The sequence below is a fragment of the Rhinopithecus roxellana genome, chromosome 5 (genome assembly GCF_007565055.1).
Source record: "Rhinopithecus roxellana isolate Shanxi Qingling chromosome 5, ASM756505v1, whole genome shotgun sequence".
Lineage (NCBI taxonomy): Eukaryota > Metazoa > Chordata > Mammalia > Primates > Cercopithecidae > Rhinopithecus > Rhinopithecus roxellana.
This window is the reverse complement of record NC_044553.1, coordinates 613,339-685,427: the sequence shown is the minus strand read 5'-3', so window position 1 is coordinate 685,427 and position 72,089 is coordinate 613,339. Positions and strand designations below refer to the sequence as shown.

At 42.6% G+C, this 72,089-nt stretch overlaps 1 pseudogene and 2 gene segments (V, D, J or C); all 3 read left to right on the top strand.

Moving 5' to 3' along the window:
- The first annotated feature begins 10,603 nt into the window (after positions 1-10,603).
- LOC104674992 lies at positions 10,604-11,193 on the top strand. The segment is given in 2 exon segments: positions 10,604-10,682; positions 10,769-11,193. Coding segments are annotated over 2 exon segments (456 nt in total).
- A 16,861-nt stretch (positions 11,194-28,054) lies between these two features.
- On the top strand, positions 28,055-28,604 carry LOC104674479. The segment is given in 2 exon segments: positions 28,055-28,176; positions 28,279-28,604. Coding segments are annotated over 2 exon segments (360 nt in total).
- Positions 28,605-51,963: 23,359 nt separating this feature from the next.
- Positions 51,964-52,525, top strand: LOC104677437 (annotated as a pseudogene). The gene is made up of 2 exons (XR_004057225.1): positions 51,964-52,063; positions 52,150-52,525. The product of XR_004057225.1 is annotated as an immunoglobulin heavy variable 1-69-like (transcript).
- The last annotated feature ends 19,564 nt before the right edge of the window (positions 52,526-72,089 follow it).

The following is a 72,089-nucleotide window of genomic DNA, read 5'->3' as shown; positions in this document are numbered from 1 at the left end:
CAAATTTCTAACTCTCACTAATTCTAACTTCATCCAATGTAACATAACTAAGATAAACTCTATAACAAGGTACACATACTTTCCAGTTCTAATACCACGTTTGTGACAGAAACAAAGCAGGTGTGCTCTCTGCGAGGTGGTCATCTGAGGTCTGAGATGAGGGGTCACACAGGTAGTTTTATGATATTTAAGGGGTCGGGCAACAACAGTGATAACAATTCTGATCATCACTGGCTCTTACCGGAAAGTTTACAGGTAAAGTTACTGCTGTTGTTTGATTTTAACACCTAGTTAGAATGAAGCTCAGAGAAGAGGTCACATCCTAGGTCACACAGTAAGGAGGAATGGAGATGTGCTCTGCTCTCCACACTATGCACAAGACCCCTGGTACGGGCCCAGGTTCCACTGACACGTGGCATCTGGAGGGCAGTTTTCAGGGGATGGTCTTAACGCACCTGCTTCCTGAGGCAGGGCGCTTCCTTCTCTCAGTTATGCACTTGCTCCTTCTGCCAGCTCTGAAGTGACCACTTGCATTGCCATGAATTATTCATATTCTCTCCCTTATTATGGCAAAAAGTATATTTATTAAATTTTCAATTCATTTTCTCTGAAGCGCACTGCGTTAGCAGAAAGGAATAAATCACATTGCTTCACCTCCTACACAGCCAAAGATTCCTGAAATCAGAGTTGATATGATGTACTCATAGGTAGATCTCTGATCCATGCAGATGGCCTTGGTCTTCAAGTTTCAGCAATTCTGGGAAGCCAAAGACACCTCCGTCTCCTCCTCCCTGCTCTGCAGCTCACCTGAGAACAGCTTTCTCATTGGAATATCATCTGTTTAAGGAATTCAAGTCTCTGCTTTAGGTTTGGGGGCCTGAGTGCACCTACTGGATCCAGCCCAGGACTGGAGACACTTTCCAGAACACAACATCACCTGAGACATGACCAGTCACACTGTTTTACTTTCACAATTTCAGCTTCCTCAGAAGAAAATTAAAATTGCTGAGACTTTTTCATAAGCGTTGTGCTATGTCCTTTTTCTGTTTCCTTGCCTGTTCATTCATGTCAGACCAGGTGCCACATCTATGTAATCAGATTAGAATCCTGCCTCCAGTAACACATGAAGAGGACCTTTGGTTGTACTTTTGGTCTTTGCTCCAAAATGTAAAGATTACAAAAGTCATCACCTCATTCTTATGTCAAGAGGCATCTGCACAATCTGATCTTCAATACCTTTGGGAATTCATCAAAGAAATGAAATTCCAATAAAAAATTGCCCACTCCCAAAACTGGAGAGACAGGTATGTCCAAAATGGCAGTTGACACTTGCTTTACTGGAACAGAAGCCGCAGAAGAATATTCACACACACAGACACACACACACACACACACAAACACACACATATGTGTACATATGTACATACATATACACACTTATATACATGCAAACATATATATGTACATAAATACATATATACACATACATATATACATATATATAAAAAACAAGCTGTTGAGGGCACTTACATGGTAAGCACTATAGATGTCTGCAAGACAGATGTGGACTATGGTGAAGTGACAGTTCCAGAGGGCCGAACACTCCTCAGTCTTCTGGACTTTCCCTCCAGAAACCTCCAGATTAGAAAAAAAAACAATCCAAATATGTTTCCTATGGGTCAGAAGTGGGGAAGTTACAATTACTGAAAACTGTACCAAGAGCCTTCTCCAAAAGATCCCATAGGGAAGAACTTTTCCAGTACCTTGTCCTATGTGAAGAAAGACAAATCTGCCATTCCAGATCCCTCCCCCATTCTTCCATGATTGTATGAAGATGTAAGCAAATAGTCCATAGACAGGTAAGATGTAAGCAAATAGTCCAAGTAAGATATAAGCAAATAGTCCAGGTAAGATGTAAGCAAATAATCCAGGTAAGATGTAAGCAAATAGCCTAGGTAAGATGTAAACAAATAGTTAATCCAGGTAAGATGTAAGCAAATCCAGGTCAATAGTCCAGGTAAGATATAAGATAATCCAGGGAAGATGTAAGCAAATAGTCCAGGGACACTGAAACCACAAAAGGCAGTAAAGACGAAAGTTGAGCTTCTCCCCTGGAGACGCCTGGTCAAGGTCACAGCCACTGCAGAAACCTCATTGCAAGGAAAGGCTGGGCTGAAGGGGGCACTCAGGAGCCACCAAGCACAGGTTCCAACCCCAGAGCAGGTGTACAGAAGGATGGGGAGGAAGTTTCCTCTCAGGTATCTTCCTTTGTCAACAACAACAACAACAACGAAAACTATGTGTTCAACAAGTTGTTGATGTGCCTTTAAATATCCTGTTACACCAGAACTATTCGTATAATTTAAGGCAACAAGAACTATTTTCTAAAGTGGGTTTCCAGGACTATAAATATCTTAATAGTGATGATATAAAGGATAGGAATAGTTTTACTAATTGAATGGATACAGAATTGTGGGAGCCACTGTATTCCTACGAATAAAAATGCCAGATTTCAGTGTTAGGTAATTTTAGGCCAATTATTTTTGGAGTAGTGAATTCACAAAGAACTCCAAAGTTCTCTTCCATCTTTTGATTCCTATTGTCCGTGAGATGAGAAAATCAACTCTAATTATGAATCACAGGGCAAATTTGTAAACCAAGGGTGGTTCTACTGAAAATCCTGGTGGATCAAGATGCCAGGCAGGTGCTGGAGACACTGTCTCAGGAGCGCCCAGCAGATATCAGAGGGACGTGCTGGATGCTCACGTGGGACATCAGCAGTCACTTTCTCAGAGTCACCAATGTGCTGTGGCTGGTGCCTGATGGGACCAGGATGGGGTCACGGCACCCGGTCAGTGTCATGAAGAGTGGTGGTTCCAGAAATCATCCATGTGGTCTCCATGTTAATCAAATGTGGGTTCACAGTGAGGAGTATGTCCTCTGGCTGCTTGCTTTTGAAAGCAAGGATGTCTGGCCACAAAAATTTGTAAACGGAGCAGGGCATCCATTTCTTCAAGCAGGATTAGGGCTTGGACCATCAGCATCCCACTCATGTAAGGCTGATGTGTCGTTCATCTCCAGTTTCTTATCCTAGATCAGGTTTTGAGCTATGAAATGCTCTGTCTCCTGAATATACAAATAACCTGAGATCCACGGAGGTAAATATGGACATGTCTGGGCCCTGAGAGCATCACCCAGAAACCACATCCCTCCCCCAGAGAAGCCCCTGAGATCACAGCTCCTCATTATGGACCAGACCTGGAGGATCCTCTTCTTGGTGGCAGCAGCTACAGGTAAGGGGTTCCCAAGTCCCAGTGATGAGAAGGGGATTGAGTTCAGTCAAGTGGGCTTTCATCCACTCCTGTGTCCTCCCCACAGGTGCCCACTCCCAGGTGCAGCTGGTGCAGTCTGGGGCTGAGGTGAAGAAGCCTGGGTCCTCAGTGAAGGTCTCCTGGAAGGCTTCCAGACACACCTTTACCAGCTATGTTATGCGCTGGATGTGACAGAACCTTGGACAAGGGCTTGAGTGGAGGGGATTTTAGTAATTTGAGAGATGTTTCATATAACATTTATTCTGTAAGCAAATTTCAGGGATTGTAGAATGAATCAAATTAAGAAATCTGATACAGAACTTTCTCTGAATCGATCTTTGTAAACATCAATTTCTGAATCAATGTTGTAAATATTTTGGAACCCAAACACAAGTTCACATTTTAACTCTGTTTTTATCTCTATTTTAAAAATGCCAAAAAATCTCATTTTGTGCATGCGACAATTGGAATTCCTACCATCAATGCATGATATTTCTTGTTTTTCCACATTCATATTGCCGTTTATCATCATGAGAATTGAGAGTTTCAACCATGCTAATAGGCGAGTAATGGTATCTAATTTTTATTTAAATGCACATGTTCTTAATAAAAAATCCATATTTAACAATGTTTATATAATTTTTGATGAGATGCCTCTCCTGATATTTGGTTCATTTTTAACCATTGCATTGTTGTCTTTTGATTAGTTGTAAGTTTACTCGCATATTGATTATAAAAGTCATTTAACAAATTAAAAGAATTGGCCGGGGTCGATGGCTCACAGCTGTAGTCCCAGCACTTGGGGAGGCCGAGACGGGTGGATCACGAGGTCAGGAGATGGAAACCATCCTGGCTAACACCGTGAAACCCCATCTCTACTAAAAATACAAAAAAAAAAAAAAAAAAAAAAAATAGCCAGGTGTAGTGGCGGCGCCTGTAGTCCCAGCTACTCCGGAGGCTGAGGCAGGTGAATCGCGTGAACCCGGGAGACGGAGCTTGCAGTGAACCGAGATTGTGCCACTGCTACTCCAGCCTGGGGGACTGAGGGAGACTCCATCTCCACACAAACATACAAAAAAGAAAAACAAGCAAAATAAATGAAAAGAATTGATTTAACAAATATGTGACTTGGAAGTATCTTCTCCTAGTCTGTGGTTGCCTTTTTCTCCCTTCTCAGTGCGTATTGCAGAAAAATTGTGTGTGTGTGTGTGTGTGTGTGTGTGTGTGTGTGTGTTTGTCTGCACAAATTTAGACCAAAAAAATAAAAAAATTTCATTCATAGAGCATGTATTTGGCATTATATGTGAATTTCACTATAAAATACACTAGTAGTGATTTTTTTTTCCATGTCTCTAATCTCAGGCCACAATCAACTCGTGAGTGTTTAGCCTTCACCTATTGATTGGAGGACTCTCCTCCTGAGATATTTGGAAGACTTCTGTAAGGAGATGTGTTCTTCTTCCCGTTGTTTATTTATTTAATCATCTATTAATATCCGTATTGGTTTATGGATGTCTATTCCATAGTCTGAAAAAGATCCATGCTACATTATTCATTTTATTATTCAAATTGCCACAGCTTTATTAGGTGCTGGGCGCTGATTTAGTTTGGTTCCTGCATCTTTACAGCACAGCTCATCCTTTTGTTTTCGAACACTTCCCTGTTTCCTGGATATTATAATAAATTCTAAGTTCATTTTCCGTATTACCTTTTTCATACATAGAATTAGCCATTTTTATAAAGAGTGCTTGTTTCTAATTTTAAAGAGTAATATTAAAATAAAATATTGTGATACTGGGTATTTTTGTTTTTTAATGTGGTATAAGTACTTCTAGGACCTCTCAACCAAATGCCCTAGTAAATGTGCATGTTTATATGAACCATGTTTGTGGACACTTCAAAACTGTTTATGTATCTAATCTTCTGTAAGTTGATTACATTAAACATGAGAAGACACTGGACTCTCCACCCAACTATGCTACCACATGGACCTTTCTAGTCTTCCTTCCTTGACTGTCTATAACCACCCACTGCAAAGTGAGGAACCCCATCCCACCATATGCCATTTTATTACTTAGCTGCACAATTTCAGGACACATGCTGGAGCAGCATCAGAAATGTAAAGTTGTACCCTTGTAAGAAACATGTTTATCTACTACAATGCAGTGCTTATGTGTGGTTTGTTTACAATTAAAACTTACAGAATCTCCTCACTTTCAAAGTTTCTTATGTCAGTAACTTCATTTTCCACTTTCTTCTGTGAAGTCATTTCAATTATACGGTATCGTTTCATTTGTTTGAAATTCTGTAAAAGCCAAGACTAGAGTCAAGTAAACAGGATGTTCCAGGAATTTAGAGGGCGGGTGTAAAATAAGTAAAACAGGCTCAGTTTAAGAAGAGTAAGAATATTCTAGTGATATGCAATGGTTGAGACGTGACACAATTAATTTGTCTAAGCTCATAATTTTGTGATGGAAAATATAAACCTAAATATATGCAACTAAAATATATTTAGCAGTTCATTAACCCCTGGATTAAGTGCATACTCTATAAAATTATCTAATAACGTATTTGGGAGTGTGGGAATGTTATGAGATACACGCAACAAAGATTGAAGTAGTTTTCCTGACTTGCATATATGATGTTTCCATTCAATGAAGACCTTTAAATAAGACAAAACCAATTTTCTACGTGACCCAGGTTTTTCCTTCCTGACAAGCAAACAACCCAGAACATTCTTTTCTTTCCTTGGTTGAGAAAGGTTTTCCCCAAACTTCAGCTCAGTTCAAGCATGCACTGTCCCTGAGTGGGCATTTACCCTCAGATGGGTACACACACCTGTCAACGTGTGGGCTCTTCTGTCAGAAAAACACACCTGTATTCATGTGGATTCTTTCCTCAGACAAACACACATGTACCCCACATGAACTCTTTCCTCAGATCACCACATATGTCCTTACATTTACTCTTTCCTCAGAAAACAGACATTTCCTCATGTGGACTCTCGTCTCAGACAAACAACCATGTCTCCTTGTGAACTCTTCACTCAGATAAGTGCACACATTTCCACATTGACTGTTTCCTGACACAAGCACGTGTATTAAATCTTCAATAATTTTGTGGCAAAATGATCTCAAGATAATGATAATTATAAAACTCCTTCCTGACAAGGTGGAGATATGCATTCTTTTTTTCTTTTTAACTTTACTTTGCCTGATTGTCAGGAACAGTGGTTTGCAGCTCTAAATGTACTGATTACAGACAGATGTCTGTTGTCTCTGGAAATGTATTTCTTATGTTCTTACTGGTCTTATTTGTCGATAACGTTTGCTGCAATGAAGATACCTGGACGGTGTCCACATTAGAGACTGAGAAAGAGTGATGGGCAGATTAACCCTGTGCATCCAGACCTAGGAATCCTTTGACCCTGCCCTCTCTGAAATGTAGACACAGAGGATGGATAAGCAATGCTGAGCGGTGCACCCTATGACCACAAAAAGAAAGACATGGAAATGTGTCCCTTCCCCTCCTCAGTGAAAGACAACTCATCCCCTGTTCCTTCGGGCCCTGGTGAGGAGCCACCCCATGTCTGTGCCCTTCCTCAGTGTCCTCACCGTGGGGTCTGCACTGATCTGGGCTTCCCTCCTCATCACCCTCAGTATCAGGGCCCCTTGTGAATCAGGTCCAGCTATGGCTGCTCCACATGGGGCTGTTCTCAGTCTGTTCCTTCTGTGTTTGCAGAAGACCTGTGTGAAGTTCACCTGGTGGAGTCTGAGGTGGAAAAATTGTACAGCCCAGCAGTTCTCTGAGTCTCTCCTGCACAGCCTCTGGATTCACCTTCACTGACCTGCAGCTATCAGCTTGGTCCAGCAGGCTCCAGGACCGGGGCTGGTGTGGGTGGCAACAGGGAGAAATTCAAGAGGAAGTTCTTACGTGCACTCTTACGTGCATGCTCTCACTGACATCTTTGCTTCTTTTACCATGTTTGTTCTGTAAATCACAACGAATGGTGCGTTCTTCATCTATTATGCGTTTGTTAAGTCTTTTTTGGTGTCTTTTAAAAAACTGGTAACTTTATCCTATGTAATACCTGTTAAGTCCTAAAAGCGTTTTTTGATGTCTACATTTTCTGAAATTTACACAGCTACTATAGCTTTCTTTTGGTTCATATTTTCATAATTCATGTTTTCCCATCTTTATCTTTTCTATTTGTGAATATGTAGGATAACTTTCTTGTACAAAGCTAACAGTTGGGTCTTGCTTTTTTTAAAGCAACTATAATAAATTCTATTTTTAAACTAATATTATTTTTTGTTATTTTTTGTTTAAATTAGCATTTTATAATGATGTTTATTTCTCTATTAGCAGATTATATAATTCACTTCTTATAAATATGGTATTGATTACCATAAGGTTTACAATAAGAATTATATAAATTAGATTCTAATGCAAATACTGTGATGGCCTCGATATGAAGTACAGAGATAATGTAACTGTGTACTTTGAATTCCTCCTTCTTACCAGTCTTTCTTATTGTCAGTTTGCACTTATATATGCTATAAAATATAATATGTAATTTCACATCACTTTATACACATACGTTATAACGATTACAAAGATTACAACTACAATTCATCTTGATGTTCCTTTTTTTTACAATCTTAATTTCTTTATATAGATCTATGTTTTTAGTGCACATCACGTGGCTACTAGCAGAGAAACTGTAAAATGTGCCCTGAAACATGAATGTGCTGACAAATTGTCTCAAGATCTTTTTTTTTTTTTTTTTTGAGACGGAGTCTCGCTCTGTCGCCCAGGCTGGAGTGCAGTGGCCGGATCTCAGCTCACTGCAAGCTCCGCCTCCCGGGTTTACGCCATTCTCCTGCCTCAGCCTCCCGAGTAGCTGGGACTACAGGCGCCCGCCACCTCGCCCGGCTAGTTTTTTGTATTTTTTTAGTAGAGACGGGGTTTCACAGTGTTAGCCGGGATAGTCTCGATCTCCTGACCTCGTGATCCGCCCGTCTCGGCCTCCCAAAGTGCTGGGATTACAGGCTTGAGCCACCGCGCCCGGCCAAGATCTTTTTTTAATGACATAATTTTACTTGCCTTTCACTTTTAATGAAGTTGTAATGCATGTATAATTCCAGTTTGCTTTTCCTTTGTTACTTATTTTCTTGTATTTATTTTCTTCCTGGAGACAATCACATATTACATTCTGCTGGGCCTTCATTAACCACATTTCTGCGAATGTAGTCAGGGTTGGGTTTCAAGTGTATGGTTGCCCAGCTATTGGAGTTGAAGTCAGCTTCTACTGTTCACAAAAACTTCAGATTCCTCTGGCGATACCTGCTTTTGTTTCCCTGTTTGCTTTTGGGTTTTCACATGTCATTCTTCCCAGAGAGAGCCTATCTTTTTCAGCTGTGGCAGGTACATCCTGCTGACACATTTACTTGGTGATTGTTGTGTGGTGAAGGGGCTTGGACACAGGGGCACGTTCTCCAACCTTCTGACCTAGTCTCCTTCTTAGCTGTGGGTGATGAGACTGGCTCTGAAGCATGGCCTTCCAAGCGTTCCTGTTCCTTCCCTTCGCCAAGTGTCAGAGTGTCTCTTCCCAGCCACAGTGGTTTTTTGTCAGTGTCCTCAGCTTCTGACCCACTGTCCTTACCCCACAGATTCAGGATTTCATTCTGCAGGAAAGAGATGGGAGGTGTTTCTGGGTAGAGTTTCCTTGGTGTCCTCTGTTTCCTTGTGTTCTAGTTGATTCTACCAGTGCCTGAAGGACACAAGATTTAATAAATGTCTCCTTCATACAGTGAAGGGGGACTCAGCATTGAATGGAGCTGCTGTTCTTCCTCCCCAGTCCACACCACAGGACAGCAGGTGGGTGAGTTGTCTGGGGATTTCCTCAATTCTGTAGGAAAAGCCTTGAAGTGCCCAGAGTTTCACTCTCACACCCTTAGCACGCACGTCCTCAACAACTCATTCCACTTTTCCAGGTTCGATTTTTCCATCTTAAATACCAGGCCATGAGTGGCACCTGACTCAGGTACTATAATAGATGGACTCAATGTCCCTAAATGGGCAATTACTTTTAGATATGTGCCCACATCTGTCCCTGTGTGTACTCCTCCCTCAGACAAGCACACGCATTGCTTTGTGGACTCTTCCCTCAGAAAACCACAAATGTCCCCACAATGACTCCTTCACATGAGCATGTCTGTCTGATGCTGAACTGCTGTGTGGCAAAATTAGCTCAGAATACAAGCAGTTATGGACTCAAGCCCTAACAACGGGTAGGTCTGCATTTTATTTTTAATTCTAACTGAAGCCTTTGCCTTCTTATTAAGAGCAGTGGTTTATAGTTCTACATGCAGAGACTACAGGCAGATATATGACTCCTCTGGAAAAGTTTATTTTCATGTATTTACTGGGTCATTTTGTTAATAAACATTCATTACATAAAGACACCTGAAAAGGGCCCTCATCAGGGAACAAGAAAGTGTAGTTTGCAGATTAACTCTCAGCATCCAGTCCCAGGAATCCCTTGACCTGCCCTCCCTGAAATCCATAGGCGGAGGAGGATGACAACTGCTGAGTAGCAAACTTATGTCCACAGGGAGGAGACACGGAAATGTGGTCATTCCCACGCTCATGAGGAGCAGCTCATCCCCTGTCTCTAGTGGCCTGGATCTAGGGATTCACAAATGTTGTCACAGGGATTCTGTCTCTTTCTTCTCACTTTAACACTTTCTCTTCAGTGGTGATCATGAATGATGATTGACAGCTGCACGCTCACATCTTTACATAATTATTTACAAATGTTTATTATTTATTCTCTTCAGCTTTTTTTTTTTAAATCATCACTTTCCCCCTAATCAAAGAGGATTTTGATCAGAATGCTTGTGGGGAGCCCCCTGCTCTCCCAGATGCCCACCGTCATTTCTCTTGAAGGGAGGAAGAACGGCAGCTCTCTTGATTTCTACTCTAATCCTCTAGGACTGAAACCAGAAGGCTGCATGACCCCTGCGTGAGCATCCAAGAAGATCCTGTCTGTAGAAGCAGGAGTGTCACAGCCTTGACTGAGAGCTACGGTCCTGAAATGAGACGGTGTCCCCAGTGGAGAGCGCATGTGGACGCCCACACCAGAGGGCTCACTGCTCCTCACTACTCCTCACCACAGATGCACTCCCCTACTGAGTTCTGAGACCTGAGTGCACCCCATAGAGTAGGGCTCAGATGAGGGATGCAAATCTCCACCAGCTCCACCCTCCTGTGGGTTGAAAAGCAGAGCACGGGGCCTGGCTCAGTGACTGCTGTGCCCCACCATGGACACGCTTTGCTACACACTCTTGCTACTGACCGTCCCGTCGTGTGAGTGCTGTGGTCAGAGACGACTTCAGAAGGGAAACATCAGCTCTTTTCTTTGTGGGCTTCATCTTCTTTTGCTTTCTCCACAGGGGTCTGGTCCCAGGTGACCTTGAAGGAGTCTGGTCCTGCGCTGGTGAAACCCACACAGACCCTCACGCTGACCTGCACATTCTCTGGGTTCTCAATCAGCACTTCTGGAACAGGCGTGGGCTGGATCCGTCAGCCCTCAGGGAAGGCCCTCGAGTGGCTTGCAAGCATTTATTGGAATGATAGTAAATACTACAGCACATCTCTGAAGAGCAGGCTCACCATCTCCAAGGACACCTCCAAAAACCAGGTGGTTCTAACAATGACCAACATGGACCCTGTGGACACAGCCACATATTACTGTGCACACATACCACAGAGACACAGCCCAGGGCACCTCCTGTACAAGAACCCAGGCTGCTTCTTATTGGTACTCCCTCCCCACCAATGCAGAACAGGAAAGTGCGGCTGAGATGCCATTTCCTGCCAGGGTCTGGGTTTCTTATCTCCACCTAACTCAGACCCTTGTCTTCCTCCCTCTTCTTTACTAATGAATGGCATGTCCCCTGCTAGTGGTTCCTGCAAGCAGAAGCTGTTCCCTGTTTGGCAAAGATTCAACACGAAAGGTTCCTGTTACCTAAAAAAATATATAGACAGATGAGACTTAATTAACATAAAAAATTCTTTTTCGAAACAACAGAGTGAATAGTCAGTTTGCAGAATGGCAGAAAACTTTTGCACACTTTGCCTGTGACAGGGAACGAATATGAAGAATTTGTTTTTTTTTTTTTTTTGTTTTTTTTATTATATTTTAAGTTCTAGGGTACTTGTGCATAACGTGCAGGTTTGTTACATATGTATACTTATGCCATGTTGGTGTGCTGCACCCATCAACTTGTCAGCACCCATCAATTCATCATTTATATCATGTATAACTCCCCAAGGCAATCCCTCCCTCCTCCCCCCTCCCCATGATAGGCCCCAGTGTGTGATGTTCCCCTTCCCGAGTCCAAGTGATCTCATTGTTCAGTTCCCACCTATGAGTGAGAACATGTGGTGTTTGGTTTTCTCTTCTTGTGATAGTTTGCTAAGAATGATGGTTTCCAGCTGCATCCATGTCCCTACAAAGGATGCAAACTCATCCTTTTTTACGGCTGCATAGTATTCCATGGTGTATATGTGCCACATTTTCTTAATCCAGTCTGTCACGGAGGGACATTTGGGTTGATTCCAAGTCTTTGCTATTGTGAATAGTGCCGCAATAAACATACGTGTGCATGTGTCTTTGTAGTAGACTAATTTATAATCCTTTGGGTATATACCCAGTAGTGGGATGGCTGGGTCATATGGTATATCTAGTTCTAGATCCTTGAGGAATTGCCATACTGTTTTCCATAATGGTTGAACTAGTTTACAATCCCACCAACAGTGTAAAAGTGTTCCTATTTCTCCACATCCTCTCCAACAACTGTTGTTTCCTGACTTCTTAATGATTGCCATTCTAACTGGTGTGAGATGGTATCTCATTGTGGTTTTGATTTGCATTTCTCTGATGGTGAGTGATGATGAGCATTTTTTCATGTGTCTGTTGGCTGTATGAATGTCTTCTTTTGAGAAATGTCTGTTCATATCCTTTGCCCACTTTTTCATGGGGTTGTTTGTTTTTTTCTTGTATATTTGTTTGAGTTCTTTGTAGATTCTGGATATTAGCCCTTTGTCAGATGAGTAGGTTGCAAACATTTTCTCCCATTCTGTAGGTTGCCTGTTCACTCTGATGGTAGTTTCTTTTGCTGTGCAAAAGCTCTTTAGTTTAATTAGATCCCATTTGTCAATTTTGGCTTTTGCTGCCGTTGCTTTTGGTGTTTTAGACATGAAGTCCTTGCCCATGCCTATGTCCTGAATGGTACTACCTAGATTTTCTTCTAGGGTTTTTATGGTTTTAGGTCTAACATTTAAGTCTCTAATCCATCTTGAATTAATCTTCGTATAAGGGGTAAGGAAAGGATCCAGTTTCAGCTTTCTACTTATGGCTAGCCAATTTTCCCAGCACCATTTATTAAATAGGGAATCCTTTCCCCATTTCTTGTTTCTCTCAGGTTTGTCAAAGATCAGATGGCTGTAGATGTGTGGTATTATTTCTGAGGACTCTGTTCTGTTCCATTGGTCTATATCTCTGTTTTGGTACCAGGACCATGCTGTTTTGGTTACTGTAGCCTTGTAGTATAGTTTGAAGTCAGGTAGCATGACGCCTCCAGCTTTGTCCTTTTGACTTAGGAGTGTCTTGGCAATGCGGGCTCTTTTTTGGTTCCATATGAACTTTAAAGCAGTTTTTTCCAATTCTGTGAAGAACGTCATTGGTAGCTTGATGGGGATGGCATTGAATCTATAAATAACCTTGGGCAGTATGGCCATTTTCACGATATTGATTCTTCCTATCCATGAGCATGGTATGTTCTTCCATTTGTTTGTGTCCTCTTTGATTTCACTGAGCAGTGGTTTGTAGTTCTCCTTGAAGAGGTCCTTGACATCCCTTGTAAGCTGGATTCCTAGGTATTTTATTCTCTTTGAAGCAATCGTGAATGGAAGTTCATTCCTGATTTGGCTCTCTGCTTGTCTGTTACTGGTGTATAAGAATGCTTGTGATTTTTGCACATTAATTTTGTATCCTGAGACGTTGCTGAAGTTGCTTATCAGCTTAAGGAGATTTTGGGCTGAGACGATGGGGTTTTCTAAATATACAATCATGTCATCTGCAAACAGGGACAATTTGACTTCTTCTTTTCCTAACTGGATACCCTTGATTTCTTTCTCTTGCCTGATTGCCCTAGCCAGAACTTCCAACACTATGTTGAATAGGAATGGTGAGAGAGGGCATCCCTGTCTTGTGCCAGTTTTCAAAGGGAATTTTTCCAGTTTTTGCCCATTCAGTATGATATTAGCTGTGGGTTTGTCATAAATAGCTCTTATTATTTTGAGGTACGTTCCATCAATACCGAATTTATTGAGCGTTTTTAGCATGAAGGGCTGTTGAATTTTGTCAAAAGCCTTTTCTGCATCTATTGAGATAATCATGTGGTTCTTGTCTTTGGTTCTGTTTATATGCTGGATTACGTTTATTGATTTGCGAATGTTGAACCAGCCTTGCATCCCAGGGATGAAGCCCACTTGATCATGGTGGATAAGCTTTTTGATGTGCTTCTGAATCCAGTTTGCCAGTATTTTATTGAGAATTTTTGCATCGATGTTCATCAGGGATATTGGTCTAAAATTCTCTTTTTTTGTTGTGTCTCTGCCAGGCTTTGGTATCAGGATGATGTTGGCCTCATAAAATGAGTTAGGGAGGATTCCCTCTTTTTCTATTGATTGGAATAGTTTCAGAAGGAATGGTACCAGCTCCTCCTTGTACCTCTGGTAGAATTCAGCTGTGAATCCATCTGGTCCTGGACTTTTTTTGGTGGGTAGGCTATTAATTGTTGCCTCAATTTCAGAGCCTGCTATTGGTCTATTCAGGGATTCAACTTCTTCCTGGTTTAGTCTTGGGAGAGTGTAAGTGTCCAGGAAATTATCCATTTCTTCTAGATTTTCTAGTTGATTTGCGTAGAGGCGTTTATAGTATTCTCTGATGGTTGTTTGTATTTCTGTGGGGTCAGTGGTGATATCCCCTTTATCATTTTTTATTGCGTCTATTTGATTCCTCTCTCTTTTCTTCTTTATTAGCCTTGCTAGCGGTCTGTCAATTTTGTTGATCTTTTCAAAAAACCAACTCCTGGATTCATTGATTTCTTGGAGGGTTTTTTGTGTCTCTATCTCCTTCAGTTCTGCTCTGATCTTAGTTATTTCTTGCCTTCTGCTAGCTTTTGAATGTGTTTGCTCTTGCCTCTCTAGTTCTTTTAATTGTGATGTTAGAGTGTCAATTTTAGATCTTTCCTGCTTTCTCTTGTGGGCATTTAGTGCTATAAATTTCCCCCTACACACTGCTTTAAATGTGTCCCAGAGATTCTGGTATGTTGTATCTTTGTTCTCATTGGTTTCAAAGAACATCTTTATTTCCGCTTTCATTTCGTTATGTACCCAGTAGTCATTCAGGAGCAGGTTGTTCAGTTTCCATGTAGTTGAGCGGTTTTGATTGAGTTTCTTAGTCCTGAGTTCTAGTTTGATTGCACTGTGGTCTGAGAGACAGTTTGTTATAATTTCTGTTCTTTTACATTTGCTGAGGAGTGCTTTACTTCCAATTATGTGGTCAATTTTTGAATAAGTGCGATGTGGTGCTGAGAAGAATGTATATTCTGTTGATTTGGGGTGGAGAGTTCTATAGATGTCTATTAGGTCCGCTTGGTGCAGAGATGAGTTCAATTCCTGGATATCCTTGTTAACTTTCTGTCTCGTTGATCTGTCTAATGTTGACAGTGGAGTGTTGAAGTCTCCCATTATTATTGTATGGGAGTCTAAGTCTCTTTGTAAGTCTCTAAGGACTTGCTTTATGAATCTGGGTGCTCCTGTATTGGGTGCATATATATTTAGGAGAGTTAGCTCTTCCTGTTGAATTGATCCCTCTACCATTATGTAATGGCCCTCTTTGTCTCTTTTGATCTTTGATGGTTTAAAGTCTGTTTTATCAGAGACTAGTATTGCAACCCCTGCTTTTTTTTGTTCTCCATTTGCTTGGTAGATCTTCCTCCATCCCTTTATTTTGAGCCTATGTATGTCTCTGCATGTGAGATGGGTCTCCTGAATACAGCAGACTGATGGGTCTTGACTCTTTATCCAGTTTGCCAGTCTGTGTCTTTTAATTGGAGCATTTAGTCCATTAACATTTAAGGTTAATATTGTTATGTGTGAACTTGATCCTGCCATTATGATATTAACTGGTTATTTTGCTCGTTAGTTGATGCAGTTTCTTCCTAGCCTCGATGGTCTTTACATTTTGGCATGTTTTTGCAATGGCTGGTACCAGTTGTTCCTTTCCATGTTTAGGGCTTCCTTCAGGGTCTCTTGTAAGGCAGGCCTGGTGGTGACAAAATCTCTAAGCATTTGCTTATCTGTAAAGAATTTTATTTCTCCTTCACTGATGAAACTTAGTTTGGCTGGATATGAAATTCTGGGTTTAAAATTCTTTTCTTTAAGAACGTTGAATATTGGCCCCCACTCTCTTCTGGCTTGTAGAGTTTCTGCCGAGAGATCTGCTGTTAGTCTGATGGGCTTCCCTTTGTGGGTAACCCGACCTTTCTCTCTGGCTGCCCCTAAGATTTTTTCCTTCATTTCAACTTTGGTGAATCTGGCAATTATGTGTCTTGGAGTTGCTCTTCTGGAGGAGTATCTTTGTGGCGTTCTCTGTATTTCCTGAATTTGAATGTTGGCCTGCCCTACTAGGTTGGGGAAGTTCTCCTGGATGATATCCTGAAGAGTGTTTTCCAACTTGGTTCCATTTTCCCCCTCACTTTCAGGCACCCCAATCAGACGTAGATTTGGTCTTTTTACGTAATCCCATACTTCTTGCAGGCTTTGCTCATTTCTTTTTCTTCTTTTTTCTTTTGGTTTCTCTTCTCGCTTCATTTCATTCATTTGATCCTCAATCGCTGATACTCTTTCTTCCAGTTGATCGAGTCGGTTACTGAAGCTTGTGCATTTGTCACGTATTTCTCGTGTCATGGTTTTCATCTCTGTCATTTCGTTTATGACCTTCTCTGCATTAATTAGTCTAGCTGTCAATTTTTCCACTCTTTTTTCAAGATTTTTAGTTTCTTTGCGCTGGGTATGCAATTCCTCCTTTAGCTCTGAGAAGTTTGATGGACTGAAGCCTTTTCTTTCATCTCGTCAAAGTCATTCTCTGACCAGCTTTGATCCGTTGCTGGCGATGGGCTGCGCTCCTTTGCAGGGGGAGACGCACTCTTATTTTTTGAATTTCCAGCTTTTCTGCCCTGCTTCTTCCCCATCTTTGTGGTTTTATCTGTCTCTGGTCTTTGATGATGGTGACGTACTGATGGGGTTTTGGTATAGGTGTCCTTCCTGTTTGATAGTTTTCCTTCTGACAGTCAGAAGGACTGTCTGTTGGTCTGTTGGAGATTGCTTGAGGTCCACTCCAGACCCTGTTTGCCTGGGTGTCAGCATCAGAGGTTGCCGAAGATAGAATATTGATGAACAGCGAGTGTACCTGTCTGATTCTTCCTTTGGAAGCTTCCTCTCAGGGGTGTACTCCACCCTGTGAGGTGTGGGGTGTCAGACTGCCCCTAGTGGGGGATGTCTCCCAGCTAGGCTACTCAGGGGTCAGGGACCCACCTGAGCAGGCAGTCTGTCCGTTCTCAGATCGCAACCTCCGCGTTGGGAGATCCACGGCTCTCCCCAAAGCTGTCAGACAGAGTCGTTCGCGTCTGCACCGGCCCCTGCTGCTTCCCCTGTTGGTCTTCAGCTGTGCGCTGTCCCCAGAGGTGGAGTCTACAGAGACAGGCAGGCTTCCTTGAGCTGCTGTGAGCTCCACCCAATTCGAGCTTCCCAGTGGCTTTTTACCTACTTAAGCCTCAGCAATGGCGGGCTGCCCCTCCCCCAGCCTCGCTGCTGCCTTGCAGATAGATCGCCGCAGACTGCTGTGTTAGCAGTGAGGGAGGCTCCGTGGGCGTGGGACCCTCCCTGTCCAGGTGTGGGATATATTCTCCTGGTGTGCCTTTTTGCTTAAAGCGCCGTATTGGGGTGGGAGTTACCCGCTTTTCCAGGTGTTCTGTGTCTCAGTTCCCCTGGCTAGGAAAACGGATCCCCTTCCCCCTTGCACTTCCAGGTGAGGCGATGCCTCGCCCTGCTTCAGCTCTCGCTGGTCAGGCTGCAGCAGCTGACCAGCACTGATTGTCCGGCACTCCCTAGTGAGATGACCCCAGTACCTCAGTTGAAAATGCAGAAATTACCGGTCTTCTGTGTCGCTCGCGCTGGGAGTTGGAGACTGGAGCTGTTCCTATTCAGCCATCTTGCTCCGTCCAATATGAAGAATTTGTAAGGAACTCAAACAACTCTACAAGAACAACAGCAACAAGAACCAAATAACCCACTAAAATGAGCAAAGGACATGAGTAGACGTTTTCAAAAGAACACATAGAAATGGATAATAAATATATAAACAATGCTCAACATCACTGACCATCAGGGAAATGCAAATTAAAACCACAATAAGATATCATCTTCCACCAGCTGCAATGACTATTATTAAAAACTCAAAACTATCAGATGTTGGTGAGGATGGGAAATAAAGGAAACTGTTAGACACTGTTGATCAGGGTGTGGACGAGCACAGCCTCTATGGAGAATGGTATGGAGATTTCCCAGAAAACTAGAAATAGACCTGCCATTTGGTCCAGCAATCCCACTACTGGGTAACTACCCAAAGGAAAATAAACCATTATTTCAAAAAGATACCCACACTTCTATGCTTACCATAAAACTATTCTCAGTAGCACATGTGTCAAACTGAGTGTCCGCCAACGGATGATTTTATAAAAGAATATAGCATGTATGCACAATTCAATACTAGCCAGCCACAATAAGGAATGAAACTGTGTTTTGCAGCAAGATGCATAGAATTGAGGTACAATATAATTAGTGAATTACCTCACAAACAGAATGTCACATGTCACACGTTATTATTTACAAGTGCGAGGTAAACAATGTGTACACAAGGATATGTAGACAGAAATTATGGACATTGGAGACTTAGAATGATGGGAGGGCAGAAGGTGGGAGCATGATGAGACATTATATAATGGGCACAATATACAATAATTAAGAGTTGACCAATGATCTTAAAATTGAAATGCAAAATGTGATCAATAAATGAAATTGATCTTAGTTGACCTCATTAAATTTAAAAACTTTTTCTACTGAAGTGACTATAAGAAAATGAATGCCAGGTTACAGATGAGAAACTGTTCGCAAGTCATATAACCACCAATGCAATTATAATAAGAACCCTCAGAACTCAACTGTGAATAAAAAGGAAACAACCGATGGATAAATTAGACAAGGGTTTGTACAGACATTTCATCAAAGACGATGTGCAGACGACACAGAAGCAAATAACCAGGCTCTCAACAGGAATTTCCATTAGAGAAATTGAAATCAAGTCCACAATGAGACACCAGTACACACTTTTAAAAATGACTGAAATGAAGAAGAAATACGCATAACACCAATGCTGGTGAGCATGCCAGGTTGCTAGAGTTTAAATCACTGCTAACGGGAATGCAAAATGAAACAGATGCTCAGGAAAATAAGTTTTAGTTTTCTCCAAAATCAAGCATGCCCTTAACACCTGACCCTAAGATCCCACTCCTGAATATTTGCTTCAGAGAAATACAATCTTATATTCACACATAACTTCTATTCAAATATTCAGGATATTGTGTGTGTGGATGTGTGTGTTAGAAACTAAAAATAACATAAATGTCTCAAAAATTGAATAGGTGAAGTAACTAGGAAGCATCTATAAATTGAACACCGTCAGCAATAAAAAAATAACAAGTGCCCGATACATAAACCATTACCGGTGAACTCCAGACATGATGCTAAGTGAGAGAAGTCAGTCTCAAAGATCAAAGGGACACAGCTGTCAGCACCACGGTCATTCTCAAGTGTCAGTGGTTTGGCTGAGCTTTCTCTGCCTCTTTCCTGACCAGGCCCAGATGTCGAGCTCCGCCACTTGCAGATGAAAAAATCTATTTTCAAGCATGCACTGAGGTTTGAATTGCTTCACAGACTGAAGCAAACAAACACGGGCTCCTTGGAACAGTATCCAGCATTTGTTCCAACCACAAGAGAGTGTCCTCCAGCTCTCCCCCTCCTTGCTTCTCTCCTGCAAGCCAGCAGCCCTGCAGTTTAGTCTGCATCTCCCATGCATCCACCTATCTCATTCCAAGGGCCTTCCACCTACACCCTCCACTGTTTTTGAGAGCACTGGCAGGCTTTGAACTTTTCCACATTCTGTTGTTACTGAAGTTAGGACAGTTTGGGACCAAATTAAGGATCATATGTTATGACTGAATTCCAGCACTCCCTCTCTGCCTGGGACAGAGCACATAACCAAGATTCTGCAGGTGGAGACTAAGTAGAGCTTTTTTCTTCCTCAGCGTAGGAGATGAGCGCTAGGTGGAGGGTTGGGCAGAAGCTTCCCATGTTCCCAGTACTCTGGTTCTGGTGGGGGGAACCTCTGCCGTAGGACAGAGCTAGAAACCAGGGACCCAATGTTCCCAGCGGCTCTGGACCCAGGGCAGAGCCTCCATCCACGAGTGGGGCTCCATGGAAGAAGTGAGTCTCTGGCTCTCAGTAGCTCTTGTCCAGAACTGAGCCTCAGCATCATGTGCTGTGGGCAGGGTCAGAGGGCCAATGTCCTGGCCCCTGGGAAAGGTTTCCTCTGGTGGGAGCTGGTAGAAGGTGTCCTGTCTTCTTGGCTGTATCTTCTGCAGTGGAGTTTCCATCATGCTGAGCTGGGATGTGGAAGGAAGGAAGAGCACCTTATATCAAATATGATGACCAGCCTTACTGAGTTTTCTAGGTTTTCCGGAATAAATGTTTCTTCACTTGCTGTATGCTCTCAGAGTCTTTCCAAACCCTGTGATTGTTCAAAATAATTTTCACTGGTCTCCTGAGGGCATGGATTCACTGAGCCCCTCATGCTGTCAATAAGAAATAGAACTTGTTTTTTTCACTTTTTAGAGAACATCCATGGGGTATAAAATAATGGGTTGGCTTTTCTTCCAACACTTTACTGACACCTTCAATTTTCCTCTTGCTTATAAGATTTTAACCAGAAGAAAGCTGTCATCATCTTTGCTGTTCTTTTGGAGGGAATGCACCCTTTACTCACCTCCACTTGCCTGCATGTATTTCTATTTGTCTTTGGTTTTCAGCAGTTTTAATAAGATTTACCTAAATGTGTGTGTTGGGATGAAGGGGATCTTATCCTGCTGTTTTGTGTTCTCTGAGATGCGCGGATTCACGGTTTACACTGTCTCCATTTTTGTGAAAACAATTAGAAAAAAAGTCTGTGCGTGCCCAGAAACAAGCCTCCCTGAAGGGGAAACACGACCACCTGGGGGCGCTCAGAACCCACTGATCACCAGAGCCAGCCTCAGGGCAGGTGCAGATGGGGGTGAAGGTCTGGTTTCCTGTCAGCCCTGTGGCTTCCTCGCCATAAAACAAGTTTCCCCTGGGGCACTTGTCTGGATTCCTTATCCTGTTCTTCCTGTGAAGTCTCTGAAGAAGAAACATTTGTCTTAACAAGAGAAAAACTTTCTCACGTGCACCAAAGACAGAGTCACCTACAGTCACTGACGCGTGTTTCTCAACGTCACTAACCTTTCAATGCTTCTAAAGTTAATCAGCTAAATCTGTAAAATATGCTGTGTTTAATTCAGCAGTGCAGCCCAGCTCAACAGAACTCAAAGGGCCAGCGAGCAGCGAGCAGGATAACGTGCACGCCAGCATGGGGCAGAGGGAGTTCGCATCCGGTGGAAGAGAAGAAAGGCCCCGTGTGGTCACTGTCAGGACTCCAAGCCCACAGTTCCAATTGTAGGTGACCCTGGACAAAGGAGGAGAGACCCCACCAACGTTTAGTGTGGATGTCGAGTCTGATGGTTCCATACTCACACCCCAGGTGATTATGAAAATATTTATTAACTCTATTTTTGAGGTGGCTGCTGAGAGCAGCACAGGTCTCTGAAGAAACTACAAACTGGAATTTCCTCAGTAGAGCAGGAAAGGAGGCTGGCTCAGGGCTTCACAACGATTTGGTGCTGGGGTCGGGGCAGGGCTTTCTACTCATGAGAGGGAGCTTGTGTGACTTAACACCTCACACTGACGTCAGATGAGGGGCTTCCGTGATTTCTTACTAGATTTACCACATGCAGGGGATAAGGAGGAGGAAGATAAAGCTTAACTCATCAGCAACCTGGCACCAAAAATAAGACCTGACACTTTATTCTCCCCAGCAGCTTTAGAAAATGAGTTAAAAAGAGAGATAAGGGTCCACGATGCAGGGAAAAGCAAACAGGTCTAAACAATAAAAAATTTATTACTATGAGGACATAATAAAAAGAAAGAGAAGAATGAATGAGACACGCAGGTGTGCTGAATCAATGCCCTGTGTGGGGCCTTTTCATTATCCACAGTCATCAGTTTGTTCTGAAGGTCTCAGGTCAGCTTCCTGCTTCAAAATATCACAGGCCCTTACAGTATATGTGAAAATGCTCGGTTTGTCGTTCTTCACTAAAGTAGCCTGATAATTAGATGAACTTCTGAACTTAATCTTCAGTTGTGTTAAATTAAAAACAAAACACTATCTACAATTTAGGAAAGTGAGAGTTTATTTTTTATCAAGGGTTACAGCCATCCCGTATGCTGGAAAGCATAGCTTTTGGTAAAGATGAGAGAAAGGCACTCCCAGGAAGAAGGGGCTGGGCAGAAGCTTTATGCTGAAGGGTTTGGCTAAACAGACACAATCGACAGGTTACAGGAGGGGCTATGGATGTCCATGGAGGTGGTCCTGACACATGCATACTGGACACACATGCATGTAACTTATGACCCCTATTTACTTACCAGTGAAGACTTAGCATTTAAATTCATTACAGTTAGGACCTATGTGCCAAAAGTAGAAGCACAGACACAAAGGTACTCAGTGAGCAGCCTTCTGTAAACTGCCAGAGCCAGGTCCATGGTCAGTGGTCTCTGATCAGGAGAAAGGTCCTGATATGAGTCTAGGGTTCAGCCAAAGCTGGGGTTACGGCTTGTGGAACAGGGGTCAGTTCATCAGGGAATGGGCTGCAATTGTCCTCACAGTGCTTGTCTCAGTGTCCGTGACTACTGAGCCACTAGAGAAAAAGAATCACCTATTGGCAGTTAGAACATAGTTTATCTTTTAAGTGTAGGAGTGAGTGGCAAAACCCTTGCCTGGCAAGGCCTTAGGTCTTGTTTACAATTTGACGTCTTATTGCCACAGAAAGTCTGGTCTGTCAGTCGTATGACCTACATTTTTACATTAGTGTTAGTCATTGTTGTGTCCAAACCACAAAGGGGAGTGAGTATAGGAGGGATGTCTGATCTCTTGTTTTGTTGTGTCTGGGAATTCAGATTTTAGATTTTTTGAGTGGTCACCTAGGCCAGCAGATGGAACATTTAGTCAGTTGCAGGGCTTAGGGTTTTATTTTTAGTTTAACGTTCATAAATATGAACTCAAGTATTGACATTCTTCTATTTCACTGCTGTGTTGTGGTTAAAAGTACCCGGTAAGACTCCTTCCAAAGTGGATCAAGAGCAATATTCTGCCTGGATGTTTCTTTCAGTAGATACAATTTCCTGGTTTAATGTCATTAGGGGCTTTTGAAAAGATGCAGAAAATTGGTAGTTTTAATCTACTGATGAATTGAGTGGGTAAAATATAGTCACCACTTTCCATACTTTGTCAGGCATGCGTGAAGTAGGACAGAGGTGAGCACTGGAGGTAAATCTCTAAATGTATGGGTCTTCTAGCTACCAAATCATACGCTACTAACTGATGTCAAATCATAGGCTAATAACTGATATCTCCCTGAGGGAGTTGACTATAATGCTTTACTGTGAGGGAGAGAAACTTTGGCCAATGAAATTCAAGATTTTCTTAAGGTTTTGACAGTTTTAGTTTAAGGGTGACGATTTTCTTCAACATTTTCAGAAGGTTGTGGATGGGACAGATGCTGTGTTGTATAAGTAATGCCAATGCCTTCCATGTTCAGACAACATTAAACAAGTATAAGACTGTTTGGGGTGATGATCCACTATAATATGTTTACTTTTAGTTATTAGGCCATTTCATTTTCCTTTAGGTTTTGCTTTCTAAGTTATATTAGTCAGGTCTCTAAAATGTAGGAGTGCGTCTAAAATTTGTTATTTTGTTGTGCATTTTTACATGTTCCAGAAGATGTGAGAAATTTCTTTGTGTGAAGAGCATCCTGAAGACAGGCACTCCTCTAGAACTTGAGTTTAATCCTTGTGTTTGGTTTATTGACAAGCTCTGTTGACTGCAATAACTTCCGCCATCCTTGCTGACTTTATATCACATAGAGGAACAAATTCTGAATGAAAGTTTGTACTACTCAATTGAGTGCATAACCTCCAGTTTCGTTACTGACGTGTGATTCATCAGAGATGATATTAGATCAAGGATTTCAATGGGAATCTGATCTAAAAGATATAAACATGTCTTCCTAATTTACATAGAATTACTGTGAGCACGCTGCTACTATTCAGCCATGTCTCCTGTCTATCACACTGAACCCATGCTAACTTTGACCTACAAGTTACCACTTGCTCTAATGTTCAAATATGTTATTTTTATTTTAATGTCTCTAGATTATAATGTGTGACTATTTTAGACAAGAGTGAAGGAAAGCAATGATAACTGACTATAAATGAGAAAAAGCACAACCTAATGACATAAAAGTCAGGACATGAGGGTCTCCAGGCTTGTCTGTTTCAAGAGTTCATGTACCCAGGGGATTTGTTTTCTCAATTTTACACAGAGTAACACCCAAAATGTCCATTTCCCCTCCCATTGACTCTTATCATCTATTGCTATGTCAGTTTGCTTAGACTTTTGGTCTTCAGCTCCACCCAATTTGCTGCAAAAACAGGATTTCATTCTTTTTTACAGCTGCACAGTATTGCACTGTGTATAAGTGCCGTGTTTTTATCCAGTCTATAACCGATGGGCATTTAGGTTGATCCCATGTCTGTGGTACTGTGAACTGTGCAGTGAAACACACATGAGTGGATGTGTCTTTTTGTTACAATGATTTGTTTTTTCTTGGGCATATACCCAGTAATGAGATTGCTGAGGGGAATGGTAGCTCTGCTTTAATTTATTCGTGAAATCTCCAGACTGATTGCCACAGTGCTTGGAGCAAGTTACATTTTCACCAAAAGTATGTAAGTGTTCCCTTTTCTCTATAGCCTTGCCTGCATCTGTTAACTTCTGATCTTTTAGTGATAGTAATTCTGACATGTGTCAGATAGTATCTCCTTCGGTTTTGATTTTGCACCTATCTGACGATTGATGATGCTGTGCATTTTTATATGTTACTTATTCACTTGTATGTCGGTGTTTGAGAAGTTTCTGTGCGTGTCCTTTCCCCATTTTTAATAGGGTTATCTAGTTTATACTGATGATTTAAGTTCACTACAGATTACCATGTTACACACACTAAGATAACCAGTATTCAAAAATGAATAGAAAAACATAATCACTTGTAGGCAAAGACACACTGAATTTGGAATGGTCATGGTTGCTGGTTGGTATTGAAATGGGACAGCCACTTTGGAAAATGGTCTTCACGGAAAACCTCATACACAAATGTACCTAGTGTCACCACTCACAGTAGTCAAATGGAGAATACAGCTCAAGTGCCCATCGACTGCCACAGGGATGATGACGCTGTGGTGTGTCTGTGTGTCTGTAACCCACAGGGATGGAGATGCTGCGGTGTGTCCATGTGTCTGTAACCCACAGGGATGAACACGCTGCGGTGTGTCCATGTGTCTGTAACCCACAGGGATGAAGGTGCTGCAGTGTGTCTCTGTGGCTGTAACCCACAGGGATGAAGACGCTGCGGTGTGTCTGTGTGTCTGTGTGTCTGTAACCCACAGGGATGAACACGCTGCGGTGTGTCCATGTGTCTGTAACCCACAGGGATGAAGGTGCTGCAGTGTGTCTGTGTGTCTGTAACCCACAGGGATGAAGATGCTGCAGTGTGTCTGTGTGCCTGTAACCCAGCTTTAAAGAGGAGTGAAGCACTGACATAGGCTGCAGTTTGGATGAGCCTTGAAAACATTGACTGAGTGAACTGAGGTAGACACAGAAGTCCACATCCCAAATTATCTCATTGATATGAAGTACGGAGAGACGGATCTCAGGAGGTGAGTGGAGGGGAAACAGAGAGTGACCACTTAATGGAGGTGAGGTTTCCTTTTTGGTGAGGAAAACGTTCCAAAACCAAATAGCGGTGATACTTGCACAGCATTGCGAATATGTAACGTATCACTGACTATACACCTACCAAGGGCTAAAATGGTAAATTTTGTGTTATGTGTATCTCAACACAATAAAAATGAGTGCCACATTTTGTTTAGTGAATCAGCAACAATAACATCTCAGTTTAAACGCTGGATTCCCCAACAGAACCAGGACTTCCTCCTGGAGCTGGATCCAAAAGCCCCCAGGGAAGGGACTGGAGTGGGTCAGGTGCACAGGTCATGAAGGGAGCACAAATTCCAACCCACTCCTCGAGAGTCCAGTCACCACCTCCAGATCTATGTCCAAAAACGGGTCTTCCCTATGACTGAGCTACGGGAGCAACAAGCACACAACCATGTTCGTTTGTTTGTTTGTTTTTCAGAGAGAGTCTTGCTGTGTCACCCAGGCTGGAGTGCAGTGGGACAATCTTGGCTCAATACAACCTCCACATCATGGGTTCAAGCGATTATCCAGCCTCAGCCTCCAAGTAGCTGGGACTGCAGGCACCCATCACCACACTTGGCTAATTTTTGTATTTTTGGTAGAGTTGGGTTTTCACTGTGTCGGCCAAGCTGGTCTTGAACTCCTGACCTTGTGATCCACCTACCTTGGCCTCCAAAAGTGCTGGGATTTCAGGTGTGAGCCACTGGGCCCAGCCACAAACAAGTATTTTTAAGCAAAAGACACAGTGAGGAGACATCAGTGTGAGCGCACACGCAAACCTTCCTGTGGGGGTTTACAGGACATCAGAGGGTGCTGAGGACAGAAGCCAGCACCCAGGAACCAGCAGGGAAACTCAGGGGGCACATGGCACTTCATGAGGTCTCAGGACCACTGTGGGGCTCAGTGGTCAGGCAGGCTCAAGGGTCAGCCTCAGAGCAGGTATAGCAGGCAAGGAAAGGCCTGAAGACAGGTTTTAGTGTCACCTTCTCATTCCACCACTAGACACGACATCTATTCTAATGTGTATGAGTGTTTATGTGTTTAGAGAATAACATTTATATTATGAATCTATAGCCATATGTGGGTGCATCAAGTTACCCTCATCAACCTATGGGGACTCTGTTCATTAGGAATCAGTCCATGCATTTGAGGACCTCACAAATTAATACTTACATAGAATCACTTTATTTTCAGTCTCCTTTCCTCCCTCTTTCTTTCTTTCTCTCTCACACACTGACATATGCACGGGGTGCCATAACGTTAATTACCTGAGGTATTACAGAATATTGATTCATTTGCAACTTGACCAGTTTAGCTGCTGTTCATGTTGCTGTAAGATCTAGAACACGTTTCTCAGCTGTGTACTCCTCTAAGCTGAGCAGCAGCTTTATTTCAAATACACAGAAACTGAAACCAATCCAAATACCAATCAGCACCTTTATCAGTAAACAAATTATGGAAAAGTCGTTTATTGGAATAGCACCCACTACTGCAGTCAGTTAATGTTGGATCCGATCAACAGCATGGTTCAATTCACAAGTACATACGATGAGTACAATGAGCCAAACACATACATATGATTCCGTTTTATAAACTGTACAAAGTGAATACTCATAGGAAGCTACATAACAAAGATCCCTAACTGACTTCTCCATGGTAAGAGAAGTGAAGGTATAGGAAGAAGAAACTGCGGGAGACAAAGAGAAATTTGAGAGGTGAATTGATTTGTTTTCTCTGTGAATGGTGATTAGATCAATGTCTGTCAAATGGTGAACATATTATGTGAAGATTATGTCAGTATTACCTCATTAAAACTATTAAAAATAAAAGTCTAATGTGGTAGAAGATGAGGAGAGAAATAAAAATAATACAAGAAAAGTCATGAACTCCTGAATACTCACATGAATTAACCCTCAGTTTTTCTATATCACTTAGAAACATACCAAGATACAGCCAAATAATATCACAGTATCATTATAAGTAGATTGTTTTGTAAACCTCACTTGGAATTTCTAGCTCTTTCCTAGAGTTAATTTAGGGAACAGTTGGATCCAATTGTGAGAAACGCAGGCCAGACACTGAGACTGGCTCTTACCAGATGTGAGCTCTTAGACGTGTCACATGGCCCCTCCATACTTGGGGGTTTACATTCACATCTGTAAATGAAGGAAACATTGACTCCTAAAGAACATATTTCATGTGCATGTAAAAGTATGAAGGCTAATGAGAATTAATTACTTATGAAGTATAATCACCCACATCCACTCTTGGACACAGCCCCCTCTGATGTATCCCTTACAGAACTCATTATATAGTAGGAGACATGCAAATAGGGTCCTCCCTCTACTTATATGAAAACTAACCTAGCCCTGACCCTGCAGCCCTGGGAGAGGAGCCCCAGCCCTGGGATTCCCAGGTGTTTCCATTCGGTGATCAGCACTGAACACAGAGAACTCACCATGGAGTTTGGACTGAGCTGGGTTTTCCTTGTTGCTATTTTAAAAGGTGATTCATGGAGAAATAGAGATGTTGAGTGTGAATGAACATGAGTGAGGAAACAGTGGATTTGTATGGCAGTTTCTGACCAGGGTGTATCTCTGTTTGCAGGTGTCCAGTGTGAAGTGCAGCTGGTGGAGTCTGGTGGAGGCGTCGTACAGCCTGGGGGGTCCCTGAGACTCTCGTGTGCAGCCTCTGGATTCACCTTTGATGATTATGCCATGGGCTGGGTCCGCCAAGCTCCAGGGAAGGGTCTGGAGTGGGTCTCTGGTATTAGCTGGAATGCTGGTAGCATACGCTATGCAGACTCCGTGAAGGGCCGATTCACCATCTCCAGAGACAACGCCAAGAACTCCCTGTATCTGCAAATGGACAGGCTGACAGCTGAGGACACGGCCTTGTATTACTGTGCAAAAGATACATAGTGAGGGGAAGTCAGTGAGAGCCCAGACAAAAACGTCCCTGCAGGAAGACAGGAGGGGACTGGGCTGCAGAGGGCACTCAAGACCCACTGAGCACAGGGTTAGTTCTGGGGCAAGTTGCTCAGGAAGGTTAAGGGCTGGTTTAGTTTCAGAGTCTTAGCAATTTCTCCATCTAATAGTTTCCCCAGGAACCCTGTCTAGATCTGTGATCTGGATCTGCCAAGACTGCCTGTGTCACCTTCCTCACCTGTGACTTTGGGGGAGCTGATCGTGGACACTCCAGTGTGTAGGATTTCTTGGTGACAGCAATTGTGTCTTCTGTCTAGGCATGTCTAGGGCTGACAGCAATTGTGTCTTCTGTCTAGGCATGTCTAGGGCTGACAGCAATTGTGTCTTCTGTCTAGGCGTGTGTAGGGCTGACAGCAATTGTGTCTTCTGTCTAGGCGTGTCTAGGGCCGGCCATCAGGAAGGACAGGCTGGAATTCTTGGAAAGAGGCGCACCTGCCATCCATCAGGGAATTTTGTTGTCTTTTGTTCTGCTAGAATTAAATCAGGTTCACCCAGTATAACTAGTACTATCTTCCTAGCTCAAGAAACTTGATGGCAGGCTTCAATAACACCTCTATGAAATCATCAGAGCAACACCTAGATTCCAGTCTCATTTAATAATTGAGACTATGTTCTAACCAAGGAGACACGTAAAACTGGTGACTGCCGTGGTCAATTCAGATCATATATTTGTCAATAGAATCTGGCTGGTATTATAAACAGCTTTGCCAAAATATGTGCATTAGTGTTGGTCTTCAGAGAAGCACATTCTATGACTGGATTACGTTTGTGTACAGTTTCCTAAGGAACCCGTCCTCGCTTTTGAGAGGAAATGCAGAGGGGGTGGAAGGAGGCTGGGGAAGCTGAAGGCATGTGAGGGAAGTTGGTCCCTGAGTGAAGGAGAGAGGGAGGAGGCCTGGGAGGAACTTTCTTAAACTTCTGTGCTGTTCTAGAAGGTCCAGCAAGGGCACTGAGTCAGAGTCGTGTCAAAGTTTCCCATGGGGACCCAGTGACTCCCAGCAGTGGCTCTGCTCAGATCAGCGCAGAGCTCGTTCTTCTCCTGAGAGTGGGGCACAGGATGGGGCACCAACACCAGCCATGGCATGAAAGACAGAGTGCAGCCCCGGGCACCTGGGTCAGCTGCATTGTGCTCCCTGAAGGTGGAGGGAGGGAGGTGCTGACTCAGGGCCCACACGGTGTGGGTTCTATACAGAACACAGGCTTTTACTTCATTTCTGTGGATGACATAGAAGCAAACATGCAGTCTGTAAACAATGGTGATTTCTAATTTGTCTCAATTGCTTTATTCCTTGATTCCACAGAATGTCCTGGAACAGAGTTGCCTTTCTCATGTGGAATTGTGACGTGTTGAGGATGTGTGATCCCCCTTTCATTGTTTTCCTCCATGTACAGCGATCCTGAGTAGAGTACAGCTGACCCTCCTTCCACACTGTTCCTCTCCCCTCCACAGGAAGAGCAGATAATTACCTGAGGCTGACTCTGAGGTGGGATCTGTCCTGTGCACCTCAGAGCCTGCAGAGACCCCCGGTTGCAGATTCATGGAGTCAGGTGTTTGTGCCTGTGGGAACCTCGAGCTGTTCTTTTGTCAGCAAACACTGCTTAGAACTAATTGTAGGTTCAGAATTAGGACACCCCCTGAGCTGTCGCACCTCAGCTCATTCTGCCACTCACAATCTCCAGAAATTCAGGAAATGGTTGAAGTTACATTTTTGTGCCGAATTGTTCTCATTTCACTCAGTTGTGAGTTTGTTCAGCAGAAAGTGCCCCCATTGATGGGTCCCCACCTGATGCAGCTCATTTGCTTCCACAGAAGTTAGGAGGCTCCTGAAACTTCTCATCCGCCCCTCTCTCTGCTCTTCATGTGAAATTCCATTTTACCTGGAATTCCGGTGTGTTGGTTTAGCCAGATTCCCCATCCTCCATGTCTGATTTTCCTGGATGTCTGATCAGGTTCCTCACCCTTCACTGTACCTCGGTGACGTCAAATCACCCTGGCCCAACATCAACAAGAATCCTGGCAGGTTGGTTTAAGGAGATTTTGTCACGCCCCTGCTGTTTCCAGTGGAAAAACTTAGTAATTTTCCATCTTCCGGACCCTACCCTGCTGCTTGGTTGTAAATCCTCACGTTCCCATTCTGCATTTAGAGTTCAGCTGAATCTCTCTCCCCACAGCAAAACACCATTGCCCTGGTCCCTACACCTACCATGAGGACCCTGGATAAAGTCTTCCTTACTGTGCTGGAACAAGTGTCTTTACTTGATATTTTTTCTTTAATAAATCTACCTTTAGTGCTTCCTAATTGCTCAGGGAACCTCAAAAAAATAAGATAAGTGCGACGATCCATTTTACTATAATGTGTGTATATGTGAGTTTCATTTTCCATGTGTGGTGCCCAGAAGTCCTGAGAACCAACACTTTTGCTTCTCTGTCCAATTCTTTGCTTCCGAAACCTGGGAGTCATCCCAACATGGGTAAATAGGCCATTTGTTTTTGTTTTTACTGTTTAGGGACCGACATGTTTCACTTACCCTGAAGCTTCATGATCACATTGATGAAAAGCAGATAGAGGACTTGTTTGGAAATGCCAGATTTACAGTAGACTTAACCACCCACATGTGTCTGGAGGTCTTCTTAGGATTCTAAGAATAGGATGTTTTTTCCACCACAGGACAAGGATGAGAACCTCTGAGCTGTGATGATAAAGGACAGGCAGGGCCATGTGAGGACAAGGATGCACTGCTGTCTTGTCCGGGGTGTTCTCTCCTAGCAACGCCTCCATCCCTTCCTCACTCTGTGGTATTTGTCAGATGGGAAACATTCCTAGAATTTATCTTTGACATATGGATGGAAGCCCAGGCAAGAGGCAGTTGGCAGCTTATTTCTGAACCTGCTTCTGCAGGGAATGCCCAGATCCCTTGCTCTCCTTCCTGGTTCCTAACCCCTTTAACCCCCTTCCCCTCCCTCACCCATCCACTGCCTATTTACCGCCCCTTCCCCACACCCTTCACTCCAGCACCATTTTCTTGGGCTCCTGGGAAACACAACAGCTTTGGTTTAACTCACAGCTCAGGCACACTCATGGGTCCCTCCAGAGCCTCTCAACTTTCCTCCTACAGTCCCTCAGCTCCTCCTTGTGGTCCTAACTCGGCCATCTCTACCCTCTCTGCTGAGCCTAACCATCCACAATCCATTCCATCGGGATTTGTGTACAGCAGTGGGTTAACTCAGCAGGCCTGAATTGCTCAAACCCTGCATGTTCCTAAAAAAGTAAATAACTCAAAAAATTTTAAAAAAAACAAAACTGTTTCTTCATTTACGGCTCTCTGTTACCTCCTGGGATGAGGTGTCCAAGTCCATAAAATATTCCACCTAATAACAGTGTCTGTGGATGTCTGCAGCCTTGGGACATGCGGTACGAGTTTAATCGCAGGGATTTATAGTGAGTGCCTGCTGTTGTTATGCTGGGGAGGGCTGTTGTCTGAGTACAGTGGTCAGTTACCCAGGTGTTCCATAGTCTATGATTCATTCCCAGAACACAGCCCTGGACAAGAAAGCTCGGGGCACTCCCCTGGGTATCAACACTTCACACATGTCATCTTACAGCACAGCTGGACAATTACCCATGTGCAGGAGGCTCCCCTGTGGGAGGACCCCTGAGAGCTTGTGCCTGGATTCTCCAGGGTTTCACTCCTTGTGCCTTTTTTTCATGTATTTTTCAATTGTATCATTTTGCTGCAATACACTGTTCCTGTGAATATGACAGTTCTCATGAGTCCTGTGTTTTTACTGAGTTCTGAGCCTGAGGGTGGCAGATGCAACCTCTCAATGCCATTGTATCAGAAGAAGGATTTCCTAGAGAGACCTCGACTCAATGACATGTGGCTGAAGCATTGTTTGGAAACATAAGTATTCAGTTGTGGAGTGGCAAAATCTGACACCTGGGTGACAACAGAATTACCCAGTCTGAGACAGCGGCTGAACCGAAGTAGATGTCTGCAGGTAAATGCAATTTAGAAATGATAACTCATACTCCCATAGAGCTGGCTCAATTGATACAGAAGGAAAAAAACATTGATAAGAATTAGCCTAAATATGCAATTACTATTTGTGAGAACTAAGTGAACATCCGGGAGGATTGCAGGGAAAGTGACACTGCGCCCACCTCAGATTTTGGCCAATCTCATTTCTGGCTGATGGGCTCCAGGGCCCTCACTAAGGGAGCAATTATGCTGGGATGACAGACCGAAGCTTTGTCTGGAGCCGTGAGGCCCGGAAATTGCTGCAGCCTCTGTTGCTTAAGCTCCGCATTGCGGAGACAAGATGGCGCACTTCCTGGTTCTTCATCATCAACTTTTCCCGTGAGCGCGAACTTTTCCCGCGCCCCCGTAGATAACTTCCCGCGCCCGGGAAAGACTAAGTCTACGGAGCATGCGCCTGGTGACATCTCTCATTATTCTCCTCCCCCTCTGCTCTGCCGCACTTCCTCTTCCCTGCCAGCCTATATAAGGCATTGCACTGCCGCCATTAAATGAGACTTGATCAGGACACTGTCTTGTCTCCATTTCTTGTGTCTCTTGTCTCTCTAAATTCCCACCCCCTCCTCCAAGGTCTGTGTTAACGATCCCGCTGGACGGGACAAAGCTTCACAAACTCTATCCACCCAGAAGGTGGCTCATGTGGTGACCTGGGGAGGGTAAACAGTAAAACAACTGAAATGAGGGAGGATAGTGACAAGGGGCTCTGCTTTTCAGCTTTATCTTTAGCGTAATATTTTTTGTTAATCTGGACTTGGACTATGACTAACGTAAAAGCGGACTCTGTTTTGAGTCCCTCAGAATGGAGGAGAATGCAGGGGTCAATGTTGCGCCCAGAGATTACTATAGAACAATAGGAGATGGTTGAACATGACCCAGACTCCAATCCTCTTGTTGCTGATGGGACAGCTGCCTTCCTGTTCCACACAACACAACAGCTTCTCCAAAGTGTGTTTACCCTGAGAACTGATATTGCCTTTCTCTTGTAAGTGAAAAAAAAAAAAATAAATAGAACACTCCAAATTAAGAAGTTGTAATGCTGTGTGTGTAAGACATTCTAGGCCGGGCGCGGTGGCTCAAGCCCGTAATCCCAGCACTTTGGGAGGCTGAGACGGGCGGATCACGAGGTCAGGAGATCGAGACCATCCTGGCTAACACGGTGAAACCCCGTCTCCACTAAAAAATACAAAAAACTAGCCGGGCAAGGTGGCGGGCACCTGTAGTCCCAGCTACTCGGGAGGCTGAGGCAGGAGAATGGTGGGAACCCCGGAGGCGGAGCTTGCAGTGAGCTGAGATCCGGCCACTGCACTCCAGCCTGGGCGACAGAGCGAGACTCCGTCTCAAAAAAAAAAAAAAAAAAAGACATTCTAATATGGGTTAATGATAACTTGGAATATGTGTCCACTTATCTTTTTATTTGTATAAATTCATGGGTGAAAGTACAATTTTGTTAAATGGATTTATTGTTTAGTGATGAAGTCAGGGCTTTAAGAGGAGTCATCATCTGGATGGTGTATGTTGTACCCATTAAGTAATTTCTCATCCCAAACACCACTCCCACCCTCCAAACCTTCCAAGTCTCCAGTATTTATTATTCCACACTCTATATTCTTGGGCACATATTATTTAGTTCTTACTTACGTGAGAACATGTGGTATTGCACTTTACTCTTCTGAGTTATTTAACTTAAGATGGTGGCCTAAAGTTTCATCCATGCTACTGTAAAATACATAAATACATAATTTCATTTTTTATTATTGAGTAGTAATTAAATGTGTGTACATATATATTCACAAATACATATAGTGTATTTGTGAGGGTGTATATGTGTGTCTATATAAGCACATATACATGTACAACATGTTTTTTGTATCTAATCATTCATTAACAGACACTAAGTTTGGTACCATGTATGTGCTACTGTGAATAAGGCAACAATAAATATAAATGCAGGCATCTGTCTAATATAAAATTTATTTTCCTTTGAGCCGATACCAAGTAGTGGGGTTGCGGAATCAAATATTAGTTCAATTATTAGTTCTTTAAGAAATTTCCATACTGTTTTCCATATAGCTTGTACTAATTTACATTTTCTCCAACAGCATATATGCACTACTGTTTCTCTGTGTCCTTACCAACATCTGTTTATGTTCAGTTTAGTTTTTATTTTTAACTTTTTAATAATAGCTAGTCTGACTGGTTTAATATGGTTTCTCATTGTAACTTTAAATTGCATTTCTGTGATGATTAATGCCATTGATTGTTTCTTCATATGCTGGTGGATGATTTTTTGTCCTGTTTTGAAAAATAAATGTCTGTTATTTGCTCACTTTAAAATGAGGTTATTTGTGTTTTCTTGTGTTGTTTTTGTTTCTTGCACATTCCAAATATTAGCTCTTTGTCAGACATAGTGTTTACAAATATTTTTCGTCATTCTGTAGGTTTTCTGTTATCTTTGTTGATTTTTTATTTTGCTGAGCACATGCTTTGCTTCTTACTTGTATGAAGCCTGAATTGTCTGTTTTGGTTTAGTTCTGTTTACTTTTAAGGTCGTAGGCATGAATTCTTCACCTAGGACAATGTCCAGAAAAACATTTCCTAGGATTTCATCTACAACCTTCAGACTCTCAGGTCTTCCAGGTAAGTATTTTATAGGTTTTGGCTTAACTTCTGTACATAGTGAGAGATATGGGTCCAGTTTTATTCTTCTGCAAATAGCTGTTCAGTTTTTCCTGCACAATTTATTGAACAAGGTGACCTTTTCCCAGGATATGCTTTTTGTCTAGTTGGTCACAGTCAGTTAGTTGCAGGCTTGTGACTTTATTTCTGGTATATCTATTCTGTTCCACATATCTATGGTTCTCTGCTTGATTGTTACATGTGTGTAAAAATACCACTGTCTTTTGTATGTTTTTTCCATTATTTTAAAACTTTGCTGAATTAATATATCAACTCTAGGAGTATTTCTAAAGAATATTAGTTTTTTAAGTACAAAATCATGTTACCAGCAAACAGAAAATAATTTGACTTTCCTTTTTCCAATTTGAGTGTCTTTATTTCTTTCTCCTGCCTGATTTCTCTGGCCAGGATTTCAAGTTTTATATTGATTAAGAGTGGTGAAAGTGGGCATCCTTGACATGTTCTGAGTCTTAGGAGGAATACTTTCAACATATTTTTATTCAGTATAATGTGTGAGAGTTTGTCATATATGGTTTTTATTCATTTGAGGTATGTTTTCCTTCTATTTTAATTTTGTTCAGGGTTTTTATCATAAAGAAATCCTAAATGTTATCAAATGCTTTTTTTGACCTATTGACATGATTGTATGTTTTTTGTTTTGAATTTTGTTTATGTGGTGGATCACAGTTATTGATACATGAATGTTGAGCCATCCTTGCATCCCTGCGATCCATTTTACTATAATGTGTGTATGGTGAGTTTCATTTCCATGTGTGGTGCCCAGAGTGTCCTGAGAACCAACACTTTGCTTCTCTGTCCAATTCTTTGCTTCCGAACCCTGGGAGTCATCCCAACATGGGTAAATAGGCCATTTGTTTTTGTTTTTACTGTTTAGGGACCGACTGTTTCACTTACCCTGAAGCTTCATGATCACATTGATGAAAAGCAGATAGAGGACTTGTTTGGAAATGCCAGATTTACAGTAGACTTAACCACCCACATGTGTCTGGAGGTCTTCTTAGGATTCTAAGAATAGGATGTTTTTTTCCACCACAGACAAAGATGAGAACCTCTGAGCTGTGATGATAAAGGACAGGCAGGGCCATGTGAGGACAAGGATGCACTGCTGTCTTGTCCGGGGTGTCTCTCCTAGCAACGCTCCATCCCTTCCTCACTCTGTGGTATTTGTCAGATGGGAAACATTCCTAGAATTTATCTTTGACATATGGATGGAAGCCCAGGCAAGAGGCAGTTGGACAGCTTATTTCTGAACCTGCTTCGCAGGAAGGCCCAGATCCCTTGCTCTCCTTCCTGGTTCCTAACCCTTTACCCCCTCCCCCCCTCACCCATCCACTGCCTATTACCGCCCCTTCCCCACACCCTTCACTCCAGCACCATTTTCTTGGGCCCTGGGAAACACAACAGCTTTGGTTTAACTCACAGCTCAGGTCACACCATTGGTCCCTCCAGAGCCTCTCAACTTTCCTCTACAGTCCCTCAGCTCCTCCTTGTGGTCCAACTCGGCCATCTCTACCCTCTCTGCTGAGCCTAACCATCCACAATCCATTCCATCGGGATTTGTGTACAGCAGTGGGTTAACTCAGCAGGCCTGAATTGCTCAAACCCTGCATGTTCCAAAAAAGTAATAACTCAAAAAATTTTAAAAAAAACAAAACTGTTTCTTCATTCGGCTCTCTGTTACCTCCTGGGATGAGGTGTCCAAGTCCATAAAATATTCCACCTAATAACAGTGTCTGTGGATGTCTGCAGCCTGGGACATGCGGTACGAGTTTAATCGCAGGGATTTATAGTGAGTGCCTGCTGTTGTTTGCTGGGGAGGGCTGTTGTCTGTTACAGTGGTCAGTTACCCAGGTGTTCCATAGTCTATGATTCATTCCCAGAACACAGCCCTGGACAAGAAAGCTCGGGGCACTCCCCTGGGTATCAACACTCACACATGTCATCTTACAGCACAGCTGGACAATACCCATGTGCAGGAGGCTCCCCTGTGGGAGGACCCTAGGAGCTTGTGCCTGGATTCTCCAGGGTTTCACTCCTTGTGCCTTTTTTCATGTATTTTTTCATGGTATCATTTTGCTGCAATACACTGTTCCTGTGAATTGACAGTCCATGAGTCCGTGGTTTTTACTGAGTTCTGAGCCTGAGGTGGCAGATGCAACCTCTCAAGCCATTGTATCAGAAGAAGGATTTCCTAGAGAGACCTCGACTCAATGACATGTGGCTGAAGCATGTTTGGAAACATAAGTATCAGTTGTGGAGTGGCAAAATCTGACACCTGGGTGACAACAGAATTACCCAGTCTGAGACAGCGGCTGAACCGAAGTAGATGTCTGCAGGTAAATGCATTTAGAAATGATAACTCATACTCCCATAGAGCTGGCTCAATTGATACAGAAGGAAAAAAACATTGATAAGAATTAGCCTAAATATGCAATTACTATTTGTGAAACTAAGTGAACCCGGGAGGATTTGCAGGGAAGTGACACTGGCCCCACCTCAGATTTTGGCCAATCTTCATTTCTGGCTGATGGGCTCCAGGGCCCTCACTAAGGGAGCAATTATGCTGGGATGACGAACCGAAGCTTTGTCTGGAGCCGTGAGGCCCGGAAATTGCTGCAGCCCTGTTGCTTAAGCTCCGCATTGCGGAGACAAGATGGCCGCACTTCCTGGTTCTTCATCATCAACTTTTCCCGTGAGCGCGAACTTTTCCCGCGCCCCCGTAGATAACTCCGCGCCCGGGAAAGACTAAGTCTACGGAGCATGCGCCTGGTGACATCTCTCATTATTCTCCTCCCCCTCTGCTCTGCCGCACTTCCTCTTCCCTGCCAGCCTATATAAGGCATTGCACTGCCGCCATTAAATGAGACTTGATCAGGACACTGTCTTGTCTCCATTTCTTGTGTCTCTTGTCTCCTAAATTCCCACCCCCTCCTCCAAGGTCTGTGTTACGATCCCGCTGGACGGGACAAAGCTTCACAAACTCTATCCACCCAGAAGGTGGCTCATGTGGTGACCGGGGAGGGTAAACAGTAAAACAACTGAAATGAGGGAGGATAGTGACAAGGGGCTCTGCTTTTCAGCTTATCTTTAGCGTAATATTTTTGTTTAATCTGGACTGGACTATGACTAACGTAAAAGCGGACTCTGTTTTGAGTCCCTCAGAATGGAGGAGAATGCAGGGGTCAATGTTGCGCCCAGAGATTACTATAGAAAAATAGAGATGGTTGAACAGGACCCAGACTCCAATCCTCTTGTTGCTGATGGGACACTGCCGTCCTGGTTGGAAGGGTCTGGAGTGGGTCTCTGGTATTAGCTGGAATGGTGGGTAGCACATACTATGCAGACTCCGTGAAGGGCCGATTCACCATCTCCAGAGACAACGCCAAGAACTCCCTGTATCTGCAAATGGACAGGCTGACAGCTGAGGACACGGCCTTGTATTACTGTGCAAAAGATACACAGTGAGGGGAAGTCAGTGAGAGCCCAGACAAAAACGTCCCTGCAGGAAGACAGGAGGGGACTGGGCTGCAGAGGGCACTCAAGACCCACTGAGCACAGGGTTAGTTCTGGGGCAAGTTGCTCAGGAAGGTTAAGGGCTGGTTTCCTTTCAGAGTCTTAGCAATTTCTCCGTCTAACAGTTTCCCCAGGAACCCTGTCTAGATCTGTGATCTGCATCTGCCAAGACTGCCTGTGTCACCTTCCTCACCTGTGACTTTGGGGGAGCTGATCGTGGACACTCCAGTGTGTAGGATTTCTTGGTGACAGCAATTGTGTCTTCTGTCTAGGCGTGTGTAGGGCTGACAGCAATTGTGTCTTCTGTCTAGGCGTGTCTAGGGCCAGCCATCAGGAAGGACAGGCTGGAATTCTTGGAAAGAGGCGCACCTGCCATCCATCGGGGAATTTTGTTGTCTTTTGTTCTGCTAGAATTAAATCAGGATCACCCAGCATAACTAGTACTATCTTCCTAGCTCAAGAAACTTGATGGCGGGCTTCAGTAACACCTCTATGAAATCATCAGAGCAACACCTAGATTCCAGTGTCACTTAATAATTGAGACTATGTTCTAACCAAGGAGACATGTAAAACTGGTGATTGCCGTGGTCAGTTCAGATCATATATTTGTCCGTAGAATCTGGCTGGTATTATAAACAGCTTTGCCAAAATATGTGCGTTAGTGTTGGTCTTCAGAGAAGCACATTCTATGACTGGATTACGTTTGTGTACAGTTTCCTAAGGAACCTGTCCACGCTTTTGAGAGGAAATGCAGAGGGGGTGGAAGGAGGCTGGGGAAGCTGAAGGCATGTGAGGGAAGTCGGTCCCTGAGTGACAGAGAGAGGGAGGAGGCCTGGGAGGAACTTTCTTAAACTTCTGTGCTGTTCTAGAAGGTCCAGCAAGTCACTGAGTCAGAGTCGTGTCAAAGCTTCCCATCGGGGACGCAGTGACTCCCAGCAGTGACTCTGCTCAGATCAGTGCAGAGCTCGTTCTTCTCCTGAGAGTGGAGCCCAGGACGGGGCTCCAGCACCAGCCATGGCATGAAAGACAGAGTGCAGCCCGGGGCACCTGGGTCAGCTGCACTGTGCTCCCTGAAGGTGGAGGGAGGGAGGTGCTGACTCAGGGCCCACACGGTGTGGGTTCTATACAGAACACAGGCTTTTACTTCATTTCTGTGGATGACATAGAAGCAAACATGCAGTCTGTAAACAATGGTGATTTCTAATTTGTCTCAATTGCTTTTTTCCTTGATTCCACAGAATGTCCTGGAACAGAGTTGCCTTTCTCATGTGGAATTGTGACGTGTTGAGGATGTGTGATCCCCCCTTTCATTGTTTTCCTCCATGTACAGAGATCCTGAGTAGAGTACAGCTGGCCCTCCTTCCACACTGTTCCTCTCCCCTCCACAGGAAGAGCAGATAATTACCTGAGGCTGACTCTGAGGTGGGATCTGTCCTGTGTACCTCAGAGCCTGCAGAGACCCCCGGCTGCAGATTCATGGAGTCAGGTGTTTGTGCCTGTGGGAACCTCGAGCTGTTTTTTTGTCAGCAAACACTGCTTAGAACTAATTGTGGGTTCAGAATTAGGACACCCCCCGAGCTATCACACCTCAGCTCATTCTGCCACTCACAATCTCCAGAAATTCAGGAAATGGTTGAAGTTACATTTTTGTGCCGAATTGTTCTCATTTCACTCAGTTGTGAGTGTGTTCAGCAGAAAGTGCCCCCATTGATGGGTCCCCACCTGATGCAGCTCATTTGCTTCCACAGAAGTTAGGAGGCTCCTGAAACTTCTCATCCGCCCCTCTCTCTGCTCTTCATGTGAAATTCCATTTTACCTGGAATTCCGGTGTGTTGGTTTAGCCAGATTCCCCATCCTCCTTGTCTGATTTTCCTGGGTGTCTGATCAGGTTCCTCACCCTTCACTGTACCTCGGTGACGTCGAATCACCCTGGCCCAACATCAACAAGAATCCTGGCAGGTTGGTTTAAGGAGATTTTGTCACGCCCCTGATGTTTCTGCTTAGCAATTTTCCATCTTCCGGACCCTACCCTGCTGCTTGGTTGTAAATCCTCACGTTCCCATTCTGCATTTGGAGTTCAGCTGAATCTCTCTCCTCACAGCAAAACACCATTGCCCTGGTCCCTACACCTACCATGAGGACCCTGGATAAAGTCTTCCTTACTGTGCTGGAACAAGTGTCTTTACTTGATATTTTTTCTTTAATAAATCTACCTTTAATGCTTCCTAATTGCTCAGGAAACCTCAAAAAAATAAGATAAGTGCGATGATCCGTTTTACTATAATGTGTGTATGTGTGAGTTTCATTTTCCATGTGTGGTGCCCAGAAGTCCTGAGAACCAACACTTTTGCTTCTCTGTCCAATTCTTTGCTTCCGAAACCTGGGAGTCATCCCAACATGGGTAAATAGGCCATTTGTTTTTGTTTTTACTGTTTAGTGACAGACGTGTTTCACTTAATCTGAAGCTTCCTGAACACACTGATGAAAAGTAGATAGAGGACTTGTTTGGAAATGCCAGATTTATGGTAGACTTAACCACCCACATGTGCCTGGAGGTCTTCTTAGGATTCTAAGAACAGGATGTTTTTTCCACCACAGGACAAGGATGAGAACCTCTGAGCTGTGAGGATGGAGGAAAGGCAGGGCCGTGTGAGGACAAGGAGGGGCTGCTGCCTCGTCCAGGGTGTTCTCTCCTAGCAACGCCTCCATCCCTTCCTCACTCTGTGGTATTTGTCAGATGGGAAACACGCCTAGAATTTATCTTTGACATATGGATGGAAGCCCAGGTAAGAGGCAGTTGACAGCTTATTTCTGAACCTACTTCTTTAAGGAATGCCCAGATCCCTTGCTCTCCTTCCTGGTTCCTAACTCTTCCCCTCCCACACCCATCCACTGCCTATTTACCGCCCCTTCCCCACACCCTTCACTCTAGCACCATTTTCTTGGGCTCCTGGGAAACACAACAGCTTTGGTTTAACTCACAGCTCAGGTACACTCATGGGTCCCTCCAGAGCCTCTCAACTTTCCTCCTACAGTCCCTCAGCTCCTCCTTGTGGTCCTAACTCAGCCATCTTTACCCTCTCTGCTGAGCCTAACCATCCACAATCCATCCCATCGGGATTTGTGTACAGCAGTGGGTTAACTCAGCAGGCCTGAATTGGTCAAAACCTGCATGTTCCTAAAAAAGTAAGTAACTAAAACATTTAAAAAGAACTTTTCTTCATTTATGGCTCTCTGTTACCTCCTGGGATGAGGTCTCCAAGACCATAAAATATTCCACCTGATAACAGTGTCTGTGGATGTCTGCAGCCTTGGGACATGCGGTACGAGTTTAATCACAGGGATTTATAGTGAGTGCCTGCTGTGGTTTTGCTGGGGAGGGCTGTTGTCTGAGTATAGTGGTCAGTTACCCAGGTGTTCCATAGTCTATGATTCATTCCCAGAACACAGCCCTGGACAAGAAAGCTCGGGGCACTCCCCTGGGTGTCAACACTTCACACATGTCATCTTACAGCACAGCTGGACAATTACCCATGTGCAGGAGGCTCCCCTGTGGGAGGACCCCTGAGAGCTTGTGCCTGGATTCTCCAGGGTTTCACTCCTTGTGCCTTTTTTTCATGTATTTTTCAATTGTATCATTTTGCTGCAATACACTGTTCCTGTGAATATGACAGTTCGCCTGAGTCCTGTGTTTTTACTGAGTTCTGAGCCTGAGGGTGGCAGATGCAACTTCTCAATGCCATTGTATCAGAAGAAGGATTTCCTAGAGAGACCTCGACTCAATGACATGTGGCTGAAGCATTGTTTGGAAACATAAGTATTCAGTTGTGGAGTGGCAAAATCTGACACCTGGGTGACAACAGAATTACCCAGTCTGAGACAGCAGCTGAACCGAAGTAGATGTCTGCGGGTAAATGCAATTTAGAAATGATAACTCATACTCCCATAGAGCTGGCTCAATTGATACAGAAGGAAAAAAACATTGATAAGAATTAGCCTAAATATGCAATTACTATTTGTGAGAACTAAGTGAACATCTGGGAGAGTGATTGCAGGGAAGTGACACTGTGCCCACCTCAGATTTTGGCCGATCTCATTTCTGGCTGACGGGCTCCAGGGCACTCCCTAAGAGGGCAATTATGCTGCAATGACAGACCAAAGCTTCACAAACTCTATCCACCCAGAAGGTGGCTCAGGTGGTGACGTGGGGAGGGTAAACCATAAAACAACTGAAATGAGGGAGGATAGTGACAAGGGGCTCTGCTTTTCAGCTTTATCTTTAGTGTAATATTTTTTGTTAATCTGGACCTGGACTATGACTAACGTAAAAGCGGACTCTGTTTTGAGTCCCTCAGAATGGAGGAGAATGCAGGGGTCAATGTTGCGCCCAGAGATTACTATAGAACAATAGGAGATGGTTGAACATGACCCAGACTCCAATCCTCTTGTTGCTGATGGGACAGCTGCCTTCCTGTGCTGCACAACGCAACAGCTTCTCCAAAGTGTGTTTACCCTGAGAACTGAGATTGCCTTTCTCTTGTAAGTGAAAATATATATATATATATATATATATATATATATATATAGAACACTCCAAATAAAGAAGTTGTAATGCTGTGTGTGTAAGACATTCTAGGCCGGGCGCGGTGGCTCAAGCCTGTAATCCCAGCACTTTGGGAGGCCGAGACGGGCGGATCACGAGGTCAGGAGATCGAGACCATCCTGGCTAACCAGGTGAAACCCCGTCTCTACTAAAAAAATACAAAAAACTAGCCGGGCGAGATGGCGGGCGCCTGTAGCCCCAGCTACTCGGGAGGCTGAGGCAGGAGAATGGCGTAAACCCGGGAGGCGGAGCTTGCAGTGAGCTGAGATCCGGCGACTGCACTCCAGCCTGGGCGACAGAGCGAGACTCCATCTCAAAAAAAAAAAAAAAAAAAAAAGACATTCTAATATGGGTTAATGATAACTTGGAATATGCATCCACTCATCTTTTTATTTGTATAAATTCATGGGTGAAAGTACAATTTTGTTAAATGCATTTATTGTTTAGTGATGAAGTCAGGGCTTTAAGAGGAGTCATCATCTGGATGGTGTATGTTGTACCCATTAAGTAATTTCTCATCCCAAACACCACTCCCACCCTCCAAACTTTCCAAGTCTCCAGTATTTATTATTCCACACTCTATATTCTTGGGCACGTATTATTTAGTTCTTATTTACGTGAGAACATGTGGTATTGCACTTTACTCTTCTGAGTTATTTAACTTAAGATGGTGGCCTAAAGTTTCATCCATGCTGCTGTAAAATACATCATTTCATTTTTTATTATTCAGTAGTAATTAAATGTGTGTACATATATATTCACAAATACATATAGTGTATTTGTGAGGGTGTATATGTGTGTATATATAAGCACATATACATGTACAACATGTTTTTTGTATCTAATCATTCATTAACAGACACTAAGTTTGGTACCATGTATGTGCTACTGTGAATAAGGCAACAATAAACATAAATGCAGGCATCTGTCTGATATAAAATTTATTTTCCTTTGAGCCGATACCAAGTAGTGGGGTTGCGGAATCAAATATTAGTTCTATTATTAGTTCTTTAAGAAATTTCCATACTGTTTTCCACATAGCTTGTACTAATTTACATTTTCTCCAACAGCGTATATGCACTACGGTTTCTCTGTGTCCTCACCAACATCTGTTTATGTTCAGTTTAGTTTTTATTTTTAACTTTTTAATAATAGCTAGTCTGACTGGTTTAATATGGTTTCTCATTGTAACTTTAAATTGCATTTCTGTGATGATTAATGCCATTGATTGTTTTATCACATGCTGGTGGAGGATTTTTATGTCCTGTTTTGAAAAATAAATGTCTGTTATTTGCTCACTTTAAAATGAGGTTATTTGTGTTTTCTTGTGTTGTATTTGTTTCTTGCACATTCCCAATATTAGCTCTTTGTCAGACGTAGTGTTTACAAATATTTTTCATCATTCTGTAGGTTTTCTGTTATCTTTGTTGATTTTTTATTTTGCTGAGCACATGCTTTGCTTCTTACTTGTATGAAGCCTGAATTGTCTGTTTTGGTTTAGTTCTGTTTACTTTTAAGGTCATAGTCATGAATTCTTCGCCTAGGACAATGTCCAGGAAAACATTTCCTAGGATTTCATCTACAACCTTCAGACTCTCAGGTCTCCCAGTTAAGTATTTTATAGGTTTTGGCTTAACTTCTGTACATAGTGAGAGATATGTGTCCAGTTTTATTCTTCTGCAAATCGCTGTTCAGTTTTTCCTGCACAATTTATTGAACAAGGTGACCTTTTCCCAGGATATGCTTTTTGTCTAGTTGGTCACAGTCAGTTGGTTGCAGGTTTGTGACTTTATTTCTGGTATGTCTATTCTGTTCCACACATCTATGGTTCTCTGCTTAATTGTTACATGTGTGTAAAAATACCACAGTCTTTTGTATGTTTTTTCCATTATTTTAAAACTTTGGTGAATTAATACACCAACTCTAGGAGTATTTCTAAAGAATATTAGTTTTTTAAGTACAAAATCGTATTATCAGCAAACACAAAATAATTTGACTTTCCCTTTTCCAAATTGGGTGTCTTTATTTCTTTCTCCTGCCTGATTTCTCTGGCCAGGATTTCAAGTTTTATATTGATTAAGAGTGGTGAAAGTGGGCATCTTTGACATGTTCTGAGTCTTAGGAGGAATACTTTCAACATATTCCTATTCAGTATAATGTTGTGTGTGAGTTTGTCATATATGGTTTTTATTCATTTGAGGTATGTTTTCCTTCTATTCTAATTTTGTTGAGGGTTTTTATCATAAAGAAATCCTAAATGGTATCAAATGCTTTTTTTTGGACCTATTTATATGATTATATGTTTTTTGTTTTGAATTTTGTTCATGTGGTGGATCACAGTTATTGATACATGATTGTTTAGCCATCCTTGCATCCCTGAAACAAAACTTAGTAGATTGTGGCGTATTATCTTTTTGATATGTGATTGGATTCAATTTTCTTGTGTCTTGTTGAGGATTTTTACATCTATAGTCATCAGTGATATTGATCCGTAGTATTCCTTTTTGGGTCCTGGCATGGATGTGGTATCAGGCTGTTAGTGGCTTTGTGGAATGAGTTAGGGAGAAACACCCTCTACTCAACTTTTTGAAAAAGTTTCAGTAGAATTGCTAGCAGATCTTTCTGTATATTGGGCAGAATTCACCATTTAAAATCATCTGTTTTAGGGCTTCTTTGTTGAGACTTTTTAAAATTACTTCTTGAATATCACTAATTTTCATTGGTCTCTTCAGGATTTTTATTTCTTCCTGTTTCAATCTTGGGAGATTGATGTTTTCAGACATTTATCTGTTCCCCCAAAATTTTCCAGTTTGTTAGCCTGGAGATGTTCATAGTAGTCTATGTTGATCATTTATATTTCTATGGCATCAGTTGTAATCTTTTCTTTTTTTTTTCTCATTCTGCTTATTTAAATTGTCTACTTTACTTGCCTAATCTAGCTAGTGGTCTGTAAGTTTTGTTTATCATCCCAAAAACCCAACGTTTTATTTTGTTGGTTCTTTGTATTTCTTGGTTCTTAACTTTATCTGGTTCTGCTCTGGTCTTTGTTATTTGTTTTCTTCTACTGTGTGTTTGGTTTGTTGTGGTTTTTCTAATTCTTTGATATGTAATGTTAGGTTGTTAATTTGTAATCTTTAGATCTTTTTGATGAGGTCATTTAACACTATAATCTTCCCCCTCAGAACAGGTTTTTGCTGCAAAGGTTTTGGTATGCTGTTTCTCTATTTTTATACATTTCAAAGCATGTTACAATATCCTTTTTAATTTTATCATTGACCCAAAGTTCATTCAGTAGCAGGATGTTTAATTTTCATGTGTGTTTGTGTAGTTTTGAGTATTCTTCTAGGGTTTGATTTCTAGTTTTGTATTACTGTGGTCTGAGAAGATAATTCATTGTTTAAAAAGATATTGAGACTTTTATTTCTGGCATAGTATATAATCCATCTTAGAAAATATTCCTTGCTAATGGGAATAATGTATATTCTGCAGTCATCAGAATTGAATGTTCTGTTAATATCTTTTGGGTTTATTTGGTCTAGAGTCCAATTTAAATCTAGTGTTTTCTTGTTGATTTTCTTTCTCAATGATATGTCTAGATTGTCAGAGGGGCATTGAAGTCCATCACAATTGTATTGTTATCTATGTTCTTCCTTCGGTCTAATAGTATTTGTTTTATGAGCATGGCTTTTCTGGTGTAGAGCGCATATATATTTAGAATTGGTATTTTTAATCAATCATTTTATCATTATGTAATGACTTTGTCTTTAAGTACTGGTGTTTACTGAAAGTTTGTTTTATATGATATAAGCATAGCTACTCTTGCTTGCTTTTGGTTTCCATTTGTATGAAATATCTTTTTTCACTCTCTTGATCTTGAATCTATGTGTTTTTACCAATTAAGGGAGTTTCATGTCAGCAGCATAAATTTCAAAACTCTTTTTTATTCTTTCTACCAATGTGATATGTGAAGTTTGGCTCCTGTTGTTATGTTAATTATTAACTAGTGACTTTGTAGTCTTAATTGTGTAATAGTTTTATGAGTGAATTTTATAATTTTGTGTTGTTTGTGATGGTGAGTATTGACCTATGGCTTCCATATTTGGACTCCCTTGAGCATTTCTTGTAGTTCTGGTCTAGTGTAAATAAATATCCTTAGCATTTTCTTACCTTAGAAACACTTTATTTCTCCTTCATTTATGAAACTTAGCTTAGCAGGATACAAAATTAATTATTGACATATAATTTTTTTCCTTTATTTTTTTCTTTAAATAGTCTGAAATTGAGAGTCCGATCTTTTCTATCTTATAAGTTTATGCTGAGAAGTACATTGTTAGTATAATAGAATTTCAGATAAATAGACACTTTTTTGTGAATTTTAGAATGTTTTTCTTCCTATTTCCTTTAGATAGTCTGAGGACTGTAGATCCTGGTTATGTCTGTTTTCCAGTGTCTTGTCATGGAGTTTTCTGAACTTCTTTTATCTGCATGGGAAAATCTCTAGCAAGACTAGGGATATTTTCCTCAATTATTTCATCAATTTGGTCTTCTAAAAATTTTTACTAATTTTCTCCCTCAGGAATATCCATGATCCACTGTTTCAATTGTTTTACATAATCCTAAACTTCCCAATGATTCTGTTCATTTTTTTCTTATTTCTATCTGACTGGGTTAATTTGAAATATCTGTCAGGTTTGATATTCTTTCTTCAGTGTAGTGTAGTCCTTTGTTAAAGTTTTAAACTCTATTTTCTAATTATAATTCAATGAAGTTTTTATTCCCTGAAGATCATTTTCTAAAAATCAAAGTCTTAAGTAAATCTGGAATTGTTCTGATTTTTGTTTTTTTGTTTTCTGACACAGAGTCTTGCAGTGTCACCTGGGCTGGAGTGCAACGGTGTGATCTTGGCTCACTGCAACCTCCGCCGCCCAGGTTCTTGCAATTCTGCCTCAGCCTCCTGAGTACCTGGGATTACAGGCACACACCACCACACCAAGCCAGTGCTTTGTATTTTTAGTAGAGATGGGGTTTCACTATGTCGGCCAGACTGGTCTGGAACTTCTGACCTCACGATCTCCCCTCCTCGGCCTCCCAAAGTGCTAGGATTACAGGCATGAGCCACAATGCCTGGCCTGAGTGGTTCTAATTTATTTGTGTTGGTTCTCAACTCTCTTTTGGATTTAATTGAGCTTCTTTAAAATAAACATTTTGAATTATTTATCTGAGATTTCAAATATATCATATTGTTTAGATTCTATTGCTGGAGAGCTAAGGTGATATCCAGGGTCTTGTAATTCTGCTTTTTGATACTTCCAGGATTGCTTATCTGTTTGCTTTTCATTGGCTAAACTATCTGTTACTATTTTTGAATTCATTTTGATTTTAATGAAAATTTCATTCCCTTTAGAATGTGAATATCATGCATATAGGGTGGGTCTTTTTATTTGGTTCTTGGTTTGCTCAGTGGCAAAGACTCTGTAATTGTTTCTTGTCTATAGATGGTCATTATTTAGTGGCTTTCTGAAATGACGGTTGTAAAACAATGTACTGGGCCTGTGAGCAGGCTCACTGCCTCCTGCAGATCCTAGATAGTGGAGGCCTCAGGAACTGTTTCTCATTTGGGATGCATTTGTTTCAGCAGATTTTATGTTGGGTTGTTTAAGTTTACCCTTCACATTAGTAGGTGGCCTTACAGGTTTGAGCTGACTGTGGCAGAAGCAGATGAGTACATGCTGATATCTGTGCACAGGGAGAAGCTCTCCGTTGCCTCAGGCAATGGGCTGGTCTATGAAATGCACAGTGACCTGAATTCTCTGCTGAGCTCCTGAGAGGGGGACAAACATGAGCCACGCAGCCTGGCAAGCAAAAGCACCAGCCTTGATGGACATGGCCAGGTGAGGGGCATCTACTCAGTGTGATTTATTTTGTTATTAATAGTTTTAGTGTTGTGCCTTTTCCAAATTCCAGCTTTAGTAGTAACATACTGAGCATGTGAGCAGACCCGTGGGCTTTTGCGGAGCTGGAATCACAGAAGTATTGAAAAGCTAATCTCATTTTCAACTGCTGTACACTGGTGGTAGCGGCTTTGTATTAGGTCATGCAGTTTGAACATCAGGCCAGTAGGTGGCGCTTGCAGGTAAGAGCCGCTATGGGGGCAGCAGAAGGATTTACGCTTTACCACTGGTTAAAGTGGGAAGTTTGTCACGTTCCAGATCTTAGAGAAAAGACTTTTAGTTATTTCTCATTCATATAATACTGCCTGAAAGTCTCTGGAATACAACTTTTTGTTATGTCGAGATGTGTTCTTTCTATACCCATGTTTATGTATTTATTTTTTTCTGAGAGGATGTTGAGTTTCATCAAATGCTTTTTCAGCATTAATTGAAAAAATGATAATATGTGGATTAAAGATCTAAATGTAAAACCTAAGATTATAAAAACTCTGGATAATACCCTAGGCAAAACAATTTAGTACATAAGAACTGGCAAAGACTTTATTCTGAAAACGATAGAAGCAATTTTAACAAAATCAAAAATTGACAAATGGGACCTAAGTAAACTAAAGAGCCTTCTGCATAGCAAGATATACTATCAACAGAGTAAACAGGCAACCTCTAGAATGGGAAGTAAAGTATTTGCCACCTATACATCTGACAAAGGTCTAAACATTTATAATATACATGGAATTAAACAAACATACAAAAGAAAAGTGGTCAAAAGACATGAAAAGACACTTACAAAAAGACCTACATGTGACCAAATAGCATAGGAAACATGCTGAATATCACTGTCATTGGAGAAATACATACTAAAACTACAGGGAGGTACCATCTCACATCAGTCAGAATGGCTAATCTTAAAAAAAAGTAATAACAGATGCTGCTAAGGTTGCAAGAAAAAAGCGATCATTTATACACCTTTGGTGGGAATATAAATTAATTCAACCATTGTGGAAAGCAGTGTGGTGATCCTCCAATAACCTAAAACCGAAGTTTCATTTGACCCAACAACCCCGCAGCTCGACAGACACCTAAAGGAATATAAACATGTAGGTTCACTGCAGCACTATTCACAATAGCATACACACGGAATTACCTAAATGCTCATAGTGGCAGATGGATAGAGAAAAACGTGGTACATAGAACCATGGGAAAACTATGCAGCTAGCAAAAAGAATGAAGTTATGTCCTTTGTAGGAACCTTGAGGGACTGGAGGTCATTACTCTTTGCAAACTAATTTGGGAACAGAAACCAGACCACTATATGTTCTCACTTATTTGTTGGAGACGAATAATGAGAAATATTCTCTCAAGGCCTGAGTCTTGTTTACTCAAAAAATCATTCTATAATAATGTTCAACAAGTTGCCAATATGCCTTTAAATATCCTATTTTATCTGGACCATTTATATCACTCAATAAAGTCCAAGAGAACTCTATGTAAAAGTGAGATTCTATGATAATAAATATCTTAACAGTGAGAATATGAAAGATATAGATGGCTTATTAATTTAATGAGTACTAACTGTGGGATACACTATGTTCCTATGAGGAAGACATTCAGATTTCAGAGCTAAGTAATGTTTCCTACGTTGTGTATTTGACTTGGCAGTGGTGGATTTCGAGAGTGTGGCAGGTGCACAGACCAGGTGGATCAGAAATCAACATGTAAAGATGATGACCATCTATGGACATGAACTAAAAGTATGTGAAGACTTCAAGTAATTCTATTTAATGGAGTTTGAGATAAAACCCAAGCTTATTCAAAACACAAATGACTTAGTATTTATTTTGGAATTATGAGTTTATCAAGAAATTCCAATTCCTATTTCCATTTCAACTCCTGCTTCCTACTCTCAGTGGGAGGGAAAACTCAGAGCCAATCACACGTCACAGGGCAAATCTGTCAACCTAAGAGTCTTTCCACTGAAGGGTCTGGGAGCTCAGGACTCTCAGGCAGGTGCTGGGGACTCTGTCTTGGGAGTGCCCAGCAGATCTCGGAACTCTCCCTGGGGCCTGCTGGGCACTCATGTAGGATAACTAGTGGCCACTTATTCAGAGTTACCAGTGAGCTCTGACTGTTCCTAATGGAACCAGGATAGAGTCAATGTGCCTGCTCACTGTCAGAGACAGCGATGGTCCCAGAAACAATCGAGGTAATCTCTATGCCAATAAAATGTGGATTCACAGTGAGGAGCACGTCCTGGGAGTCGGGATTGTTCTTCATTAGGAAGAGTGCTGTCCACAAAAAGCTTAGAAATGGGGCAGGGGGTGCATTTCCTCAAGCAGGATTAGGGCTTGGTCTCTCAGTATCCCACTCTTGTATGGCTGATGTGGCATCTGTGTATTTTTCTCATCCTAGATCAGGCTTGAGTTGTGAAATATCCTGCCTCATGAATGTGCAAATAACCTGAGGCCCCTGAGATAAATATAGATATATTGGTGCCCTGAGAGCATCACTCAACAACCACATCCCTCCTCTAAAGAAGCCCCTGGGAGCACAGCTCATCACCATGGACTGGACCTGGAGGCTCTTCTTTGTGGTGGCAGCAGCTACAGGTAAGGGGCCTCCTAGTCCCAAAGCTGAGGAGGGGATCCTGGTTTAGTTAAAGAGGATTTTATTCACTGCTGTGTCCTCTCCACAGGTGCCCAGTCCCAGGTGCAGCTGGTGCAGTCCGGGGCTGAGGTGAAGAAGCCTGGGGCCTCAGTGAAGGTCTCCTGCAAGACTTCCGGATACACCTTCAGCAGCTATGCTATCAGCTGGGTGCGGACAGGACCCCTGGACAAGGGCTTGAGTGGATGGGATGGATCAACCCTATTGTTGGTATAACAAACTATGCACAGAAGTTCCAGGGCAGAGTCACGATTACCGCGGACACGTCCACGAGCACAGCCTACATGGAGCTGAGCAGCCTGAGATCTGAGGACACGGCCGTGTATTACTGTGCGAGAGGCAGTGTGAAAACTCACATCCTGAGAGTGTCAGAAACCCTGAGGGAGAAGGCAGCTGTGCGGGGCTGAGGAGATGACACGGGTTTATTAGGTTTAAGGCTGTTTACAAAATGGATTATATATTGGAGAAAAAAAGAACAATAGAAACACGTACATACTCTAATTTTAAGACAAATATTCCATTCAAGAGTCGTCATATAAGCCAGATTCACAGAGTGGAAAGGCCACACTCAATAATGGTGATACCAACATTCTGTGAAGGTGCTACTGTGAACAAGTTTTCCAGCGGGATGAACACATGATTTGGAGCAAGGTTATTTGATCACATGGTGAGACTAAGAATGATTCCTAAAAAGTGGCAAAAATGTCTTTCAAATGTTTCTGTCCCTCCTTGTCATGAAGTTTATTTTAGAGCAATTTTAGGATGACAAAGAAATTGAACAGAAGATGTGAGAATTCCCACTAATCCCTGCCCTACACAGGCACAGCCTCCTCCACCACGACCATCCTTCACCACAGGCACGAATCTGTTACAATGGATCAATCTCCAAGGACACTTGGTTCCTTCTTTTTCTGGTGATGCCCTAATATAACAATCCTAAAGTATTTCAGAGCACCACAGTTTTTTTTCAGTGCTTTCTAGAACTCATATTAGTCAGAGAAAAAGTGGGTGAGGCTATTACTATTTGAACTCTTTCTTCCAAAATCCACAAAATATATATTAATTTACAGATTATCTGACTTCTGGTTTACAACGCTCCTTCCCAGAGAGTAAGATTTTTAAGATTTTAGAGGCAGGTTCATGTCTCTAAAAGACCTGAAAATTCTGGTGAATCCTATAATGAACATCCTTTCATGAGAATAAGAGACCCTGGCAATGAGAGACTCCATGTGTAATGCCCTGGAGTTGGATTAGATACACTGCAAGCTCTTGGGTTGTGTGTCTGAATAAGATGGTTCTTTAGGTCACAGAAATCTCTGTGAGCTGTAGGTCCCATGAAACAGTGTGTATGAATACTGGCCTATTTTTCAATTAGGAAAAATTATCTGTGTTGGAGTAGGCTTCCAATTTTGTAGATATTTTCATTGCTTCTTGAGTTGTAAGACATGAACCAGAAAATTGACTGGCGTTTTTCTGGAGTTTCATGGCTGGAGTTCACAAGATCTCAGGAAACCACTTCTCTGTTGCTTTAGTTTGAAAGACTAACGTCCTAGGAAAAGAAGCCTCTGTCTAACCATGATGAGCACATTTCTTCTGCATACCATGAAGTTTGAGACCCCATTGTCAAGAATCATGAAAACTTTACACTCCAGTTTACTGAAAATCCTGACTCTTGAATTTAATATTGATTGGCATTGACAAAAATGTTTCATTCTTGGATGTTTCCTCAGTTTCTGGCCCAACATATCAGTGGACTAAGAATCCTCCATTAGCTGCCTGTCTGTAGCACTGAGTTGATTGACAATCTTCAGAGTCATCCATGAAGAAGAGTCCTGAGGTTCATCGTATTCTTGTAGACACTCAGGTGAACCAAAGGAATTAACTGAATTGAGGGCTGCCAGCCATTTCCATGTCACTAGGAATAATTACCATCTAAGTGTAAAGGTCTACATCACTCAGAATACCCCGCATGACAGGCTGATTCAAAAAAATCCAACCCCACAGAGGCTCCACAGCAACCCTTACAGTTCTTTCAAGGAAGAAATAATCTCCAAGTTAGGTGAGTCATTATAGGTGTTCTGAGCTACGGTAAACATTGGATTAGGACCAGATTTGTCTGAGTTTAATGTGATTATTATACTCAGCTGCTGGTCCCATATGGCCTGAATATGGATAATTTAAATGAGCCTGGCTGTGTGATTTGTTATATGAAAATCTGAACTAAGGCCAGGCGCGGTGGCTCAAGCCTGTAATCCCAGCGCTTTGGGAGGCCGAGACGGGCGGATCACGAGGTCAGGAGATCGAGGCCATCCTGGCTAACACGGTGAAACCCCGTCTCTACTAAAAATACAAAAAACTAGCCGGGCGAGGTGGCGGCACCTGTAGTCCCAGCTACTCGGGAGGCTGAGGCAGGAGAATGGCGTGAACCCGGGAGGCGGAGCTTGCAGTGAGCTGAGATCCGGCCACTGCACTCCAGTCTGGGTGACAGAGCGAGACTCCGTCTCAAAAAAAAAAAAAAAAAGAAAAAGAAAATCTGAACTAAATAAACGTAAAGAGCATGTCTGGACTACCATGAGGGTGAGAGATCCTGGGGGCCCCACCACCCCCATACTCTCATCGCCCTTTCCTCCAGGAACCTCCAGGTTCTCGGTGAGAATCCACCTAGATGCCTGCATGGCTGTATTACCAGGAGATCAAATCTCTGATAAAACACTGAGACCTTCTTCAGGCAGACAGCCCCTTTTTATATCCTTATGTATGTGAGGAAAGATAATTCATCCCCATTACAAGCCCATACCTACACCCTTACTTTATCATGAAAATGGCTACAATTAGCCAAAAGGGGCACATTTACAAAAATTTTCCTGTGATGTTCCATCGAGAAAAGAGCAAAAATCAGCTTCACACCTGGAGACTTCCAGTATCGGGCACAGTCCAGAAAAAGAAGATCACCAGAGTATTAAGATTCATCTGTAAGAACATGTAATGCTTCCGTGTTCCACACATTACGTCTCACCAGTTTAGTCAATATGGATTAAACATGAGAGTGTGGCAATGCACAAACTCTATCTGAGGAGGAAAATAGGATAAAAAATATTCAGCAAAATAGAGCAATTTGAAGCCTCTGACAACAGCAACTTCAGCACCAAGGAAATGATTTCACCCTCATTGCCTCAAATTTACTTTTCATGGCATGTCTGCAGGGTTTCAAAGTGAGACCAGCTGAATTCAATTGCATGCACTTCCCAGGTGTCTACTTGTATTCTGTTTTCTTCTGTTTGCAAAAAGTAGACACATATTCAGCCTTAGTGCCAGTGTAGGGAGTGCTTTCCTTGACATGGATACCAGAAAAGAAAGGAAAAAAATGGGCCGATTAATGTTAAAATTAGCCACAGTGTGTGTGTGTGTGTGTGTGTGTGTGTGTGTGTGTGTGTGATTTGAATACTAGAGTTGAATTGGGCTTCTGTCCACGTGCAACTGCACCTGCAGGTATTCTCAGGTGCAATAATCAACTGCAGGACCCTAAAGAAAATAAGAATCCCCCGCCAAATCCCTGAAGAGTTTTGGGGTTCACCATATGTCAAACGATTCTGTGCCTCTGGAGCTCCAGGAAAGGGCTCCCCAGTGATGCAGGAGATCTTTTCTTCGGGTCCCCTGTAGAGTTCTGGGTTTCCTAAGGCCAATTCAGTATTTCAAAAGATGGTGTGAGAAGCACGTTGTGTCACTAAAGGAGAATTCTGAGCCAGGGCACAGCCACTTTATACCGGGCTAGAGACACTAGTAGGAATATACTCTGTAAGCTCAGACAGAAACGCTCCTGCTGGGTAGGGGCTGGGCTGCAGGGAGCACTCAGGATAAACCCAGCACAGGCTCCCACCCCAGAGTAGGTGCACAGCAGGCTGGGGAGGGGTTCCTCTCAGGGCCCCGGAATACCTTTAAAAATAGCTAATATAAGTATTTCACCAGGACTTCTAATGTTTGTATAAATATTCCATTCAATTGTGAGCATTTATCAAACTGGATGTTGTAATGAGAACCACTTTCACAATGGGGAATTCAAACTCTGCTAGTTATCATAATAGTAAGCAGCTGGAGGTCAGGAGGCGATCCTTTCTTTTAAATCAGTGCAATTTTTGGACAAACACACTCATTCCCAAAATAACGCATTCACATATTAAGGTCTAGAAATGGTTCAAGTTGCCCCTGATTCATTCAAATGTGGACTCAAAGTGAGGTGCGTGTCCCGGGGGAGCTTGTTCTCCAGTGGGGGAGGCTCTGTCAACACAGAGTTCAGTGATGTGTAGGGGACACATGGCGTCTAACAGGATTACGGCTTGAACCCTCAGCTTCTACAACTGTGTCATCCACGTGTCATGTATTTGCTCTTTCTCATACTGGGTCAGGAATTGGGCTATTAAATAGCATCCTTCAAGAATATGCAAATCACTGAGGTTAATACAGATAATTCTGTGCCCTGAGAGCATCACCCAACAACCACACCCCTCCTCGTGACCACACCCCACCAACAGCACAGCTCTTCACCATGGACAGGACCTACAGGATCCTCTTCTTGGTGGCAGCAGCAGCAAAAGTTAAGGGGCTCCCCAGTCCCAGGGCTGACAGAGAAACCAGGCCCGTCAAGTGAGACTTCACACAATCCTGTTTCCTCTCCACCGGTGCCCACTCCCAGGTGCAACTGGTGCAGTTTGGGCCTGAGGTGAAGCAGCCTGTGGTCTCAGTGAAGGTCTTCTGCAAGGCTTCTGGTTACAGCTTTACCACCTATGGTATGAATCGGGTGAGATAGGTCCCTGGAGAAGGGCTTGAGTGGATGGGATGGATGAACACCAACACTGGCAACCCAACCTATGCCCAGGGCTAAACAGGATGGTTTGTCTTCTCCATGGACACCTCTGTCAGCACAGCGCATCTGCAGATCAGCAGCATAAAGGCTGAGGACACAGCCATGCAATACTCTATGAGAGACACAGTGTGGACACCCACATCCTGAGAGAGTCAGAAGCCCTGAGGGAAGAGGTAGCTGTGCTGAGCTGAGGCAGTGGTGCAGCAGTTTCTTTATCTTCCATGTGATCTCATTTTGCATCAACTTCCACTGTTATATTAGCCATGAATGTGGGATAGACGGGTGCTCCTAAGAGATCCCTAACTTGTCCTTTTTGATGGGTTTTCCAGAAGACGTGAGGAGCCACTTTGTTTGCAAAGCATCCCAAAGCCATGCCCTGCTCCACACACGAGTGCCCATTTCCTGGTCTTTGGTTAACTGTAAAACGCTCATCAGTGCACCTGGGCTAATTTCACATCAGGTAGAGGAATGAGTTCTAAAGGAAAGCTAAAGCTGTAATAGCAATTCCTGCTCAATAACCTTCAGCTTCATTGCTTTTGTGTGACCCATCAATTAATTACGTTACATCAAGGTTCTCAATGGGAGTGTCTAATAAATATTAGGGATGTACAGAAGTTCCCTAATTAAAATGAAACAATTGTGAACACAACCTCAGTATTCAACCATGTCTCCACACTTCACACCCTTCACCACAAAGGTATTTTCATCTCTCCTGGAAGTTGGTTTCATTTTGAAATTAGTGATTGTTTTTCATTTTAATATCTCAAGATTATCGTATGTGACTATTTTATCAGAAAGTGAGTGATGGGAACTTGAACTAAACAACTGAAAACAAATTCACAACTAATTAACAAGATGACAGAATGTGATTGGCTCCAGGCTTTGATAATCCAGCGGTTTATGCACTCAGACTTTAAATTTACACATCTTCCTGTTACCTTCATGACACAGTCAACTCTCATTATGAAAGAAATGGTGACTTCATTCCCAAGGGTCACGCACAGTTACAAAAATAGACTGGCTAAAGTGAGGAGTTGATTGTTTAAATTCCCGTTTCAAGAAGTAGAATCAACTACTTTTCTGAGTGGCTCACAATGACTGCAGCTCACTCACAGAGCTCAGACAGAAACCTCCCTTCAGGGTGGGAGCTGGGCTGCAGGGGGCACTCGGTAGCCATAAAGGTGAAAATGAGCTGTCAGATGGAACTTCCCCATCACCTCAACATGGAATTTATTGTTTCATTTCATTAACACTCTTTACATAATGGTTCCTATTTTTTGGTCTGTTTATTACTTGCATTTTTCAAATGAATCTCACTCGAATCTTTACTCTTTTGCATTTTGTCTCCAGGACAAGGTTGGGAAGTGTTACCTCCAGCATCATAACATGATCTAGTGACCTGACACATTTGTGGCAAAGAATACCTACCGATTCAGAAGCTCTTTGGTTTTCTTTCCATGAAATACAATTATTTCTTCTGTTCTGTGTATGAGCATATCCTAGCAACCCTGTACACACCCACATAGATGTCTACAAGCCTATGAATTATTCTCTGTAAATAAAAATTTATCTCAATTTCCCTCAATGTTCATAATTCTTCTGAAGGTGAGGAAGGTCTTTCTGGATCTTTTTAAACAAAATGTCCACAGACCACCTGGTAGGTAAGGAGCTCACCTGGCTCTGGATGTTGGCTCTGTGTCTTTTCCTCTGTTGTCCCACAGGTCAGCTCACTTGTTCAGTCCTAACAAGAGAGCCCAGATTTGTCCTGATGTTGAAACACACCCAACTTCTGATGACTCTCCTGTTATCCACATTCATGGAGATAGATTATTTATTATATAATTCACCAAACTAATGTCAAATGCCCAAGTTGCAATACCGCAAACTCTAAGGTATGTTCATGCAATTCAATGAAGGAGAAAGTCTTTCAGACACAGGTGCACCTGACACGATAAATATGTCGGTGAGTACTCTGGGCTTGAGTGTCATTGTCCAGCCATGTTTCAGAAGTGTGACCTGTCAGGGAAGAACCAGAGTTCCTTGTGCTCTCAGAGGGGAGGGCTCACAGATGTCCTCTCTTGTTCCCAGGAAAGGCAATTGCACTAATCTTTATGATGAGATTTTGCTCCTGTGCTGACCTATAATAGTTTTTGACTGAAATTGTCACTGTGATCCTCAATCTGCATCTATTCACACAGAAGTGTATAAAGGTCAGGCCACATTCTCAGCATCACACGTTGACATGGTTGGAGATACGTCCCACTACCTTCTCCTGAGATTGCAGACAGAATCCCAAACTTCAAATGGTCACAAAATGGAGGGTCTCAGATTTTTTTTTTTATGACTCACTCTCTGGGACAGATATATTCCCTCTAATCATGATGGATATTCTGAATTACAATAAACATTGCATGGATGTACGTTTATATAAATTCACTGTGATGAATATATTTAGCTGCTGCCCTAATGTTTTGAATGGAGATTTGACAATTTAGATAACCTGGATGTTTGGTTGGTTTCATATAAATCTTCACGGGTAGAACAGCATTGAACCTATTCCAAAATCTGTCCTTGATCCATGATAACACTCATCTCCCAGACCAACTCCTTCAGCACATCTCCCTACCTGGAAGAAGAGGACTCTGGGCTTGGTGAGGGGAGGCCCCAGGAAGAGACCTGAGTTCTCAGAGGGCACAGCCAGCGTCCTCCTCCCAGGGTGAGCCCAAAAGACCGGGGCTTCCCTCATCCCTTTTCACTGCTCCATACAAAGGCACCACCCACATGCAAATCCTCACTTAGGCACCCACAGGAAACCACCACACATTTCCTTAAATTCAGGGTCCTGTTCACACAGGAAATATTCTCTGAGAGTCATGGACATCCTGTGCAAGAACATGAAGTACCTGTGGTTCTTCCTCCTCCTGGTGGCAGCTCCCAGATGTGAGTGTCTCGGGGATGCAGATATGACGATATGGGAGGCTGTCTCTGATCCCAGGGCTCACTGTGGGTCTCTCTGTTCACAGGGGTCCTGTCCCAGGTGCAGCTGCAGGAGTCGGGCCCAGGAGTGGTGAAGCCTTCGGAGACCCTGTCCCTCACCTGCGCTGTCTCTGGTTACTCCATCAGCGGTGGTTATCGCTGGAGCTGGATCCGTCAGCCCCCAGGGAAGGGACTGGAGTGGATTGGGTATATCTATGGTAGTGGTGGGAGCACAAACTACAACCCGTCCCTCAAGAGTCGAGTCACCATTTCAATAGACACGTCCAAGAACCAGTTCTCCCTGAAGCTGAGCTCTGTGACCGCCGCGGACACGGCCGTGTATTACTGTGCGAGAGACACAGTGAGGGGAGGTGAGTGTGAGCCCAGACACAAACCTCCCTGCAGGGCGGCGGAGGGGGCGGGCGCAGGTGCCGCTCAGGACCAGCAGGGGGCGCGCGGGGACCACAGAGCCCGAGGCCGGGTCAGGAGCAGGTGCAGGGAGGGCGGGGCTTCCTCATCTGCTCAGTGCTCTCCCTCCTCACCAGCACCTCAGCTGTCCCCAGGGCTGATATCTGTGGTTCTGCTTCCTCACATTCTTCTGCCAGAAAAGAAAGGAGGAAGGCACATTTTCCTCTTACAACTGAACTTTCACCGATTACTAGGAACTTTCCTACAAGTTCCTGCATGGCCCATTATTCCTTAGTGATTAAAAAAACATATATTCTAATGCTTCTCACCATCTCTTGGTTTGTGTCATCAATCGAATTGTGCCCTCTTTGAAATTCATATGCTGAAACCTTAAATTCAATGGATCTATATAGGAATTTTAATGATACAATTAAGGTTAAATGTGGTCAGAAGTGTGAGAACTAATGCAATAGACGTGCTGTCTTTATAAGAAGAGGAAGAGACACCAGAGACCTCTCACTTTTCACGTGCACGCAGAGAAGAGGCCATGTGGAGACGCAGTGTATTAGAAGGTGCCCCAGTGCATGCCAGGAAGAAGCCACACCAAGAACCAAACCTGCCAGCACCTTGATCTTCAACATTCAGACTTCAGAATTGTAAGAAAATCAATATTTGTTGTTTAAGCCACCCACTCCGTGTTGTCTTCTTATGAAGACCCAGACAGACTAATACCACATAACTCATAACTCTGTTAACGCTGTGCCCGGGATGGAGAATCAGCCCCCTGAGGCTGGGCACATCGCTCAGATTTCCACATAAAGTAGGCAAAAAATTGTAGCTGTGGTATAAAATCTTGTCATGTCCCTGTTGACCAATTTCTGGGCAAAGTGTTTTAATAAAGCCGCTGAGGCTTTGTCACAAAAGTTGTCTTTTATCTTTTCTGAAGACCTAACTAATGAACAATGGGCACGAGCTGGATGGAGACGGACCACTGACCATCTTCTGCTGTCTCCTTAGCATGCCACAGAAAACCACACCAACATTACTCTATGTCTTCAACTCTCTAAATTTGCACTGAATCTATTGCTAAATGAGGAGCTACATGAGGTCTGGGTTTTGTTCCCTTCTTCCCAGTCTTCCTCAATTACCAAGGGCAGAAGAGACTTACAATGAAATTTGGCTGTCAATGCCCCCAACACCACATCACTTTTTAAGGTCCAGGAACTTTATTTGGGGGGTAGTGAAATACACTTTTAAATGGAAAGCCCTAAAGCACATACAACAGCTGAAGGAATGGCCACTGTGCACCTGAAGGCTGATGAGGCAGATGGTAGGGTACCTTCCTCCAGGATGATCCTGGGTGTGTGATGGCTGGACGCCTCATGCATATGGAATTAAGGACTGGACTGAATTAGAAACAATGGCCACATCCCATAGGAAAACAAGAAAAGAACAGGTGGGCATCGGTGAAGACAGGTAATTAAATTTGTTGAGTTTAAGATGAAATTTTTTCCGAAGTTTTTAATGTTCTTAGCTAAATATGAATCTTTTCTACAAACTGAGAATTAAAAGGAGAATGGAGTTAGAAGATGAGAGAGAAAAAAAGTCCTCAGAGAGCAGAAAGAAAATTCACACAAAACTGTCGCATGGCAGAGGCCAGAATGGAGCTGATGCAGCAATGTCATTATTCTGCAGCCCTAGTTGAAACACTTTGGTGTTTCAGGCAGGCCCAGTGTTGAAGAATTCCTTTAGTTCTTGCTTCTCTAGGAAAGGTCTTACCTATCCTTTATTTTACAAAAAGATTTACATGGTAAAGTTTCTTGGTTGGCAGAGTTTTGTTTGTTTTTCAGTTTTTTCCCCCCAGCAATTTGAATACAGTCATGGGCCACCTAACAATGATTCAGTCAGCAATAGACCACATATATGTTTGTGGCCACATAACATTGTAATACCATATTTTCACTAAGGATGTTCCATATTTAGATGTGTTTAGATAGAGAGATACTTACCACGGCATTTCAGTTCCCTGCAGTGTTTGGTGCAGTAACATGCTATACAGGTTACTTGTCTGGAAACATTGTGCTATTCCACATAGTCTATGTGTACTAGGATATTCCTTGTAGGTTTGTGTAAGTTCTCCCTATGATACTTGCACAATGATGACATTGACTAGAAATACATTTCTCAGAAATAATCTCTATCAATGAACTATTCATTATCAAATATAATTCCTCTCCATTCGGAACTGAAAATCTTCTCCTGAGAAATCTGCTAAATCTGCTCTTTTACAATCTGTTTTCAAAAACCTTTCCTTTAGCAATGTGGTTTCAAACTATCTCTGATTTTTCTCATTTGGTTTACCTTATTGAAAATGTATAGAGCTTCATGGATGTGGATGAATATTTGCTTCTCCAGATTTAGAAAATTTCCATGCTATTCCTTCTTTAAAAACCTTTCTGCCTCTCTTGCTCTGTCTCTCTTGCTCTGTCTCTCTTTCTCTGTCTCTCTCTCTCTGTCTCTCTCTCACCCTCTTCCTTCACTACCCCTTTTGTCTTATCTTTGCATAACTCCTCAATGCATGATTTCATTTTCACTGTGCTTCCTGACTCATAAGTCTTTAACTCTTTTTTATTTCTTTCATTTAAGTTTTTCTTCTCTGTCTCTACTATTTCAAATGATCTTTCTTTGAGTTTACTGTTTCTTTTATAACTTGATCTAGTCTGGTCTAAAATCCTCTTAAAAATTTTGTCTGACTTCTTGTATTCTTCAGCATCAGTATTTTTGTTTAGTCATCTTTTAAATGTTTTATCTCTATTAAAATTCTCACATTGTTCTTGCATGATGCCACTAGCTCATTGAACATGTTTCTAACATTTACTTTACATTTTCTTCCAGGTAATCCATATGCTTCGTTTTCATTGATACCAGTTTCTAGATCTTTATGTTGTTCTTCTGTTTGGACCATGTTCCCCTCCTCCTTCATTGTCCTTGACTGTCTTTGCTGCTACCTGTTCATTATAACAAAAGCCACCATACACTCTTCAAAGACGAGGCTTGTAGAGATCATCCTCACCAATCAGTCCAGGCAGTAATTTGGGTCTCTCAAAACTTCCTGGTATTCAAATTTCTGTCTCTGTTCTTAATGGTCCCTGGGTTTTAGAGGATGATGGATTCTGCCAGAAATCACAGGTAGGAGAGGTAGAAACTATTTACTCAAGCAGCCCCTTGAAAATTTGGACCACTGGACAAAGTTTTGTTATTGATATATGATTCATCAAAATAATGTTAGTTCAAGCTTCTCTCAACCAGTCACCTAACACTGAAATTGTATCATTTGTTATTTGAATCTGGGGTTTATTCTTTGAGTATTTAGGTAAAATTGCAAACTAGTTTAAATCTGCCTATTTGGCAAACTGATCTGTTGCTGAATTTCCATTTTCTGCATTATCTCTGTGCATTTAAATCTAAATCTGTATTAGACATGCATCTAGAATGTGGAAAAGTGTCTTAAAGTTCTTTATTTTATTTAATTTAATGGGGTTTCCAGAAGATGTGAAAATCTCCTGTGTTTATCAAGCACCTGACTATTGGTCAATAGTTTTCTCTTTAATTTTTCTCTCTCCTCTCACATTATCTATAATAAGCAAGGAGAAATGAAGACACACCATCGACAATTTGCTTAGACATCCCACCACCTAAAATTCTGTCACTTACTAATTCTAACTTCATCCAATGTAACATCACTAAGACATAAATTCTATAACAAGGTACACATACTTTCCAGTTCTAATACCACGTTTGTGACAGAAACAATGCAGGTGTGCTCTCTGCAAGGTGGTCATCTGAGGTCTGAGATGAGGGGTCACACAGGTATTTTTATGATATTTAAGGGATCGGGCAACAACAGTGATAACAATCCTGATCATCACTGGCTCTTACCGGAAAGTAAATAGTCCAGGGACGCTGAAACCACAAAAGGGATTAACTGCCAAAAATGAGCTTTTCCCCCGGTGACGCTTGATCAAGGTCACAGCCCAGAAGAGGATGCCGATCGCGTCTCTAGGTTTCCATGGTCAGAACAGGGAGTGCTTACCCACACTGCCCAATCCATTTTCACCAGGATGATGGCTCTGGATTAAAGACGCAAGTGTGGCAATGCACAGACTCTATCTGAGGAGAACGTAGGGAAACTAATGGAAAATGGCAGAGAATGAGACAAGACAGTAGAGGAATCCAAAGCCTCTGATATCACCATTTTTAAGACCACGGTCTTGAAAGCTCCCTAATTGACCTCAGCTTCTGTTATCATGAAGCCTTTGCTGGATTCCTAGCTGAGAAAAAGAAAAGAACAACCTGCTTGCACTTCCCAAGTCTCCCCTTGTATCCTGTTTGCTTTAGATCTCTAGGGTAAAAAGTCAGATACATGGGCCTAGTGTCACTGTAGGTGGCACTTCCTATAAGCTACAAAATAAGAAGAAGGGAAAATGTGTGTTATTGGAATAGTGGACACGGAGTGGGGTGTCATCTGAATGTATCTGGACCTGCTGGTATTCTCAGGTGCAACATTCAACTGCAGGAGCCCATTGAAGAGACACATCCCCAAACTCCTGTAAGTTTCTGTATTCATTTTGGATCCACTAACGCAGTGAATCCAGAGCTTCAGAGAAGGAGCTTCCTCTTTCATCATATAATCCTTGCTTTGGTTCACCCTGCAGAGTTCAACAGATTTAGTAAGGCTAATCAATTGTTTCAAGAAATGGTGTCAGCAGTATATGGTGTCACTGAGAGAGTATTCTAAACCAGACCAAAGCCATTTCATGTTGGGCTAGAGAAGCTGGGGGTAAATGTTTGTGAGTCCCAAGAGGAACTTCCTTGCAAGGCAAGGGCTGGTCGGGAGAGTCACTCAGGAGCCACACAACACAGGTTCCAGCCCTGGAGCAGGTGCACAGGAGGCTGCTGAGAAGGTTTCCTCTGAAGGACTGAGTCTTCCTTTGTCAGAAAAAAAAGCTAAAATATGAGTTCAACAAGTTGCTGATATCCGAGCCATTCGTACAATTTAAGGCATTGAGAACTATTTTTAAAGTAGGCTTCTGGGATTATTAATGTCTTAATAGTGAGAATATGAAGACTAGGGATGGTTTTACTAATTCAATGGATACAGAATTGTGGTAGCCACTATATTTCTATGAATAAGAAATTCAGATTTCAGTGTTAAGTAATGTTGCCTACACTGTGTGAGTGACAGGGCAGTGGTGGATCTTGGAGTGTGGCAGGGGCACTTACCAAGTGAGTCAGAAATCAATATGTAAAAATGAGGATCTATGGATATGAACTGAAAGTATGTAAATACTTCATAAAATACTAACAAATGGAGTTCAAAATTAACCCAAAATTATTACAAACACAAATTCCTTGACAATTATATTGGGAGCAGTGAGTTCATAAAGAATTCCAAACTACTGTTTCAATTTCTGATTCCTATTGTTCCTGAGATGAGAAAATCAGCTCTAATTGCAAATCACAGGTTAAATCTCTAAACCAAGAGTGCTTCCATTGAAGATGCTGGGGAATCAGACACAGGGCAGGTCCTAGAGACACTGGATCAGGAGTACCCAGCGGATCTCAGAGGGACCCGCTGGACACTCATATAGGAGATCAGCAGTCACTGTCTCAGATCGCCAGTGAGCTGTGCCGGTGCCTGACAGGTCCAGAATAGGGCCAAGGCCTCTTCTCAGTGTCATGGAGAGGGATGGTTCCAGAAATCTCCCAGGCAGTCTCTTCACGTATAAAATGAAAGTTCACAATGAGGAGCATGCTCTGAGGGGGTTTATTCTTCAGTGAAAGGACCTCTGTCCACAAACATTCATAAATGGAGCAGGACATGCATTTCATCAAACAGGATTAGGGCTCAGGCCATCTGCATCTCACTCTCAAAAGGCTAATGTGTCATTTACCTTCCCTTTCTTATCATGGATCAGGCTTTGAGCTACGAAATGTTCTGCCTCATGAATATGCAAATAAGCTGAGATCCACTGAAGTAAATAACCTGACATCCACTGGATGTCTGTGCCCTGAGAGCATCATCCAACAACCAATCCCTCCTCTAGAGAATCCCCTGAGAGCTCAGCTTCTCACCATGGACTGCGCCGGGAGGATCGTTTTTTTGGTGGCAGCAACTACAGGTAAAGGAATACCTATTCCCTGGGATGAGAGGGGAACTCTTCTCAGTCAAAAAGAATTTTATCCGCTCTTCTGTGTCCTCTCCACAGGTGCCCACTCCCAGGTGCAGCTGGTGCAGTCTGGGGGCTGAGGTAAGGAAGCCTGGGCCTCAGTGAAGGTCTCCTGTAATTTTTCTGGGTTCATCATCACGAGCTACAGTATACACTGGGCACGACAGGCCCCTGGACAAGGGCTTAAGTGGATGGGATGGAACAACCCTAGCAATGGTAACAGAGTCTACACACAGAAGTTTAAGGGCAGACTCACTATGACCAGGGACACGTCCAGGAGCACAGACTACACGGAGCTGAGGAGCCTGAGATCTGAGGACACGGCCGTGTATTACTCTGCACAACACAGTGTGAAAACCCACAGCCTGAGAGAGTCTGAGGGCCTGAGGGAGGGGAAAGTTGTGCTGGGCATGAAGAGATGACAAGGAGTATTTGATTGCAGACTTCCTTAGAAAGTGAGGTTAAGTCATTGAAGAAAAGGAACAATAGAAATGTGTATGCACTCTAATTATTTGAGAAATTTTCCGTACAATATTTACTCTGTAAGCGAAATTCAAGGAGTAGAAACAATCAAATTAATAAAACTGATATAGGAATTGCTCTGAAGATATTAGTGTGAGCATGAGTTTTTGAATCCGTGTTGTCAATATTTTGGAACACAGCTGCGAGATCACATTTTATCTCTCCGTTTACCTCCATTATATGAAATATCAAAATGTTTTAATGTTTTCCATAGTGTGCAGTTATGATTTGGGGCTCACGCCAGCAATGCATGTTAGATCTCGGTTCTTCCTCATCCTTATTGCCATTTAGCACTATGAATATTGTGTATTTTAACCATTCTACTAGATTATTATGAAAGAGATCAAATGAAAAAACTAGAAGGCAGAAATGAAGTCCACAGGCAAACAGCCCAGGCGGCACCCTGACAGCCCGGGCGGCACCCTGAGCCTAGTTAAAGATCGACCCCGGACCTAACCGATTAGGTTATCTATAGACTCCAGACATTGTAAGGACAAACGTTGTGAAAGTCTCTGTCCTGCTCTGTTCTGTTCTAATTACCGGTGTCTGCCACATATCTTAGTCCTGGGCCCAGTACAAACACATTCCTCTATTTTTCCCAACTTCCTGAGCCCAACACAAACACATCCCCCCCCCACACATCTCAGAAACACCACCTAGAGAGCCCCTGATAAGGTCACAACCGTTTGTAGTTTTACTAAATGCACGGGAACAAATAGAAAACTGTTAATTGTATACCTTAAAATATTAACCAATTACCAGTTGTGATGCTGCAACCAAAAGAATTCCTTTGTACCTCTGTAACCTTACATATCCTGTATGCATCAGGCTATAAAAAGCGGGCACATGCATCATTCGGGGCCCTCTTGTATGTTGTGGAACGGAGGGACCAAGTTTGAACTTGCATTAAAGATCCTTGCCGCTTGGCTTTGACTCTGGACTCTGGTGGTCTTCTTCGGGGACTAAACGGTCTGGGCATAACAATTAGTGGTATCCCGTTGTTGTTTAAATGCACGTCTCTAATTAAAATTTTATATTTAATTATTTTTATATAATTATGATGAAGTGTCTATTTTTATATTCTGCTCATTTTTAATTTAACTGTTTTCTTTTGATCAGTTGTATGCTTCCTTACATACCCAATATAAAATTCATGTACCAAGTTAACATAAAGCTATTTAACAAATATGTGATTTGGAAGTGTATTCTCCAAGTCTGTAGTTGTCTTTTCACTAGGAAGATTGCATTGCAGAACAGGCACAGATGTTGCACAATGATTTCTATGGAATCATTATTAATCGGTCACCTAAAGGGATGTTTAGCTTAAATTGCACCTCTCAGTCATGCCATGGCCACACTGTGTTCAGCTGGTCTCAACAAAACAGTCAGATGGTAGAAATGATAAGAAGTATGGCAAAAGTTCCTATTATCTGGAGCCATGGTGGTATAGTAGCACCTCAACCTCAAATGATATGGCTCGTTGTAGGAACTAAACGTAAGGATTTGTGGAAACAATTAATAGCTCCTAATAAGATCAAAATTTGGGAAATAATAAAAAAGCATCTAGAAAGGCACTCTACAAACTTGTCTTTGGATATTGCAAAATTAAAGAACAAATATGTATAGCATCCCAGGCACACCTGACCTTAATGCCAGGAACTGGAGTGCTTAAAGGAGTTACAGACAAATTAGCCGCTAGTAAGCCATTAAAATGGATAAAAACACTTGGAAACTCTGTGATTTCAATGACAATTGTGCTTTTAATCTGTGTTGTTTGTCTTTGCATAGTCTGCAGATGTGGCTCTTGACTCCTGTGAGAAGAAGCTCACCATGACAAAGCTGCCTTTGCCTTTATCAATTTGCACATCAAAGAAGGGGGATGTGTTGGGAAGAAGCCCCCAAAATAAGGCCATAAACTGGTCCTAAAACCTGCCATAAACAAAATTTCTGCAGCACTGTAACATGTTCATGATGGCCATAAAGCCCATAGTGGAAGGTTGTGGGTTTACTGTAATGAGAGCAAGGAACACCTGACCTGGCCCACCCAGGACAGAAAACCGCTCAAAGGCATTCTTAAGCCACAAACAATAGCACGAGTGATCTGTGCCTTAAGGACATGCTCCTGCTGCAATTAACTAGCCCAACTTATTCCTGTAATTCAGTCCATCCCTTTGTTTCCCAGAAGGGATGCTTTTAGTTAATTTAAAATCTATAGAAACAATGCTAATGACTAGCTTGCTGTTAATAAATTCATGGGTAAATCTCTGTTCCGGGCTCTCAGCTCTGAGAGCTGTGAGACCCCTGATTTCCCACTTCACATCTCCATATTTCTGTGTGTGTGTCTTTAATTCCTCTAGTGCCAGTGGGTCTCCCCGACGGAGCTAGTCTTGGCAATGTGGATGCCAGGGAGGGCTTATGAAACACCAGGGGGCGCTTAGGACCCACTAAGGAGTGCTCAGAACACGAGGGGTCACTCAGAGCCACCAGAGGGTGCTTAAGACACCAGGGGATGCTCAGGACACCAGGGGACGCTCAGAACCACCAGGGGGCGCTGAAGACACAGGGGACGATCATAACCAACAGGGGGCGCTCAGGACGCTGGGGGATGTTCAGAACCACCAGGGGGCGCTGACAACCAGCAGGGGGTGCTCAGGACACTAGGGGGCGCTCAGGACACCAGGGGACGCTGAGAACCATCACAGGGCATCAGGACACCAAGGGCCGATCATAACCACCAGGGGTGCTCAGGACAACAGCTTCCTCAGGACACCAGGAGGCTCTCAGAACCACCAGGGGGCGCTGAGGACTACAAGGGGATGCTCAGGACACCAGGGTTAGCTCAAGATAACAGGGAATGGTCAGAACCACCAGGGGGCGTTCAGGACACAAGGGGATGCTCAGGACACCAGAGGATGCTCGGAAACACCAGGGGGCGCTCAAGACAACAGGGGACGATGATAACCACCAGGGAGCGCTCAGGACACTGGGGGATGTTCAGAACCACCAGGGGGCGCCCAGGACACCAGGGGGCGCTGACAACCAGCAGTGGATGCTCAGGACACCAGGGGGCGCTCAGAACACCAGGGGACTCTCAGAACCACCAGGGGGCGCTCAGGACACCAGGGGACGATCATAACAACCAGGGGTGCCCAGGACAACAGCTCGCTCAGGACACCAGGAGGCTCTCAGAACCACCAGGGGGCGCTCAGGACTATAAGGCAGACCTCAGGACACCAGGGTTAGCTCAAGATAGCAGGGAATGCTCAGAACCACCAGGGGGCGCTCAGGACACAAGGGGACACTCAGGACTCAAGGGTTCTCTTGGGAAGTGGCTCCCTATCAAGTGCTTGGGGATGGTGTGTTTCTTTTTTTAGGCTTTGTAATTTCTCACCTGGTGAAACAAAAGTCTTCCCAGGATCTCTTGCCATTTATTTCTTGGAATGCATGTTTCTCTCCTCTACAAAATCTTAACTTAGAACCGTAATTCAATTCTTTATATTTTTATAATAATACTAGCAATAATATCTAAGTAAATTTTAAAATGAAGAAATTGTATATGTTTACTTTAAACTATTTCCACAAACAGATTTCTGTTTCCTGCACTGTGTCAGTCACATTATTTTAAATACTTTTCTAACAATAACTCAGCATATGAATGTGTTGAGTTTATTTTCCTTTCATCTGCTGTTTATGGAGATGAAACATCACTTTAAGGGCTTCTGTCCTGGAGTTCTGACCCTCAGTCTGTTTCTCTACCTTCCCTGCTTCTGTTCACACTTTTGCTATTCCTCGGTTTCTGCTCAGGAATCGGCAAGTCCATTTACTTTGTCTCATCCATGTCTGGTGAATCAGTTCCCTTCCCTTCATGATCACTGAAGTCACCCAAGTATGGGAAGGTAACAGTCCTTAGAATATGCTCATCTACCTGCAGAATCCCTGCTCTCCTCACCCTTTTCCAGGGTCCTGCAGACATCACCCCATCCCATTCCCCCTTCTCTAAGTACCCCAGAGTGGGCTCTGCAGCTTCTGCTGCCCTCTGTGTGCTCAGCCCTGGGGCTCACTACAGCTTTGATGATAAAGCCCAAATCCCTATTGTCTTTGCACACTTTCTGACCACCCTCTAGCAAGCTGCCATTGTGAGTGAATCCTGGGAATCCTGGGGTGACTTTAGTTCTATATTTATGGAGATTCTCTAGCATCCAGGAATATTGTAAAATAAGCAACATATAGAGTTTATGTTAAAAATTCATGTAAAACAATTGCAGAAAAAAACATTATTTGAATTGCAAAATGCTATCTTTTAAATTTAATACTTAATATTTTATTTTAATTTAATATTTAAATGTTATCTAAATTGGAAAAAGCTGACACATTTACCAAAATACAATGTTATTTCAACACATTGTGTAATAAAATTACACAATGTGTTTTTACTAAAACATACATTTACATGTATTTCATAATTGATATTGGAATATACAGACATTAATAGAAGAATGTTATTTTGGACTAAAACCTCAAATATAAATACAAATAAATTTAAATCAATTAATTAATTAGAATAATACAGAAACAAAGGTATGTTGCTTTGGTGTTCAGAAATGTGTTCACTTTTGCCTGTCCTCATATATGTTTCATTGCTGAGTGTGGGTGTTTTTTTGTGTATGTGACTATAAAGTTTTAAAACATGATTAACTTATATAGTCATAGAAATCTAAGTTTGGGTTTTTTCATGTTAAAAGTTAACAGAAAACTCACAAACGAAAAAAAAAAGTCATAGGCCAGGTGGAGTGGCTCACATCTGTAATCTCACCACTTTGGGAGACTGAAGCGAGTGCATCTCCTGAGGTCAGGAGGTTGAGACCAGCCTGGCCAACATGGGGAAACCCCATCTCCAGTAAAAATATAAAAATTAGCTGGGCATGATGGTGGCTGCCTGTAATCCTAGCTACTGGGGAGGCTGAGGCAGGAGAA